The following is a 52806-nucleotide window of genomic DNA, read 5'->3' on the forward strand; positions in this document are numbered from 1 at the left end:
CATTGAAATCAAGCAATGTGTGGAGTGTGTAGGATCCTGACAGCCATCTACTGACTTCACACTCATTACAGGGCAGACAGTGCCTCCGTGGCCAGGCAGTGCGGTCCCCAAAGGATGGGCAGGTCAGCCCTGCCCAAATAAGGCCAGACATTAGTGCCAACGCATGGAGAAGAAGGCCATGGATGTCACCAGCTAACATCCTGCTCGTCGCTAATCCAGTGACAACGGCTTTCAGACCACGGCTAGAGCTGCTTACTTAAGGCGTCAATAAAGAAGCACGTGTATGACTCTACCACAATTTTTTAAATATTTTAATAGTAATGTTGCAAGACAGTTGATTTCCATTTTCATCTCATGGTATGTGCTAGAAGGGGTTAGCTGAGAAGGGGTCCGTGGGCTTCACCAGATTACCCACCGGGTGCCTGGTACAGAAGAGCTTAGTGGTGGGTCACCTGCAGCCGGAGGGGGACAGGGGTCCTGGAGAGGCGTCCCAGCCTCAGAGCCCCAGGGTGTCACACGCCGTGCACACACCTTCTCAGAGTAGCTGTGGTCACAGTAGCCGACGGGCAGAAGTGGCTTAGATGCCCCTCAACAGGTGGGTGGATTAAAAAAATGCGGTGCATCTGCACAATGGAATATTATTCAGCCATAAAAGGAAGCCCTGACAGAGGCTACAACATGGATGAACCTTAAAAACATGATGCTGAGTGAGAGAAGCCAGACAAAAGAGGCCACAGAGTGTGTGATTCTGAAACCGAGCAGGACCCTGTGGGGCTCCTGGGCACGGAAGCTTTTCTATGTCCCCTGTTTCTTGTTTGTAGGGAATAGGCTTCATTCATCCTCCATGACCTTCCCTGAGTTCCAAAGGGCAGATTCAAACAGCTGCTATTCAGGGAAGGGAGGGGATGCAGAGACAAGGGAGGAACAGTCAAGAAAAAATAGTGCAGCCTTGGGGCAGGGTCCTGGTTCCGCCTCAAGGGATACACATAACAGTATCTTTGAGCTCTTCTGCAGAACCAGAACCCCCAACAAATGGAAGAGGTTAACTACTTGATGAAGCATTCTTCATTCCAGAGAGAAGGTCACAGTTTGATAACCTCGAGAACCACAGAAGCTCATCAGGAGACCACCTGAAGCCAGATTAAAGGAATGCAGGCCCTGCACGTACCCGATCCTTATCAGCTACCCCGCCCTTGAACCACTGCCATCAAACTCCTCACCAAATCCCCCCCGGGTTGGGACACACAGTTTTGAGAGGCATGAGCCCGCTGTGTCCCCCTTTGCCTGGCAAAGCAATAAAGCTATTCTTTTCTACTTCACCCAAAACTCTGTCTCTGAGATTCAAATCAGCACCCGTGCACAGAAGGCTGAGTTTTCAGCATCAATTCCATTGATGTGAAATGTCTGGATCAGGCAAACCCGGAGACAGAATGCAGACTGTAGGGGCTGGTGGGGAGGGGAGTGGCTGTGAATGAGTGTGGTGGTTGTTTTGAGGCTGATGAGAATGTTCTGGAAACAGGTGATGGTGATGGTCACACAGCTCTGTGATGAGCTAAAAACCACTGAACTGTACACTTTGAAAGAGTGACTTGTATGAAGTGGGAATTAGATCTTAGGAGAAAAATTGTTTGAAAACAGGCAAAACTGACCCCGGTGTCAGTCGGGGACGGGAGGTGGCTGGGGGCCATAGAGGGCCTTCCAGGGACCACTGTGTCCCGTGTCTTGGCCTGGATGGCGGGCGCCCAGCTGCGTTCACTCTGGGATAACCACCAAGCTGCAGATGCATGGTTAGAAGCTTGTCTGCATGTAGGTTAGTATTTCAGTTAAAAAATTAAAAAGCAAAAATGCCATCACAGAACTGAGTTCTCACTGTCTTCATTTTAACATACTTGAGGTCAAGGGTGCAGTTTTGTTGGGACTTCCCTGGCGGTCCAGTGGTTAAGACTCAGTGCTTCCATTGCAAGGTCATGGGTTCGATCCCTAGTCGGGGAACTAAGGTCCCACAAGCCGTGCAGTGCAGCCAAAAAAAAAAAAAAAAAGGTGCAGTTTTGCTTGTTTCCTGACCCCCAAAACCAGGGTGGACCCCCAAGTTCATTCCCGAGCACTTGGACTTTCTTCGTGGTGACACAAACTTCTCTTACTGTTGCTGCTTCGCTGTCTTTTTCTTGGTGGGGGGGGGCATGCTCACAGTTGGGGGCAAGTCTGACCCACTTGGCCCCGCTGCCTGCCCAGCCCTTGAACGATCTGGGTAAAAGCAGCGTGCCATCCGTCAGCATGGTGCACGTGCCACTTCTGAGTGTAAGTTTTACTTCACTAAAAAGGAAAAAAAGGAACAGAATTTTAAATATCCTTCATTGTTAAAGAAATGATATTCTCGGCACAAACCTGAAACGTGAAACAAAAATGAGAAAATTAACGACGCCTAGAGCCCAGATGGTCTGCGGGGCGGCCGGAACCCCGGAGCCCTGCGTGAAGGACAGCAATGGACTCGGCCGTGGAGCGCAGGGCTGGTCCAGGCTGGTGTTCAGGCTGCTGGTTCCAAAGTGGCAGGATTTGGACTTCAGAGCTGCTGTCGAGGACATCCTACCTCATCAGGCATCTATCTCATCTAGCCCACCCGCCTAGAATCCTCCGGGGCAGCGACAGCCAGTGTGCCTGGTCCTATCATCTAAACGTGATTTCGGTGCAATGAGAGCTGATTCACAGGGAGGAAAACCGAAGATCAAGTCACATGTCCAGCTGCAGTTGGTCCTCACAGCCGGGTGGGACACTCGGGCCTGAGGAGGTGCCGCCCCCTGAGCCGGGCGCTGTCGCGGGGGCAGCCGGGGCCATCAGCGGCCCCCCCGGCCATCTGTGGACGAATGTCAGATGTCATTAAATATCGAAACCACATTCCCACTCCGATCCCGAGGTGTGGTGACAGGTGCAAGGAAGGCAGGGTGCATCTGGGACATCCTCAGCTGGACACAGAGGGGCCTCCCAGGGGGCACCCCCTGCTGGCCCGTGTGAGAGACACCACCTGCACCGGGGCCCCTCTGACGGAGAGACCTGAGCCCCCCAACACCTCCTCGCTGGACCAGAGGGCTCCGCGGGTGGTGCCGGCTGTGTGTGTGGACAGCGTTCAGGGCTTCCTGGGCGGCCGGGGCCCAGAGGTGCCAGGAGAGGTCGGCACCCTACGGGATTGGGTCCCCCTGGATCTCAGGAGACCCCACGAGGACTGACACACACCCCGCATCACACGGATACAGTGAGGACAGGGTCCCGAGCCTGGATGTGGCCCCAGCAGCACTCCAGCGAGAGGAGACCGGGCGTCAGCTGGGAAGGGGGCCAGAGCCTGGGTGGGGGGGCAGAGGCCCCCCGGAGCTCCCAAACCAGGACGCTGAGGGCAGGGTAGCTTGGAGGCCGCTGCCCCTTCCTCTCCATCAATGCCCAAACAACCCCCCTACCCCCCGCCATCCCCACCCCGGTTAATGAAAATGGGACAGATCCGGCAATCGTGCTCCGGGCTATTTTCCAGAAGGAGCTGAAAACTTCTGTCCACACAAAACGCGCACAGGGATGTTCACGGCAGTTTTATTCATAATGGACAAGACTTGGAAGCAACCAAGATGCCCTTCAGTAGGTGAATGGGTAAATGGTGGTCCATCCAGACAGTGGAATATTATTCAGCACTGAAAAGCAATGAGCTATCAAGCCATGAAAAGACATGCGGGAACCTTAAATGCATGTTACTAAGTAAAAGAAGCCAATCTGAAGAGGCTGCACTCCGTGTGATTCCAACTACATGACATTCTGGAAAAGCCTGAACCACAGAGACAGTAAAAAAATCAGTGGTTGGGCTTCCCTGGTGGTGCAGTGGTTGAGAGTCTGCCTGCCAATACAGGGGACACAGGTTCGAGCCCTGGTCTGGGAGGATCCCACATGCCACGGAGCGGCTGGGCCCGTGAGCCACAACTGCTGAGCCTGCGCATCTGGAGCCTGTGCTCCGCAACAGGAGAGGCCGCGATAATGAGAGGCCCGCGCACCGTGATGAAGAGTGGCCCCCACTTGCCTCAACTAGAGAAAGCCCTGGCACAGAAACGAAGACCCAAACACAGCAGCCGTAAATAAATAAATTAATTAATTAAAAAAAAAAAATCAGTGGATGCCGGGGGGAGGGAGGGAGGGAGGGAGGGATGAACGGTGGAGCACAGAAGATGTTTAGAGCAGTGAAACTATTCTGTATGATATTATAATGGTGGGTATGTGTCACTACACATTTGCCCAAACCCATAGGATGTGCACCGCTGAGAGTGAACCCTAACGTAATCTGTGGGCTTTAGTTGATAACCGTGTGTCACAGGGGTTCAACTGTAACACACGCACTGCACTACGGCGGCCAGATGTCAGCAAGAGGGAAAACTGGTTGAGGGGAGGACTCTCTGTACTTTGTCCTCAATGCTCTGTGAACCTGAAACTACTCTAAAAAATAAAATCTATTAACTGAAAGAACAAAGCAAAACCGGGGCCCGGCTATGCAGCCCCAGCTTCAAGACCAGCCCCCAGCCCTGGCCAAGCCTTCAGGGCCTCCACCGCTCCCAAGAGAACCCCCCAGGCTGGAGGACCCCCGAGCCCTGGCCCTGCCAAGCCAGCTGTATCCACTCCCCACTTCCCCAACCCCAGGGACTCAGTCCTGTCCTCCCTTCTGCTGGCCTAGAGCATGCTGTTCCCTGCCTGGACACCCTTCCGTGCATTCCACTCTCCCCAGCCGACGGCCAAGGTCCCCATGGACCACCTGTCCCAGTGCTTTACTACCAGACCTTCCGTCTAGCGCTTGCGAGAACCTCTGGGCAGGTCTGGCAGGACGGCCTGCTCACCTTGGCTAGTGGGCAGCTGGGCACAAACCAGCATGCAGGGGGACCCCCGACGGCAGCAGGAGAGTGGGCGCAGACCCGGCGTGTGGAGGCCCGGCGACACGGCTCGCATCCCCGTGGTTACCGGACCTGAGGATTCCCCAGCTAACCAAGCACTGGGAGAATCCTGGGGACACTCCAGTGACACGTGTGGCTCCAAATGGGTGCAAAGGGGCCAACCGGTCCTAACCCGGACCCGGTCACCCACCAAACACCACGTGCCCCAGCACTCGGCCTGAGACGCCCGGCCTCCCAACCCTTCCTTCATCACCACTCCCCCAGGGAGAGGTGCTAATTCAATTTAAACTTAATTAATTAAATTAATTAAAATTTAATTGTCCCCTTGTGAGAGAGGCAGGGAGAGTCTGTCGGGAGGGCCGGGCTGTGAAGGACCACAAACCGTGGTAACATGTTGCCTCCCCTCCCCCCGTGGGAGAAGCCGTCTGGTCCTCGTCCTCCAGGACACCTCCTGGGATTAGCCCGTCCACCCTGACTCTGCTCTCTGCTCTCTCCTTGTCCGCCTCTGGCTCCTGGGGACAGGTGAGCCCAGGACACAGCCCAGTCTCCACACGGTGCCCCGAGCTCCCCTGAGACCCCCACGGGCTGCCCGCAGCCTGCCCCGTCCTCACGCTGCAGAGACCTTCCCGTCCCGCGCCAGCACCAGGCTGCTGGCCACCGGGCCACGATGCCAGTGGACGCTGCTTCCTCACTGGTCAGCAGATCGTGGGCCACGGAGCCTCCACACCGGCCCTGGGTCCCAGCCCTCGTGGCGGGACGGGAAGGGGCAGCAGGGACGCCTCGGAGGGGATCAAGTCTCTGTCACCCCAAGCCCAACACTGGGGTCCCCGGTCCTGAGGCCCACAGGCAGGGCCAGCACTTCCTGCAACGCTCACCTCTGACCACGCCCTCTCCCCACGACCCCCGAAGGGGGGGGTCACACTCAGCTGCCCCCTTGATCCCAAGAGACTTGGGCAGAACTGCCTGCCACGTGTCCTGTGGGACCGTCTGAACTTTGGAGGCACGATGCTGCTGAGACGGACGGTTCCCCAGGCGCACGGGGACAGAACCTGTTGACCGGAGCAGACGCTCACCTCTTCTTAGGGGCCACGTGGGGCCTAAACTAGCCCCTCAGTCCCCGACAGGGTAAGCAGGAGGGCCGCTCTAGGGGACAGTCTGACAGCCACCGGGCCCCAAGCCCCCCTCTCTCGCTGCCACTGGGGGAGGACGGCAGGCGGCACTGAGGAGGCCACGGGAAGCAGACGTGGCTCTGAGCGGGGCGCCGGCGGGCAGCCCCGAGGTCCTGGTCCGGGCAAAGGGCAGGAAGCCTGGGGCGCAGCCTCAGCTGGGGGCTGCCCAGCTTCTGCCCAGCGCGGGCAGCACACAACTCCTCGCCGGGGCAGCTCCCAGCGGGCCCTCCACCAACCAGAGACACGGGTTCCCTCAGTGCACGTCTGCAGGGCAGTGGTCCCCTCTCTGTGCCGTGCGAGGAGACACCTGCCAGACCAGGGGCCTCGCCCTGTCCGGGGGGCACTGAGGGGACCCCTGGGGTTTTGGGGCGGTGCCTCCTCCCAGCCCAGCTGCCCCAGGAAGAAGCCTGGAGTGCCTGAGGCCACCGCACACCCCCCAGGACAAAGAGAGGAGGGCGGTGTCACTGTCACCGTGTCAGCATCCTTCAGACGCCTGGGAGAGAGGTGCACTTCAGGGGCCCTTCCCCTGCCCTGGGGCGAGCCTGGGACCTCCAAGCGGAGCTGGCAGGAGACAGGACGCAGCACAGAGCAGGCCACTCGGCAAACAGCCTCGCCTGAGGGAGTGAGGACGGGGCCTCAGCTGTGGGTGCCGGGTCCTGGGCGCCAGACACAGAAAGAGGGACAGGCCGGCGGCAGGCGGGGCTCCCCCCACCCGGGCGTCCCCTGTGTGACTGAGGCTTTCCTGGGGGAACCCGACCCCGTGAGTCCCCTTCCCCAGCCATTGCTCCTTCTCTCTGCCAAGCATCACCAAGAGGACAGGGCACCGATTCCCTCCGCCCCTCCCTCAAGAGGTTTCGGGGTGCACACAGCAGCACCCCCTTTTTACGCTGGTAAAATGCACATCACATAAAATCCACCATCGTAACCATGTTTAAGTGCACAGCTCAGGGGCATCAAGCACATTCACATTGTTGTGCGGCCGTCACCACATCCATCTCCAGAACTTTCTCTTCTTCCCAAACTGACACTCTGTCCCCACTAGACACTCACTCCCCTTCCCCTCCCCCAGCCCCTGAACCCCAGCATCTACTTTCTGTCTCTATGCATGTGACTCCTCTAGGGACCTCATATAAGTGGATCCTACAGCATCTGTCCTTTTGTGACAGGCCAACTTCACTCAGCATAATGTCCTCAAGGTCCATCCACGGTGCAGCCTGTGTTGGGATTTCCTTCCTTTTTAAGGCTCGCTTGGGTCCCAGGCCCACCCCCGCAGACGGGCCAGGAGTGGGAGCTTATAAATGGCAGGGTGGGCGGGGCAGGAGGGCGGGAGGAGAGCCAGGCAGGCTGGCCAGAGACGGCGGGGCAGAGGCAGGCCTGGGCCCTTTGCCCACAGACAGCCGGCTGCCCACACAGGGTCCCTGTAGGCGGGCCCTGATCCGTCCAGCCCCCTCCGGGTGGACACACTTGCTCCCCCACTGGGCCCTGACCCTCCTTGCGCTGGTGAGGTCGGTGGTCCTCCCTCTCTCCTTCCAGCTCCAGGTGAAAGGGCCTGCGGTCTGCTGACGCCCCTGTTCCCCACCCCCTCCCTCCCTCCCTCCCTCCTTCATCCACGGACCCCAGCAACCAGTTCCTGCAGATGCTCTCCCCCTCAGTCTCCTCTCCCCCCAGCTCTATCACGCCCTGGGCTCACGTCCCGCTCAGCAGTGCAGCCCGGATGGAAGCGCCCGTTCACCTGTCTGTCCGGCCCTGGAGCCCCTGGGTGCCCCACCTGAGCCCTGCAGGATGCCTGCGGGCGTGGACGGGGGTGGGCAGTGAGGACGCCGCCGGCCTCCGTTGGGACAGAGCCCCAGGGGACCCTGGTCCAGCCTGTGTCCCTGCAGCTGTACCTTCTCCATGACTCCAGGATGGCCGAGTGGGAAGGACCAGGCCCTTTAGAGAGGAAGGCCAAAGCTTGGCCACCTCATCACAAGAAGGTAATTTCAACACATCACCATTTTTTCTAATAATAAGTTTCTAACAATATTTGGCAGGTGCGTTTTTGCCCTGAGGTGAGCTTTTTAAATAACCGCATAAGGTCGTCAGAGATTAAACACATTTATCACTCAGCAGGCGCCCCCACCCCCACCCCCAGGCCAACTGGGGGAAGTGGGTCCCAAACGCCTGGCTTGCTGAGGAACCCCGGGTCTGGTGTCACATTCTGCAGGTGCCCCAGGGACAGAGGGCTGGTCACCCGACCCCCCTCCTCCACGTGGATGCTTTACGTTGATTCCCCCATAGCCCTGAGGCAGGTCCCAGGAGCTGAGGTGGGGTCCCTGGGGTCGGGGGTGAGCTCCCACACCCCAGAAGCCCCTTCTGGTCCAGGCTCTGTGTTCTACCCACGACAGACGCCCCTCAGCCTCGTTACTTCTGCGTCTAAACGTGCAGAGACAAAACCACGACACGCCCGCCTGACGGTATTAAAACATCGCTCTTAGAAATGTATCACCAGCTAGAAACTATTCTTCTAGGAGGAAACATGCAGATTGGGCTTAATAAACCATTCTGATTATAACAGCGTTATGGGCTGAGGTGGGAAATTTGAAAACCACAGACAAATACGAAGAAAGGGCGAGGGTAGCCCACGGCCTGCCCCCGGGAGACTCCGGCGCTCCGGGTGCCTTCTTTCCAGACTTTCTTCTCTGCCGTTTTCCACTGCGGTTGGAAGAGGCAGCTTGGGGTCCGGCCTCCTCACTGTGAGCCTGTCCCGCGCCCTTTTAGGGGCAGCGCCCGGCCCTGGCCGCCTGGGCGTCCTCGCTGCTCCCCGAGCCTCCGCTGCAGACATGGCCGTTGCCGGCTGTCCCCAAGGAGAGGCTCCCGGACGCTGCAGCCCAGCCTCCCTGGGCTCCGCTCTGGATTTTTTCCCTTTTGTCATTTGTTCATGAACGTCCTGGGAGATGGAATTTATCAGTTTGATGACACTGATTAGTCAATAAAGGAGGTAAAAAATACAGGTGGAATGGGTTTAAAAATCATAAAAGTTGTAACTGGAAAGAAAGTTGGAAGCAATCTAGGCTTTTTCTCTCTTTTTTTTTAATTTGGGGGTGAAATTCACAGACATAAAATTAACTGCTTTCAGGCGCACAGTTCAGCGGCGTCTCAGTCACTCACGGTTCTGTGCAACCGCCAGCTCTCTCTAGTGCCAGCACATCTGCATCGCCCCCCAAGGAGACCCCTCCTGTCAGCGGTCACCCCCACCCCCTGCCCAGCCCCCGAAAACCACTGACCCACTTTCTGGCTGTGGATGTGCCTGTCCTGGACATTTCATGTAAGCGGGCTCACAGGCCGTGCGGCCCTTTGTGCCCGGCTTCTTCCCTCTGGCATCCAGGCCCATCCGCCTGCAGCCCGTCCGGGGAAACCGTGGGCCTTGGGAGCTGCGGGACCATGGCTTCCCCTGCCCCAAAGGTGGCCAGTGGGTCACACTCAAGGTGTCCCCTGCAGCCAGGCAGGGTCAGCACAGCACCCTGGGCACTGGACATCGCCGCCCAGAACAGGGTCCCCGCTCCCCAGACACGGTGCCGGCAGAGAGGCTGCCCCTTGAGTCACCTCCAGAGGCCGCCGCATCCCTGACAACCCCCAGAAGCCACAGGTCGGAGTTCGAGAGCTGCTGGGCTTCAAGCGCTGCCCCCACCAGGCGCGCGGGGAGAGGATGAGCGGATCCCAGCCCGGCGACCACGGGCGTGAACTCTCGGCGCGGAGGCCCTGTAGACACATCTTGAAATAATCACGCTGAGAGCAGCCGACTCTCGGATTCTGGGCAGGCGGCCCGCACCTCGCTGCTCCCGCCCGCGTGACAAGATGCAGCTCGGGGGGTGGGGGCCCTGCCTGGAGGGGGGAGGGGCTCTCACAGGGGCACCGGGAGCTGCCATGAGCGCGTGAGTACCTGGAGGAGGCAAGGGTTTCGCGTCAAACACGCGAGTTGACCGTGTGTCAGGCACCCCCTGGGGGCTGTTCTCCTGAAGGCTGGCTGGGCACCTACACCTGTACTCGGCGGCGGGAAGATGTGCAGGAGGAGCAGAGAGAGAGCAAGCAGGGTGCCTGGACCCCAGAGAGAGGGCGTCTGCCGTCAGCAACGATGGGCAGCGCTGCTGGTCAGGGCTGGGGTGCCAGGGCCCTTTCCTGGGGTCTCGGGGCTGACGGGGGGCACTCTCCAGGAAGAGGATGCTGCCGAGAACAGCCGCCCCCACGGCCTCCGCAGGCACGTCCTGCCCGCCGCCTTCTTGGCCGGAAGGCCCAGCTGGGGGGAGAAAGCCCAGCTGGCTTTAAACAGCCCAGGGTAGGGGGACACAGCCCCCAGCCTCACCCCGCAGCAAGGGGGTGGAGGGAAGCTCCTGTCCCTGTGGTTACAGGGGTCCCCTGCGGAGAAGTTGCTGCATGACCCAGACGTTCATGTCTACCCAGAACACGTGCTCGTGACCTCATCTGGAAAAAGCATCTTTGCAGATGTGATTGAGGGTCTCGAGATAGGATCACTGGGCATCGGAACGGGGCCAAGAGCTGGGGGCCCCAGGTTTGGTTCGGCTGAGCATCCCTGAGGGGCTGGGTCTACGCAGAGACACGGGGGCAGGACGCCAGCCCAAGCGGGCACTGTGGGGTCAGTGCCCGCTGTGGGGAACAGGCAAGCCACACGATCGAGGGCCACCCTTGGGGGTGAGTGACAGAACCCTTGCCCCCCATCATCAAGTAACAGCCTCTGACAGGTTTCTGTGCTCTTTGGAAGAAGCTAGAGATTTCAGAGAAGTCCCAGCCTAAGATTTCACGTGTTGAGGCATCTGCCCCGCCCTCCAACCTGCCCAGTCCCCAGTCTCACTGCACCTGCCCTGGAGCCCTCAGGCCCCGCCCAGACCTGCTGGCCCGGGCTGGCTGCTGCCCATCCCTGGGCTGTAAACAGGGGCTGAGCACCCACGCCACCCCGTGTCTGCTGGCTAGGCCTCTGAGCCCACCCCCAGGGCGGGAGGGCTGCCCTGGGGCATGGTGCGGGAGCCTGGGCAGAGAGCAGCCTGAGGGACACGCGGGGGCGGGGGGGTGGCTTGCAGAATCAGCCCCTCCCGTGGGGAGCCCCAGGGACACCGCGGGGCCCCAGCCTTCTCTGAAAGCTGACGTTTCCACCCTCGGACCAATCTGAGGAGCCTCGGTGCAGGAGCTGCCACTTGGAGAACGAGATGCAGTCGTGTCACGATGCGGGCTCTGAGTGTTGCCAGGAGCAGCTCCGAAGGCTCAGAGTTGGGGGCGGAAGGGAGAGCACCTCCTTCTCTTCTTCACAGGAGGCGGGATGGGCTCTCAGGAGCAAGGCCCGCAGGCCCCCCTCCTTGGGCAGCCTTGTGGGTCCAGGTGGGTGAGGGCGGGAGGGAAGCCGGTGGGGCCCACGCTCACCCCAGCCCTGCCCCCGGGGCGCAGCCAGCAGTGCAGGCGTCTCCAGGTCCCCAGCCCCCGTCCCGGGCTCCCGGGGCAGCAGATGGCAGGCCAGCCCCAAGGCCAGGCCCAAAGTTCCGTCCTAAAGGCCGGCGAGTGCGCGCTGGGCTGCAGTGACCGCCCCGCACACAGCCACCGGGCGCAGCTCGCAGCCTCTCAGCGTGCTGGCCGCCGGGGGTCAAGACAGGCCGGCCCTGCTCCAGAGCCGGGGTCCTGGCGGGAAGGGCAGCTGGGGTGCAGATGTTCGGGCCAGAATCACGCCCAGCGTGGTGGGGGACTCTGGCCGTCCCCGAAGTGCCCCACATGGTCCCTGCACGTGGCCTGGGCATTCTCACGGCCTGGCTTCCACGGGGCAGTGGGGCTCGTTCTGTGGCCCTCAGGATAAGAGCAAATCCTGGCAAGAGGGTGGCCCCCGTGACCGGCCTGGGGGGCCGGCGGTCACCTTGCTGACCCCATGGCTCACACATGAGCCTCAGGTGGGTGTCAGAGACCCTGCTCCACAGGAGGGGGTCCCACAAATCTGTGGCCATGGGTCCCCCAGGACCTGGAGGGTCAGAGTCACAGTTTGAAGGGAGGAGGGGCTAACTCCAGGCCTCAGAACTGGGGGGCAGAGCTGGCCGGGACCCCCCACTCTTCCTGGTCCAGCCTGCCCTTGCTGGCTCCAGCGTCCCCGTGGCAGCCCAGGGAGTGGGACCCACCCTGAAGTGCCTCATGGGCTTTCTGAGACCCTGAGACAGAGGCGGGCATCCGATGCCCAGCTTCCTGTCCACTCTCCAGGGGCTCTGCCCACTTGGCCTGCCCCATCTCAGCCCCCAGCTTCCTTCCCAGTGACACCAAATCCCCGGGCCCCTGGTCCCACGTGTGACCTCAGCAGGGCTGGCACCGCCCACACCTGGGGTCCAGAGCTGCTCAGAGGCCCTGAATCACCGCGGCGGGGAGCGGGGGGGTCATGGGGGAGCCCGGAGGTTGGGAACATGCCTGGCACTCAGCCCTGACGCTCCCCCTGGACAGCACACACACACACATATGTGCACATGGCCTGGGCGAGTCCACTTCGGAGCTCACTTCGGCCAGACTAGGGAGAAAGAAACTTCTGGTGAAATAGAGCCATGCTCTGGACAGGTCGGTTTTGTCAACTGTCGTCATCGGGAAGGAGGTGCCCGGGCTGGGGTGCAGCAGCCAACAGCGGGTGGGGCTGAGCACACCGCCTCCTGCCCAGCAGGCTGTTCTTCTTGATTCTGAGACCGGCCCCAGGCTGGACTCGCCAATGTGACACGGCAGTCGCTCTGCAGTGAGGGTGAGGAAGCAGAGGTCATAGAGGTGACACCACGACACCCAGCTGGGAGAGTTGCGGTCCCAGTACAACAGCCGGGCCAGACGCCTCTGCCCACCCTCGCCTGCGGCCCTGGGGCATGTGGTTCACACCGGGCGCACCTGCTTGCCTACACATGGCGAGAGATGGGATGCGGCCAGGGGACGGGGCCTGGGCTGTGCTGCCCACGGGGCCTGGGTGAAGCAGGAAGATGCTGGATTCCAGTTCTCAGAGGGAGAGCCATCGGTGGGTGCGCTGAGCACCAGCGCCATCCTACCTCCCCCCCAGGTGCCAGCGGCCGCCACACCGAACCCAGCCCCTGATCCCAGGAAAGCCTGGGACGGGTGGGGCACCCCTGTCACCCCACAGCCTGGGAGGCACCCTCTGAATAGTGAGGAGGCCTGGACCGCTCAGGATCACCTACGAGGGTCCCGTTTGCAAACACGGTTCCTTTCAAACCTGCAACCTCCCAGACACCGGCTGCTGGGCCCACGAAGCTACGAGTCCTTCCCCCAGCCCAGGCCCTGCCCGATAAGACACACCGACGCAGGCGCAGCTTGTCAGGGGGCGGCGAGGTGCGGAGGGGAGACTGAGCACCCAGCACAGGGCAGCGCAGGGCGCAGGGTCCAGGAGCAGAGCCCACAGCTGGGGCCTGCGGCCCACCGGCCTCCGCACCCACCGGGTCGGACTGCAATCCGGCAACAGGCCAACTCCAGGGCTCCCCCAGTCTACGCACGGCCTCCACGTGCTGCCTGGCCAGACGTCCCGTCAAACGTTTCCTGAGTGCCACCAGGGCCCGCTGGTCCTAGAATGGGGGCACGACAGAGGCCAGCCCTGGTGGACACTCCCCACCCACTTGCTGAGAGCGAGCGGGGCCCCTTCTGCCCTCAGACTCCTGTGGCCACGAGCCCTGCTGCAGGGGCCGGGCCACCTGTCCACATGCCGGAGGACAGGCTCCGAGTGCCCCCGAGGGGCGGGTGCAGGAGCAGAACTGCGGCACGGGGCCTGCCGCCCGCCCCCTTTCGGGCTCTGGGTTGGAGGAGGACTTTCTCTCTGGAGGGTTGGGTCAGGGGACCGACAGGGCTCTGGACAGTCCTTGCAGAGCAGGAGCCGTTTACTCCCCGCTGCAGCTCCTCCCACGACTCCCCAGCCCCGTTAAAACCACGCAGGGGAAAACCCGGGCCTACCTCGTGAGGACAGGCCTGGGGGCGGGGGGAGGAAAGCCAGCGAGCGCGGAGGGGCGTGGCCGGGGCGTGGCCCAGAGGGGGCGAGGCCTTGATGGGCGTGGCCCGGAGGGGCGTGGCCGAACGCAGGCCTAGGGAGGAAGAGCCCACCGGGAGTGGAAAACTCATTCTCTCCAAGGAAAGACCAGCAAGCGCGCTGAGCTTCCCAAGCCACCAAAGCGGGGTGGGGGTGTTCAGCCGCTCAACAAGCTCAGAGCATCCAGGTCGCAGGGCCGGCAGCAGACAGCGCCAGCCGGGGCCTGGGCACGGGGAGCAGTCCCCGCAGGAACGCTCTCCAAGGACTCACCTGTCCGGAGCCCGGACGGTTCCCTGACTCAACCCTCCACAGAGGAAGTCCTCGGCCCACCCAGAGCCCCAGAGGGGGCGGGCGGCAGGCCCCATGCCCTGGTCCCGGGTCCTGGAGCGGCAGGTGGCCTCAGGCCAGGTGGGGCCGCGGTTGTGCGCTCTGAGTGGCGCCGCACAGGACGGCGTCTGCAGGCTGACCACTGGGGAGGTTCTCGGCTTGCCGCCTTGCCTTCTCCCCGCTCCTAACGCCAAGCACCCAACGTTTGGATTGGGAACGACACTGGGTCTCCACGTCGGCTACGCGGCCGTAAAAGCACTCCTATCGGGTTGATGTAAGCCTCTAAGGAAACTTCAGGGCAGCGTGTCACTAGTAACTGTCAAGCTTCATGACCTGGAAAACTAGAGCATCCACCTGACGTCCACAGTTCCTTCTGACGGTCCCCACAGAGCAGTCACAGCCACCTCCGCCTGGCAAGGCTGTGCAGCGCGGGGGCAAACGGAAGGGACCCTCCGGGAGGTGCGTTAGGCGTGCAGGACGTTGAAGGTGAACCCACTACCCTCCTCTGTTCCTGTTTCTTCTAACACTGGATCCTCCATACACCCGGCCCTGCCCTCGGGTCCCAAACCCTGAGCAGCTTCCTTGACCTGCGTGGCTTTCCTCGGGCCACCGGGCACCACGCAGCTGAGGCCTCGCATGACGTTATCCGGGACTAGAAACTAATTCAGCTTCAAACTCAGCATTGTTTGTGTGGACGGAAATAATCAATAAACAATCGGTAACAGGAATGGAAAGGAGTTTTACTCAAGTCGAACTGAGGACCATAGCCTGGGAGACAGATTCAAGAAGCACGCGAATTGTGTCCCCCAGACTATAAGAGGGGGGAGGCCTGTAAAGGGAAAACCCGCAAAATCGCATCAGTTGTTTGTCAAGAGTTAGGACTGGAGCGGGCAAGAAGGAAGGGTGCTTGGGTCGGTTGGGGTTCAGAATGCACAGTTACCAGGGAGACCTTGAGACCGTGAGGGTGCAGGTGGCGGCGACTAGCAAACACTGTTTTGAGGACAGCTGGTGATTACCTTGAGTCTGATACAGGTCAGAAAATTCAAGTTCTCGGGACTTCCCTAGTGGCACAGTGGTTAAGACTCCACGCTCCCAACGCAGGGGGCCCAGGTTCGATCCCCGGTCAGGGAACTAGATCCCACACGCATGCCACAACTAAGAGTTCACATGCCACAACTAAGGAGCCTGCCTGCCGCGACTAAGACCTGGTGCAACCAAATAAATGAATAAATACATACATATTAAAAAAAAAAAAAAGGAAAAGAAAATTCAAGTTCTTGGGACTTCCCTGGTGGTCCAGTGGTTAAGAATCCGCCTTCCGGGCTTCCCTGGTGGCGCAGTGGTTGAGAATCTGCCTGCCAATGCAGGGGACACGGGTTCGAGCCCTGGTCCGGGAAGATCCCACATGCCGTGGAGCAACTGGGCCCATGAGCCACAACTACTGAGCCTGCGCGTCTGGAGCCTGTGCTTCGCAACAAGAGAGGCCGCGATAGTGAGAGGCCCGTGCACCGCGATGAAGAGTGGCCCCCGCTTGCCACAACTAGAGAAAGCCCTCACACATAAACGAAGACCCAACACAGCCATAAAAGATAAATAAATAAAATTAAATTAAAAAAAAAAAAAAAAAAAAAAAAGAATCCGCCTTCCAATGCAGGAGACTCGGGTAGCATCCCTGACTGGGGAACTAAGATCCCACATGCCGCAGGGCAACTAAGCCTGCACACTGCAACTACTGAGCCCGCGCGCTCTAGAGCCTGTGCGCCACAACTAGAGAGAAGCCCACGTGCCGCAACTACTGAGCCTGCGCACCACAATGAAGATCCCGCGTGCCGCAACTAAGACCCAACGCAGCCAAATAAATAAGTAAATATTTTTTAGAAAAGAAAAAGAAAAAGAAAATTCAAGTTCTCAGTGAAGCAGGTACTGTCTGAAACCACATCCACAATGGCCCCCAGCTCCATCCTCAAAGCCTGAACCACAGTGGCTCCATTTTGATTGTCAAATGGATCCTTTTCTTCAATGGTTAAAGCAGATGCGTGTGTTTGAGAGGCCATAAGACAGGCTGTTAGTGCAAAGTTCAAGCCAAATCACGTATGAGCCAAAATGACCTCCCCACACCTCAACGTGTGAACATTTCGTCAGTCACACACACTCTTAATTCTAGGAATTTTCTAGGAATGCCACTGCTGCGTAAATCATGGGAAAAATGTGCTTTGCAGTGTTCGTGACTTTATCAAGACCCGAAGCCCCTCCTGAGTCAGTCACCAAGGGCAATCCTCCCCAGTATCTGAGTCAGAATTCCACGTCTGTCTTGGTCTGATGTGTCAACCACCACGAGCAGAGGGGCCCCGCTCTGTAAGGAATGGACAACTTCGTCTTTCCTTCTACAACAGCTGTGCCCGAGAATCTCACGTTCCTGTTACGGCATTAAATTGACTTTTTAAACTAGGCATGTAATTAGGTTATAGTTTCTGGGAATCTCACCACAGACACTAAAGGAGGCATTCAAGGGTATTTGTTATAAAGGGAGTGTGAGTCCTAAGGCTGCAAAGCCCGGTCCCCCCCCATCACCACGCCCCCACGCTCCCGCCCGCCCCTGGCCACCCGTGGGCAGTACCCCACCCCCCAACCGGGACAGAAGCCTCCAACCCCAGGCTCCCTGGACTGCATGCCGGCCCCGGCGGCAGAGGCCTCCCTTGGGCATCTTTCCCACACCGCCAGGGGCCGCCTGAGACCCGCGTGAGGCTCCCAGGAAGAAAAGGTCCTCCAGGAACCATGGTGAAGGGCATCAAACCGCAGGGCCACGGGCTGCCTCATCACAGGTGTGCCCCTGCAGGCGGGTGCGGTGGGCCCAGGGCGGCCGCAGCGCGGGGCCCCTCACGGGGAAGGAAACGTCATAGGAGCAAGAGCCCAGGAGGGCTGCCAGCCGCCCGGGACACGCCTAGCTACCACGGTCCCCTCCCTCCAACCTGGAAGAAGCAACGTGGAATTGTGTCTGCAGGAGGCTGGCCGTCCAGGGCAGTCAAAGGGACAGGATTTCTTTGACCAAAACGAGTGGCCAGCGCACGGGCGTCTGAGAAGGGGGATCTGACCTGCACACTGATCTTTTCTTACCGAGGGAGCCCCTTAAACATCTGCCAGGAAAGAAGGCGCCCTCGGTGAGTCTGAGGCCCATCTGCACCCACACATGTCCGCACTGGCGCGCACCAGGCCAGCCCCGGATGGCGCGGCTGGTCAGTTTCTCATTTAAAAACACAGATAATGTTTAAAAACAACGGCGGCCAGAGACAGGCAGGGCAAGTCCCTGTAGCGCCCAGCTTCCACCGTCGGAGACTCGGGAACGCAGGCCGGCGAGGTGACGGCACGGGCCCTCGACTCCAAGTCAGACATGCGAGTCTGCCAAGAAAGCGTCAGCGGGGCGGCAGCAAGCGTCCCGGGTGAGGCGGTGCGCATGCTCTGTGTCGAGCGTGCGAACGTCACCAGGACGCACGCAGCTTCCTCTCTGGCACTGAAATAAGACCGAGACAGAAAATTGGAAAAGGGGAATTTATTTATTAAAGAAAAGTCGTCTGCGAGTTCTCCTACTTAAGTTAGTACCCTTGACGTGAACACTTCGGATTGACACATGCCAGCTTTCAAATAACACGTGAACTCGACAAGCAGCGCCTACAGGTCAATTCAAGTAGCGTTTCAAGAGCCCAGAGGGACACTGGAGGGAGGTGACCCCTTCCCGGGGTGACGACCTTGTCTGTAAACACTGTCAGAGGCTAGAGGCACGGCCGAGCACGCTGCCGCCACAGAGGTTTTTCAGCAGGAAGATCCAAGCACAAGTGCGGCCGGGCGCCCAACACCCAGGCTGGTGCCCCCTCCGGCCCGCCCTTCTCCCCTCCCCAGCCCAGGGGCACCCTGGGGTCTGGCCGCTCTTCGCAGCCCTCGGCTGGGAAGTAAGAGGCCGCCCTCCTGGGCCCGGCGGCTGGGGCACGCGGCCTACGTGCGGTTCAGGGTCTGGAAAATGCGGGAGATCTGCAGCACGACCGGGCCCGTCTCGGGGTCGTTCATCCACTGGGTGCTGTTCAGCGGGTTCTCGAGCATGTCTTCAAAGGCTGCGGGGACACGACGGGGCTGCCTGAGGGACCGCACCCCGCAGACCCGGACATGCGGCTGTAGGAACTAAAGGGGACGCCCTCTGTAGCCGGGGGCCCAGAAACCCCTTCTAGCCGCCACCCGACAGTGTCTAGTCTGCGGATCAAGGGAGCTGACGCAGGGCACTGCTGCTGGCAGGGCGGGGCGGCGTGCCCGCGCGCTCACGGGCACAGCGATTCTGGAAGGCAGTTTGGCACCAGCTACCGGGAATCTTAAAATAGTGACAGCCTGTGACTCAGTAACTCCACTTCCAGTCCTACCCTGACAAAACAGTCAGATGCAGAAAAGACTTACATAAGGATACTGCTGCCAATTTAATAATACCTAATTGGAAAAATCAGAATGTTCAATGTTAAGGAATGACTTAAAAAAAAAGCTAGCACATTAAAAATGAGCAGTTCTTTGTAATGAAAACTTTGAATTTCTAAACACTTCCATAAAATGTCCGCCCACAAACAGAGGTGCCCCCAGCAAACAGCTCTACAGCCCAGACACACGCCAGCCGACTTGGTGGAGACTCACCAGCGCCTGCAGGGCGGACGGTCGCCCTCACGTCTGGGAAGCAGGGCTCTAGGCCAGACCTTGTCACGTCCGCCAACGTCAAACCGTGTCAGTGAAAGTGGTCCCAGTTTACGGGCTTCACGGGAAGCATTTATTCAAGGTGCTCACAGCCGCTCAGGGCACAGGGCTCAGCGCGAAAGTCTGATTTCGTTACGTTTATGACCTGACACCCACCGTCCCCCGCTCCAGCCCTCCTGATTAAAATCCTCTGCAAACCAGTTAAAAATATCAGAAAGAGAATCCAGAAAGATGACGTGGCATCTGAGAGAACGAAATATACAGTGGATTTAGCAAAAGTAATTCCAGAAGGAGGAGAGAGCTGCACAAAACGATGACAAAAGCATTAAATACGAAAAACCAGAGATGAAGATTTATCTGAGGAAGGACTTTCTTCTGCACGTCTCGTGCATTAAAAATGAAAAGTGCGGCACGCGACCAAGGATGCTCCTGATGTATAAAGAGCCGTTAACAAAGCTCTAAGATCAACAAGGCAGCTGAAACACGACGGATGGACGGTGCAGAGGGGACAAGTGAAAGAACACCAACGGCCGGAAGAAAAGTGCTCGAAGGAACAGACGGAGCCTCTGGGTCCCTGTGTGAGGAGTGGGGTTGAGGGCGGGCATCTCAGCCGGGCAGAGGCCCTGTCAGCTGTCAAGACGTCACCGAGAGCTTGAACGTCTGCGTTCTCTGACCGGGTCATGTGACTTCCAGGTACCTGTCCTTAGGGAACAGGAGCTGCACCCAGAGAGCAGGTGGAGTAGGAGTAGGTTCAGAAGCAACAAAACGAAAAACAATCTAAACGACCAGAAACAGGGCAACAGTGTTTGTTAAATAACGTGACACATCTATAGAATGAAACACCTGTACCCACTAAAATCTCATTTTTAAAAGAGTAAAACATGCACCAAGAGAAAAGGCATCAAATGGGATGAGAAAATAAGCACGATGACGTTGCCCTGCGGTGTGGCTGCATCTGTTCCAGACCCCGCAGGACCACCAGAAGGAAACCCCCCGATGAGGGAGGGGTGACTTCTACTCCTTCGAGCTTTTCTGTGCTTTCCAAATGTTCTGTAATGACTATTTTACTTCATCTAAAGAGATAAAGGTCATTAAAAATCCTACCGGAAATGTCTTGAGAGAAGTGTGTAGCTGCAGGGGTGCCCACAGGCCGGTGACCTCACAGGCAGGTCATTCTCTCCAGGCGGGGACTTGGGGACTTGGCGACTGCAGGAGGCCTGGGACCTGGGGCCTGAGGGGGCAGCACTCTGGGCCAGTGTGTGTCCTGTCCAGGTCACTGACTCAGAGCCTGCACACTGGGTGGCACTCACTCCGTGTGGTTTGTTTTAGAAATGGGAGAAACACTCAATTTAGCAGATGTAAAACCACACGGTAATCTCAATACATAGGGGAAAAGCATCCAGCAAAACTGACCACCTATCCATGATTAAGAACTCTTAGCGTCTAAACTGGAGGGAAAGGGGAACTTCCTTAATCTGACCAATTATATCTTCAGAAATTAAAAAAAAAAAAGCCTACAGCGAATCACACACTCAGTGGTCAGGTACTAAAAGAATCGCTTTAGAAAAGGCTTTGGACAGACCCCAGGTAGAACATATGAATCTCCTGAGGTCGCTGAGGAGCAGGAGGGCGGGAAGATGCTTTCGGTGTGGAAAGGACTGCCGAGCGCCTGGTACAAAGAACGAAAATAAACTCACGATAAGACACATCACGGAAGTACAGAATGTGGGTACAAAGAGAAAAATTCCCTACTTTATGCCACACACACCTCCAGGTAGATCACGGACTTCAATAAGAAACTTTAAAACTACTAGAAAAAGATAAAGGTGAAGGTCTTCCTGACCTTGGGATCAGAGGGCTTTCTTTAAAGATTTACATCATCAATGAAACCAACACATTCAGCTGCATTAAAATACAGGACATCTGTTCATCAAAGTGATAAAGAAGCCAGAAACCAACGAATGATCTTTGAGATCTAAATGTCTGTTAAAGGATGAGTGCGTGGCAGGCATGAAGAAGTTTCTGAGTGATAAGAAGACGATCCAACAGGGAAAGCAGCCACAAGTCAGGCAGAAGGCCTTTCCCAGCAGAGGTCCTAGAAGAGGCTGAAACTTCTGGAAGGGGCTGGGCCTTAGAGATCAGGGAAACAGCCAAGCACGCAGAAGCACCTGTGCCTGCCTGGGCGGCTGCTCCGGGGAGGCCAGCAGCAGGTGACATGAGCTGCTGTGGAGGGGGGCGGGGGGGGGCCCTTTCTGGAAAGCAGGCTCAACACACACACACACACGCCTGGGCCCCGCCAGCCCGGCCCGGGGCACAAGGCCTGCGGAAACCGTCCTGCAACAGGAGCGGCCACAGGAGCGCGCAGACACCGCGGCAACATGGCCGAGGAAGCAGAGGAGTGGCAAACGCTCGCGTGGTCACCGCGGCAGGGGGCGGGGGCGCCCCAGGGACTCTAGGCTGAAGTCGCGTGGCAGGAACACGGTTATTAGTTTTATTATTACTCTTCAAAGTTACAAAGATTATGTACGCTTTTGTATGTATATTCTATCTCACAGTCAAAACAAGTGCCAAAGAAACGCTTACAAAGAGTAAGAGCTACAGTCAACCAACAGCTAGCTTCTCACACGCGGCCCTAAACTGCTGGGCGCTGTCTACACTCTGCCAGACTAGATAATCCACTCTAACTGGTTTTTCACTCCTTGAATGGAGTCGCCGCACAAGAGGCTGTCACACCACGAGCACAACCTGATTTCCAGGCCCTACAGTGACTCGGGCTGCAGCCGCCCGGGACCCTGCAGGGGCAGCTGCTGGGGCGTGGCGGCTGTGGTATCGTCCGGTGACATCTGTGTGGCAGGCAGGTCCCGCCCCTGCACAAGCGCAAAGAAGGCACACACCTAGTAAGATTTTAGGGTTGGTCAGGCCCAGCTGCACCACGGGGTTGTCCAGGATGGCCTGAAACAGAGGGCTGTCGGGATCGATGCCCTTGTCCAGCTCCTCAGGAGAGGGCCTGCGGTCTCCCAGCAGCCACTCGCACTGCAAACACAAGAGCGACAGCTGTTAGTGCCCTCCGGACCCCATCAACCCAAACACTGCAGCCAGGGCTCCTGGGCAGCTCCCGGGGCTGCCCTGACCGTCAGGGGCCTTGACAGAAAAGCAAGCCCAGCCTGGACTCAGGTGCTACACACGTCAGGACGGGCTGCAGAGAGGAAGCACCAGCCTGGCTTTCCTGGCAGGTCCTGGCGCCGCAGCGCAAGGTAACAGCTGCAGCTTCTCCAGGCCCTGAACCGGGCGCCTGCTTCACCCACCCGAGTGTTGGGAGAAGTTAAGACACGCACCACACACCTGGGCTCTGTCGCGGGAAGCGGCCCTGGGCGTGAGCAAGCACCTCTTGGCCCATCAGTGAGTCAGGAACGGCTAAAGCACAGGCCCACCTCGCCTCCCTGGTTCCTGTGGGCCAGACTGGCTCTATTCCCGCAAGTGGACCAAGCTGTCACCCCCAGCCCCTCCCCAGGCAGCTCTCCATCAGCCGTGGGCGCGTGTGCACAGGATGGGAACCATCTTAGCGTTGGTGTAACACAGTCACCCACAGAACATGTACGTTTTTCTGAAAGGCAAAGCCCAGGATTTTCTCAATATGTAAAAAATGGTATACTGTTTGAACCATCTACCCCACTGTTTCACTTCAAAAGCCAAGTAACTGACCGCGCGGGAAGGTGACCAAGCACACCGCGTGCTCAGGACGCACGCGGCGTCACCGAGGCGCGCCGGGTACTCACGGCAGCGCTCTGCTGGTTGCTGCTCACTCTGAGGGCGTCCATCACCTCCTTTTCATCGAATCCCATCTCCATCAGGGAAACGACGGCCTAGAGGAGAAGCCGCAGGCCTCAGTGCCGTGCTCACGGGGGCCCCGGCAGCACGGCTGTGGGGCTGAGCCACCTGAGCCACGTCTCACGAGCGGCACCTTGGCAGGGGGTGTTTTAAAGCAACACCATGGGGTTTTCTCTCTCAAGACTCTGTTTCTCTACAGCTTTACTGAAACGCTTCCTGGTTTTCTGAACGACAGAGGGACGGAGTCGGGAGGTGGAGGGCGCGCCGGCTCTGGGCCAGAGGCTCGCTTTCCCACCCCAGGTCCCTCCAGGTGTGTCCCCGTGACTGTCTGGGTAGAAATGTCTTCACAACGTCACGCAGCCTATTCCAGAGGGCTCGTCATCCAGGACGAGCGTGTCAGAGAAAGGTCACATCAGCAATTCCCATTTGAGTGGAGACAAAAATGTCAGTGACTTTTGACACACTTTATCTTTAAAAAAAAATGAAACTAAAATTAATTTTGAACGTATTTAACAAAATTTAAGCTGCAAGTTAAACACATGCTGCTTTTCGGAGGGAACAATGACCCAAGCGCCCCACGTTGGGGGTACACTTTTCGGACAAGAGTCACATAACGACACATTCCTTCACTTTATCCTTGACTTTTATTCTACAACCTTCGAAAGGCTCAACTCTGCACAAAAAGTTAAAGGTTTCATCAACGTCTCGAAGGATTCTCTTAATTCTCTGAAGGTCGGACCGCGCCCTTTAAGGCCCTGACGTCACCTTCCCCCCGCTGGCGCGCGGATGTCGGCTGGCCTCACGCCGCCGGCCCCTCGGGTCAGCGTGTGGACGCTCGTGCGGCCCCGGCGCTCTCTGGCCTCGGGGACACCACCCCTTCCACTGTGCTGTCGGTCTGGAAAGAGAACCCACCAGAAGCAGCAGCAGCTGCAGGGGGTCAGGGCGGGTGCTCGGCTGGAGCCCACTGTGTGCAGCGAGTTCCGAAGTCACTGCTTCCTGCCTGGCATCCATTTCCTCCGCCTCCCTGGGCCCCTTCCTACCTCCAGGGCCCCGCGAGCAAGCACAGGGAGCAGAGCCCCCCAGGCGGCAGTATTTTGATGTCAACGTCATACAAAATCGCCCGGAATCTACTCTGAAACCCAAGCACAGGATGGCCTTTGCCACTGGTTTCAATAAAAACCATCCTCTCTCCAGACTTCTGTCCCAGCCCAGGAAATGACGCCCCAGGACATCTGGGGGTGATTCCAGATGCCCCGCCCGCCTTTCTTCCCAGCACTGGGCGAGGGGCCCTGTGCCCACAGGCTCTGCTCGGTCACTGTCCTGTCTACAGCTGGGGGGGGGTGTTGGGGGGAGTGTTAGGAGCAGGGGGTGCAAGGCAGCAAAACGTCTGTTTGGGTGCCAAGTCCAAGCCCTGCTGTCCAATCCAGTCTCCCCCGGATCTAAACGAACGTCTTGATCCTTACGGCCCATCCCCCTGACTGGCACAGGATCAAAGGCCCTGCCCCTCAAGCCTTGACACCCTTTTGGGAAACTGAGCATGTTAAGGTGGTCAAGAACGACACCCAGAGGAGGAAAGGCCTTTAAGTCGGTGACCAAGACCATGAACTACCCGGCGGCGGCCCTGACGAGGCCCACGCAGGACCCCCACAGGAGAAAGCGTGGGGCCCGACAGCACAAGGACCCACCCACGGAGAGGCTGTCCTTCCCGAACAGGGGCCCAAGTGCCAGGCCTGGGCTGGGCTCCCCAAAAGACTAAGCCAACGAGATACACCTCCTTCAGGACTGAGAAACTCGGGACTAAAATAACACAGGTACTTCTGAACACATAGCAGAACTCAAAAAGGGAAAATCCCGAAGAAACAGAAAGAAAGGAACAACAAACTAGCCTCCCAGAGGGTGTGCCTTGGGGGGATGGGGGGCACAGGCCTCATCAGGGCGGGGCTGGGGCCTAACATCACACACAGGACACCGACCTTGGGTCCATGCAAGGACGGGGGCTGGAGCTTCAAACCAGGACCCTGAGCAGGGTCTGCCTCCCCAGAGAGAGGGGCAGGGGAAGACCCACACCCCAGCGCCGCGGGTTACACTCTGCATGGCCCAGGAGCCCTGCCGGATGACTAGCACGAAAGCTGGCCCCTGACTCGAGGTCCCGCTCAACCCCGCAGAAGCAAGCTCTGAATCAACCACAGAGGGCACCCCACGGCCCGGCCACTGGGGAGCCCCACGGAAACACAAGCCCACAGGTGAGCCCACGATGAGGCACCACACCCTGAGAAAACCAGGCCACAGGCAGAATCAGGAGGACACGAGGAACCGGACGGAGTCCTAACGCCTGGAGCTGACAGAGCTACGATCTGAAAAAAACACAGAACGTCCTCAAAACATGAAAAACAGCCAAGAAGGTTAAATTAAAATTAAACCCTAACGAAAGAAGAAAACAGTGAGAAAGAACAGGGAGACGCAAAAGTATCAAACGTGAGGTGACAGTGAAGAGGTGGCCGTAAAGATGCACACTAAGGTCAGCTGGCCAAGTACAGCCAGAGGCATCGCGACCCCGGGCCCTTGAACCCCACAGACGCCGGGTTACCTGGCGGCTGGAAGCCTGACCAGCCTCCCTGCTCACAAGGCCGTCCCACGAGGTGGGCGGGTGGCCCTCCAGTCTCTGGGCAGCACCCCCGACCAAGCCCTCGGCTCAAGGACACTTACAATACGGACAGGACCCGATCGTGAGTTTTTCAGAAGATGACAGGTGTGTGCACTAACCGTTCGGAGGAACACACAGCCACCTGGATGCCAGTGAGGAAAACTTCAAGCTGAACCCGGGGACTCAAGGGGCCCCAGGCCTGTCTGCAGACTCCTCCCCCGGCCTCGCTTCCTACAGGGCCGGCGGCTCAGCCTGCGGTCGCCAACGCGGCCGCAGTTTCCTCTGCACGACGCAGCCTCGGGAGAACCAGCACCTCCACCTGCCCGACCCAGGCCCGTCAACACGTACCCGGGCGTCTGCGCGGAACTCCCTTTTCCTCCGGATCTTCTTGAAGATCTCCGTCAGCTCGTCTCTGGCCTCCTCGTCCTCCGCGCTGGTCCCGGCGGCAGCGGCGGGGGCGGCCTCGGCGCCCGCCTCTCCCTGCAAGGCCGGGCCTGGAAGCGGCGTGTCTATGGCGGGGTCTTCCGCGTGCTCGATTAGCCACTCCATGGCCTGGGGCACCGACATGCTGCAAGGTAAGACGGGCTCTGTGCAGCACCCCCTGGCCAGGGAACCAGGGCCTTTGTTTCCCCAAGAAAAGCCTCTCCGACTTCACGGCTTCCCTAGCACGAGCTGCGGACCCCTGTAATGAGAATCTAGCATGTCTGGAGCTCTGGCCCTGCCCCAAACTGCCCTGAGGCCCCGGAAACCCGCGGGCAAAGTAAAGGAAACCAAACCTGGTAAGTACACACGAGAGTTTGGGTCCAAAGCAAAAAAGAACACAGCCCCACTGACCATCCGTCAGTTACAGATGATTTATTTCAGATCCGAACATAAATGAAGGGCAAGTAACTAGAAACAAGAGACTACAGTAGGGCTTCCCTGGTGGCGCAGTGGTTGAGAATCTGCCTGCCAATGCAGGGGACACGGATTCGAGCCCTGGTCTGGGAGGATCCCACATGCCGCGGAGCAACTGGGCCCGTGAGCCACAACTACTGAGCCTGCGCGTCTGGAGCCTGTGCTCCGCAACAAGAGAGGCCGCGACAGTGAGAGGCCCGCGCACCGCGATGAAGAGTGGCCCCTACTCGCCGCAACTAGAGAAAGCCCTCGCACAGAAACGAAGACCCAACACAGCCAAAATAATAAATAAATTTAAAAAAACTAAAAAAAAAAAAAAGAAACTACAGGAGACTATTGAGGACACCACCACGTACACTTCTAGAGTTGTCCACGGCCCTGCTGTGAACAGGCTTCGATTTGCGTTCCCATAAAACAACAGCCCAGTGAAACGCACAGAACCATCATCATACGTCACGTTCCCAATAAGTGGTTGATTTCCAACTGCCCCGACACACCTGGAGATGCCCAGTCAAGTTACTTCCGGGACGTGCATTTCAGGTCCTCTTTAAACACTCACACACACTGGAAACAATTCAATCAAAGGGTCTGGGTCCCACGGGGGACCCCATGAGACCAAGCCTGCCGCGTCTGGCGAGCGAGGACGTACTGGTTCAGCCGCAGGGCCTTCACGGCTCTGCTCTCGGGAAAGCCCATCTCCGTGAGCTGCCGCAGGGCCGCCTCGTCCATGCGGTCGTCCTCATCCTCGTCCAGCATGGCTGCGGGCAAGACACAGCACTGTGAGGGCCTCAGGCAGCGCCCGGCCGCGTGAGGGGTGCTCGCCCGGGCCCCTCGGAGGGCCGCCGCCGCGTCTGAGCACCAGGCGTTTGTGGCAAATCCCTCACAGCTCAGAAAACCCAAGAGAGGACCATCAGCTCTCGCCTGCATGAACATGGGACGGCGGTGAGAGCGGCTCACCAAGCCTCCACCTACTGGCCCTTTCCAGGTGCAAGGAACGGCCGAGGGTAAGCGTCCACCCTGGGGCTTGCTCCTACCGTTTGCCTTCTTAAATAATTCCACCGCGTCCGGGTTCAGCGCCAGCAACTTCTGTGCCACCTCGATGAGAGTCACCAAGATTTTCCGGAGCTCCGTCTGGAACTGCAGAGAGAGGAAAAGATGCCCAACAAAGCTACTTGGATCTGAGATGACATGCCCTGTCCTAAAATTCCAAATCTGTGAGCCACACGATGTCCAGATAACTGAGGAGAACAGGAACGAGGCGTCTCAGGAGGGCGAAGGAGAGGCTCTGGCTGGCACGGACGGGCTGTGACACGGCCTCCCGCCGGTGACACAGACACACAAACACCTGGTGATGTCGCTTAGCCCTCCAGCCCACGAGGAAGGCGTCTGGCCCACTGGTCACTAAGTGAGCTGAGGGCCCTCCTTTGGCTTCACTGAAGAAAAGTGACTGATTCTACAGACGGGCTCCGCAGACGCAGATCTCTAATTTTCACCTGCAGCCGATTCATCTTCTCAAAAAGGGGGGCTGCTGGGAATGTCATTAGAACCCCCCCCCGCCAGCCCCCTCCCCCCACCCCCGTAAGTCTCGGCCATCGTCAGAGACACACACACACGGGCTGGGAAGAGACAAGTGCGCCCGGGTTCCCGGGTTCCAATGCCCTGATCAACAAGGAACTCTCTGGAAGAGATCCTGGAGAGGCGTGTTCCTGAACCGAACCGGCTTGAGGCGGAGACGTTCAACTGGCCCTCAGTCCCGGGGGTGGCCGTCCCCCACTGCCGCCCAGCCCTCACTCAGGAGCACTCAGCTTTGTTAACTTAGAACTTTCCAATCCAAGATAAACAAGAGTCAGATTTCTTTCTGAAAGCTTTTTACCAAACTTAGGACAAAACTAACATTTTTCCTATAGTATCTATCCTTTCAGTCCTGCCTTTCAACATCTTTTCAAACTTTTTATTTTGAATTCATTTGTTTACAAGAAGCTCCAAAACAGTGCACAGAGTTCCTGTGTCCCCTTTGCCCAGCTCCCCAGGGGCTTCCAGGAACTCCCGCAGCCCCACGCGGTGGCAAAGGCTCCCAGGCGGTGGCCGCAGGCCCCGCGGGCACTCACGTCTCTCATGTTGGTCTGCACCACGGCCCGGTCCATGTTGTAGGAGGGCAGGTTGGCGGTGGCTCGGAAGATAGCATCTCTATCCGGGGCTTTCTGCTCTTGTTTTTTCTAACACAGAAAAGTAATTGGAAAGTCGGAAAGGAGTAAAGGGCAACAAAAGGCAAAACTATGTTTGCTGAATAAATAGCTCTAACCAGGGAAAGAAAGAGTGTCCTTGGGAGCTGGAGCCATACACCCCTTGATGAGCAGGGAGGCTTCTGGAGGGTTCTGTGCATGGCCTCAGGGACAGTGGACACAATCGTGGCCTGCTGGCGCTGGAGTGTGGCCGTGTGGGACACAGGGAAGACAGACACTGCCTCCTGCGGCCACAGAATGACCATCACATGGGAGTGACGGCTGGAAGGGTGACCGCAGAGGACCGCGCAGACTGGCCGGAAACACGCACTCACCTTTGCTCCTTCTGGAACCCCCGCATGCGACAGCGAAGGAACAGAGATGGCAGAAACAAAAAGAATAAAGGAAATAAAACTGGGAGAGACAGCACCGAGTTCTCAGAGGACGGCAAACAGCTGGAGGGATGAGGAGAGCTCTGGCAGTAGAGACCGAGGGCGTGGAGGATGGCCTGGGCGACCCCGGGGCCCGAGGGCCACGCCGGAGGGGGTGGGGCAGGGAGGGGGAGCGAGCTGCAGGAGCAGAGAAGCCCAAGCCAGGGGGCCCAGGGGGCAGAGGCGCTGTCCTAACCCTGACGCCAAGCCCAGCCCCACGCCACTCGGCTCCCGGGACGCTGGGCAGGAGGGGCAGCTGCAGGTGGGCGGGCACGACCCGCCAGGCACCGAGCAGCTAGTGAGCTCCCAGGGCCTCTGGCGGGGACGTGAGGAAAGCCTGCGACGTGAACGACAGAGACCAAAACAGAAGCAGGAGAAGTAAAAGAGGGTGAAGAAAGGAGGCGGACAGGAAAGAGAGGCGCCTGAAGAGACAGCGCGCTGTGACGCAGCACTCAGAGGGGCAGCGGTGCGACAGGAGGCCGCGGGGGGTCATCTGAGAGCAAGAGTCTACTTGGAAAATTTAAAAAGCTCTCAGAAAGCGGGTCCAGCATCCAACAGGAGGTCCAGAAAGAGAAAAGACAAAACGAGGGGAGGAAATTAACCAGAACAATCCAGAAAACTTCCAGAAACTCCAGCTTCCAAGTGCCAGGCACAGTGAACGGGGAAAGACGTGCATCAAAGCGAACCATGAAATTTCAGACCTCTGAAGAGTTACCAGGAGATGCTAAAAATTCCAGATGGAATCAGGAAAGAGAAAACAGACCACGCACAGAGGAAGGAAAAGTAGAGCTGACCGGCTCCCACTCGCCACACAGACACCTGGGAGACAGGGCCAAGCCCTCCACCACGCAGCGGCTGGCGCTCGCTCAGCAGCCACCAAACGCTGGACGCAGGGCCTCCAGACCCCTCCTCTTCCTCGGTGCTAGAGGGGGTCTGGCCCCACCAAGCCAAGAACACGTCAAGAGCAAGACACTCAACCCCACAGCAGGCACAAGGCGAAGACGGCTCCAAGGCACCCCGTGACCCTGCTCCTGGCAACCACGGCTGCACGGCCCTGGGCCTGCGAGCGGGTGGGTTTCACGCTGGGGTTAGGTCACATCACAGGGCACAGCGACTTGAAGGACGTGACCCTCGGTGGGCCTGACCTAATCAGGCGAGCCCTTCATCAGGACGGGGCTAACTCTGGCCATCAAGATTCAAAGCAAGAGGGATCCAACGCACGAGACCTCCCGCGGCTGGCTCTGAAGACGCCCTCCAGGAGCCAAGGGTGGCGCCGGCTCACAGCCAGCAGGAAAGCAGGACCCCAGCCCTCCAAACCGCAGTAACTGGATTCCGCCAAACACCTGAAAGAGCTGGAGGCAGAGCCTCCCCAGAGCCTCCAGAGAGGGAGGCAGACCTGACAACAACTCCCAAGCTCAGGGCCCAGCTGAGCCCACCCGCCATGGACCCAGTGAGCAGTGCACCACCCGGGGCTGCTCGAGCCGGCAGGCCTGCGGTGAGGGAACACGCAGACACGGGGGACGCAGGAGGACCAGCACAGAGGGAGGCGGGCCAGCCTGGGCTGCACAACTGATGCGGTGGACGGACGGAAGGATCTGAGGGGCATCTCCCAGGAAGTGGGAGCGGCAGATAGCCTCACACTTGTGACCCTGTTTTCAGAGGGGTTTATCAATTTTGGTGCAGAATCTGAAATATCAGTGATAAGCCTACAGAGAACAAAACAAGGAAGCAATTACTGACTCCAGGAAAAACAAAACTCTACATAAAAAAAAAGACAGTTAACCTTAGCAAGCTGCTCACTGCAGAAAGCAACACTTACATAATAGCAACAACAACGGGGATTGAATCTTCGACCAACGTTATGATCTGACGCTCGTGGGAAGAGCTGGGGGGAGGCTGGGGGAGGGGCTACCCAGACCACCAAGAAGCAGCCAATAGCGCCTGAAGTGGAGAATCCAAGAAATAACAATGACGTGTTGTTTAGAAATCAGAAAGAGAATCACAGCCTAAAGAATTACGAGGGGCTGCCTTTCGAGTGCGTGACTCAGGACGGACAGGAAGCTACCGACTCTTATTAGAATATCTGTAGTATTATTTGACATTCTAAATGCACGTGCTACTTTGACTTTAAAAATTAATAATAATTCACAAAACGGACATTAACATTTTACAATATTACATTTTACAAATACGCACAGAAAAAAAGGTGAGGGCCACAGCCCTGCAAGTTACCCAGAGCCGTGGGGGTGATGGGAACCCGCTGTTCACTCAGTCACCAAGGTTCACATAGTTGCCAACGACCAAAATGGCAACCCGAGAACTGGATCCACCCAGCAGTTCTGGGAAACAGGGCTGACTCAGGGGCAGGCCCCGACGGAGTGAGCAGCCGTGCCCGCAGCCTGCCATGCCGAGGCAGGTGTGGCAGCAGATAAGAGGGGCCTCCTCCCGGCCGCCTATCCCACAGGAGACCCAAAATAGCTCGCTCCGCCACCAGGCCCGGGGCCCGGCCCAGAGTCTGGCCTGCTTTCTCTGGGGTGAAGGCTCCCGAGCGTTTTGAAGCGTAAGTAAGAAACTCTACCCCTGGAGCCAAGGAAAGACGGGCGTTGACGTGGCTGCCCCCCAGCGCGGCACTGCTCTGTCCCGGGCACCTGGCCTCAGGGCAGGAGAAGGCCGGGCACCTGGCCCCAGAGCAGGAAAAGGCTGGGCACCTGGCCTCAGGGCAGGAAAAGGCTGGGCACCTGGCCCCAGAGCAGGAAAAGGCCTGGCACCTGGCCTCAGGGCAGGAAAAGGCCGGGCACCTGGCCCCAGGGCAGGAAAAGGCCTGTTGACAGAGTACATCTTCCACGTACAGATGAGCCTCCTAAACCAGGCTTTCTGAGGAGTGAGCTTCCAGGGCGGCCACCACACGGGTAACGACCGGCACGGTCTCCCCAGGGCGCCTGCACCAGAGGGAAGACTCAGCCAAGTGGCAACTCCAAGGACTGACTCCGCGAAGTCCGGTGCTCCCGGGCGCCTTTGCTGCCGCCCCTGCATCCGTATTCCTTGTTTTGTGGGTGGTCTTTAGCGACTTCCTAACTTCCTTCTGTCAGGACTTGCTTGAGGAGAGGAGGGACGGGAGCTCAAGATTAAACCCAACCCCGAGAACATGCCGCAATCTCCTCTCTGCAGCCCCGAAAGCACAGCCGGTCATCAGACCAGCCACCAGGAAAGGCGTCGGTCAACTGGCCAACCGGCCACAACAGAAAACCCCCATGACCATACCTCCTGTGACCACGGGACCGGCAGGGTCCACAGACAACCAGCGTACAGGTGTTTCTTTTCAAGTCTTCAATGTGGGAGACCTCCCCTCACAGAGATATCCACTTCCCAGCTCTGAAACTTACCTTTCCTTCTGCTGAGACGTCAGCCATCTTGGGGAGCGGGGCTGGAACACGCTTTCTGATCAGCAATAAGACATCTGGAAAAAAAGTCCACCGTGCTGGTTACTATCTTACATCCATAAAGTGGCATAAAGGGTGGCAGGCGACCCAAGGACCGAAAAGCAGGGGTTCCCTCCGGGCTCCTCTTCCACGGAGTATCCACACAAGCCCCATCCTTCCTTCGGCTCCCACGTCCGCCGCCCCTGCTCACCTACAGGCTCAGGCCTCGCAAGAACCTGGCTGAGGGTCACCAGAGGGGACCAGCATTCTCGTTCTAAGGGCTTTTTTGTTTTGAAAGTCTGTGAGGTCGGAGCGCCTGGTCTCACCCTCAGAGCTAAGCACCTGGGCTGTGGTTAGGCCACAGTGCACAATGTGGTCGGCGCCCAGCCGGCTCTGGGCTTGCCAACCAGACGCTATGGAGGTCTGCAAACGATATTCCAGCATTTCCAAAACAGACTACTTAAGGGAATCCCACAATTAAAATCGTGCTTTAAAAGACAAGAAAACCAAAGTTTTCTCCCCAAGCGCCTCCACACACAAGCCTCTGAGTGAATAAATGGATGTGTGTACGTTAAGAGCATCTTCCCAGATGTCTGAAACAACCGCCACGGTTGTACTTTCCAGCCCCCAAAATAAAGCCTGCAGCAGCTCTGGGGACCTTGGTTTTGCTTGGAAACAGAATTAATAACAAAGTTCAATTGGGTTTCTCAGATGCATGCTGCTCGCTCAGCCTCAGTGTCTGCTGTTCTATTCCAGGGCGCACACTTTCTCTCAATAAAGGAAAACGGAACCGTGTCACTGACGTGTCTCCCTGCTCAGCCCCACTCGGGACGTCCTCTCTGAGGGCACTGCACCCTTGCCCACCCCCGGCCCGCGAGATGCCCTTACCTTCGTCCTGGACGTTCTCCTCCAGGAGTGTCTTGGTGTCACTCAGCACCCTCTCCGAAGCGGCGTGTATTAATTTGTGATGGGTCACACTCTTGGGGTCTTCTAAGCTCCCATGAGCGCACTGGAGGAAAAAACCATAGACATTGTTTCAAAACAGCAGATCAAAACAAATCATGATAGTAATAACACAGGACCTGACACCCGAAGCCGCACCAAGAACTTACTGGTTTTATTACTAGCTAAGAAATTAAAGCAGAGATGAAACCAGAGAATCCCTGGCAACGGTGGAAGCCAAAGCAAACGCCACAGCGCCTGGTCCCCGAGGGCAGCACCCGGCCACCGACCCGCCAAGTGCTTCCAAACAGGCTCACGGCTCTGACACAGAACGCCCTGCTGGTCATTACTGGCTACCCGAATTGCTTCCTTAGTCTAGAAAGATCTGGAGAGTGATTTAGAAGTGAAAATAGCAGGGCCGTCGTTTCCCAAGAACCTAAAGATTTAAGTATGATTTGTGCACTTGTTTCCCTCCTTCCAAGGTAAACGAGAGGCAGCCGAGAGACACAGCAGAGAGGAAGCCGGTCCACGGCAGCAAGAAATAGGGGCCTGACCGCTTAAACACCCACAAAACCCCGAGGAGACACGACTAGCCTCGACTCGGCCCCCAGCTCACCAAGCGACGGCCACAGAGGCCCCAAAGCAAGCTACAGATGTGGCTGGCGGGGCCCCTCCTGGGAGCCCGAAGGGGGTCACCTGGCATGTGGTTGTGTCCCACTGATCAGCGGCCCACAAACCCCAGAACACACGTTGAGGGGGTGATGCTGAAGTCCACGCTGGAGGGAGGCCGCTGTGACACTGGGGACATGCCCACCCCAGGGTCCCGGTGCCAGGGTCCTCACAGCCTTCCTCAGTTAAGCGGGGCCGCCTTACCACCTCCCTCTGCCACCAAAGGTACCCTGCACACGTCACTGCTCACCCAAAGAGAGAAGCTAAGCCTGTACTTCACCTCTCAACACTGGCGTTTTACGAGCAACTGGAGTTTTCAGCAATCTAACACTGAAAATAGGAAAAACAGATCGTAAGGGCTTCAGGGCTGTCACAGATGCACACAAAACTGGGGCGGGGGTGGGGGGACACAAAAGTGGAATCCAGCCAATAGTAGGACACACTCTGACCATTTATGACAGACAACGCCCCCCCTCCCTGGAATCTCACAATGGCTCTGCTCCCAGAAGTACTGGGTGTGCTGCTTCTAATTCTAAAACTTGCAGGCTAGCTGATTTGCCAAGTTCCTAATACAGTCTATGAAACACAATTTTCCAAAATAATCCTCATGCTGGTTCCTGAAAAAAACTGTACTCTGCAGCGCGTCAACAGGCGCCAAGAACAAAACATAAGCATGAGTCATCCGTACTATGCATGATTACTTCATTCTTTGTTCTCAGCAGAAGCAATGGAGCAAGCTGGGCTGTGACAGCAAAAAAGCCCCAGCAGAGCCCATCGCTGGAGGGGGGAGGCTCTGACACCCAGTGAAGCGCTTCCTCCCCAGAAGAGCGGAGACTAGTTTCTCTTACCCTTGATGTCACGTGTCATTTGAAGATACACCTTCATGTGATCTAAGAAACGTTAACAGCCATACTAGCAGGCTACGTACTGGCAATTTCACGCAGGTTTACCACACACAGAAAACGCCTACCACATCGCAGAGGGAACTCCCTTAAAATCATGAACCTCCTGTTTCACAAGATGGTTTACTTTGCCCCTTTCTCCAAGCTTGGGCTAGAGACCACCATGGTGGTCCCAACCTCTATAATACCAAGAAGGGAAAGGCTACAATAGCGATCCCTTTCTGTAAGAGTTATGATAATAAACCTCAATAATAAAGCAACTTTATTAATTAAACATATATACGTAATAAAAGAGTATAAAAAATAATAAAACTCCCAGGAGTACTGTGGGGGGAAGAAACCCCCAGTGTCCCCTCAAGGTAGAGGGGAAAGAGGAAGGAAAAAAGAAGGCATCAGGGGAAAACCGGGAAGGAGGAACAGAAGCGAAGCAGCGACACCATTCAGGGACTGGTTTCCAGGGTGACATTCAAGTCCACAACTTGAGAACTCTCTTTCCTAACTGATGCCTGCTGATTGGCTCACGAGGCAGCGAACGCTGCCCGCAGAATGGGATGGGCACAGAGGTGGGAGTACTTTCTGACAGCTCAGCTCTGAGTCCCATAATTTATGTCGGCTCTTTGGTTGTGAAACTCCCCTGCTGCTCGGGTCTCCGTACCTGGAGAGATTGCAGAGTAGGTAAAATCTCAGGTCAAAGCAGGGCAATGCCAGAAAACATCCCGAGCGATACATCCCAACAGCGACGGGAATAACCAGTTATCAGGAACATAATAATTAGCATCATATGGAAACCGGCTGCCTCGTTAACCCTGAGTGCTCCTGAAACTCCTCGGCGAGTGTCCGTGAATCAAAGAGTTCTCACTTCGTTCCCCTCCATAAGACAACGTTAGGATAGTTACGCCAATCCTCACCATCAGTGAGTTTAACTCAGCGCCACACCAATTTATCGACTCGCTTCTCCTGGCCTGACTCAGCAGGTGACATGCCATGGCCGTGCACCTCTGGATTGACAATCTATTTCCGTTTACAGGAACGCCTCGTTTTATTGTGCCTTGCTTTATTTCGTTTCACAGATACTGTGTTTTCTACAAACTACAGGTTTGTGGCAACCTTGTGTTGAACAAGTCAATTGGTGCCATTTTTCCAATGGCATTATTTTTTAATTAAGGTATGTACATTGCTTTTTTAGACATAATGCTATTGCACACATAACAGACTATAGTGTAAACATAACTTTTATATGCACTGGGAAATCAAAAAATTCGTGCGATTAGCTTTATTGTGCTGGCCGCTTTGTGGTGGCGGTCTGGAATGGAACCCGCAGTATCTCAGCAGTGTGCTGGTACTAATCCACACGTTTGTTATGGGCCCACCAAGAGTCTGGCCCTGAGTGTGTGAATCCAAATCCAGCCCTCAAGGAGCTTCCGTCCTGAGTGGTGGGAGTACTTTCTGACAGCTCAGCTCTGAGTCCCATAATTTGAGTCCCATAATAATGAGTGGGTGAGACACAGCATCTCAGGGAGGTTTTTAAAAAATGTACTGGACAAACCACGAGCCTGGCCCTAAGAACCTGCAATGCTCGTGGAGCTCCCAGCCTTGCAGCTTACTGCTGTCGTGGTGGTTTTCTAGATGGTGAAATCACCTGACTGGCTCAGAAGCAAAAGAAGAAAGCAGCCAAGTGTGTGAGCCTGGATCCCCCTCCCCCCTTTTGTGAGACCGAGACCGTTATTCACAGCCAGCGTGTTCCAGAAGGGGACTGGCAACCAGAACGCTCCCTGGCCTGTCGTCTGACAGTTACAGAACCACTCCACAGAACCACACTCCCAAGAGGGACCCAACAGCATTTTATAGGCAGCCGCTAGAACAGTAACTCTAAGTTTATCCTTGGAGACCCCACTAATAGATACATCACTTATCACATGGAATGCACACCAAGAGGCTGTGGCCTCTTTGTCCTAAATTCTGACATGGAGACACTAGATGGTGCAAAGGATCGAGTTTCCTTAGGCAGCCAGTTAGATAGATGTCTTGGCCTGCCTTACGGAGTCGAGGAGCTTACAGAGGCAAAGCCAAGAACTAGTTCCAAACACTAGCAACCTAAGGAACCGGACAAGGAATATTTCGTGAGAACAAACTTTAGAAAGTGGCCCTCTCGGCGAGAAGCCCCTTCTCCCGGACCTACCCACGCAATCGCTGTAAAGGCCGCCGGGAAGCAGGGGCGCAGGGACGAGTCCCGCGACCTCACTGTTTTAAGTGATTCCAGCCACGGGGCACCAGTGGCCAGGGCCAGGCCCCGGCCCCCATGCCAGCCCCAGGAAGCAGCTCCAAGCAGCCGGCTCCGTAGGTCAGGAGAAGGCACCTCTCCCGTGGGTCCCTACTTCCTCGGGCACTAATTCCCAGCTCCGGGAACCGCACCGCGGCAGCAAGCGCGGATGCTGGAAACGCTAGAGGCCTCGCTCCGGCGGCGACTTCGCCTCTCCCAGCCTGCGCTCCAGAAGCGCCCCGCCGCCCGGGCTGTCGTCGGAGTTAAACCAGAGGGGAGAGGGTAAAGCGCCCAGCCTGGGACCCGACTCGCGGAGGCGCGTCCAGAGGGTGTCGGGGGCGGCCGGGAAAAGGGGCGGAGGGAGGGGAAGGCCTGGAGCCGCGGCCGGCCTTACGTGCTTGAGGCAGCGCTCCTTGAGCTTCTCCACCGAGGTGTCCTCGGTCGCCTCCTCCAGCCACTCGGCGCCGTCGGACACGCAGACGTGCAGCCGCAGCACCTTGCCCGCGAAGATCTTCTCCTCCTGCACGAACATCGCGCCGCCGTCGCCGCCGCCGGGGCCTGCGCCCGCCGCCCGGGCCCTGAAGGTCACCGGGGCGGGCCGGGGGCGGGGCCAGGCCGCCCGCGCGCTCCCTCGCTGGCCGCCGCCGCCGCCCCGCCCCGGCTCCCGTCGGCCGGCCGCCCGCCACTCGCCGCGACCCGAGCCGTCGCTGCGCCCCGCCGCCTAGCCGCCGGGGGCGCGCTGTCGCCGCCGCGCAGGAAGTGCGTCACAGGGTGCGTCCCAGAGCACGCCGGGAAATGTGGTTTTCCGGCGGCCGCCCTCGGCGGCGCCGCGCGCGCCGGAAGTGCGTCACGAGACGCGCCAGGAGCGTGCCGGGAGGTGTAGTTCTCGGGCCGCTTCCTTCGTCTCGCACCTGCGCGCGCTTTGCGGTGCGGGCCGGCAGCCACGCGGGAGCCGGGAGCTTGCGAGTCCGTTTTGAGATGGGCTCTTAGTGTAAAATACACACCGGATCTTGAACAGTTGGGAGGAAACGAGCATGAAAAATACCTCAACAATGTTTATCTATTGGCTACATGTGGAAATAATAGCATGTATAGGGTTAAATAAAGTATGTTGAAATCGATTTCACCTGTTTCTTTTCCCTTTTTAAAGTTCTGGCTACCAGAAGATTTTAGATTGTCTATGGCTGCTGTTGTGTTTCTTTTGGACTGCATTGCCCTAAAGCAGAGTCTCTCTGAGTGTGGTCCCCAGACCAGCAGCACCTGGGAGCTTGTTAGAAATGCGGGGTCTCCCGTCCCACCCCTATTCCCGCTATCAGGGACTCCAGGGTGCGGCCCAGCGCTCAGGCTGCAGAACTGCAGAGGCACACTCAGACGGGCTCGTGAGCACCCACATGGGAGGGAGCTGACCTGTGGACTCAGTACACTCATTTCTGTGGGGTGACAAATATGAACGCTGCAGTTTGGGCCAGACCTAGACCAGGTGACTGACCTGCACTCTCCCATCTCATTCATTCAAGAACGTTTGCTGAGCAGAGATAGATACAGCACAGTTCCTGTTCTTGGAGGCTGGTGGTCCCAGCATCTCACGCCTTCACCATTTTATACACACCTCATTTCCCCTATGACCATTGCGACCATGCCCAAATCCTTCTGTCCAGTTTAGCCTCCATGAGCCAGACCCTCTGCTGCTCCCCGAAAACATAGTCATGATTAAGGCTAGAGACCAGGATATAGCCTGGGAATGGGCGCTCTCACGCAGCAGATACAAGTGCTGGCTGTGGTGCCGACACGGTCTCAAAAGACAGGAGACCATGGGGGCAAGCAGGGCCTGGTGGGGTAGCACCAGGGGAGCTTATGGGACACAATGGCATGTGAGGGCTGAGGAGGAGGAGTGGAGAATAATAGGATGGGCAGCCCGTGGAGCACGCTGGAACGGAAGGGAATGGTGCTGAGGGGAGGAGACGGGAGGACGGGGCGGGGGGCAAGTGGAGCCGGGTCAGAAGAAGCTCTACGGAAGCATCTGGCCTTGGTCGTGAGGCTGTGGGGAGCTGCAGTGTGGATGGTGGTGACCGAGTGAGGTGGGGGTAGGAGGAGGACAGGAGGGGGCCTGGAGGCAGGAGGAAGTCAGAAAGCTCCCACATGCTTGCAGAGGAGTGATGCGGCGTGGGGGTGAGGGTCTGAACGGGGCAGGGAAGACAGTGGCAGGAGGACGCGAGGTGAGCCTTGACGGGGCGGGGGGCAGCTGTAAACAAGAACAGAGTGAAGAACGACAGGAATGCTTCCAGCTTGGGTGACAGGGTGCACGCCGTGCCACCTCCTGGAGGAGGGGGTGCTGCTGAGAAGGGGGTCGAGCGCAGCCCTGCACCTGCTGACCTGGGTGTGCAGGGGGACCTCCAGGTGGAGGTGGCCAGGGGCAGCTGAGTGTGCAGGGCTGGAGTCAAGGGCAGCTGTCAGCTCGAGGGCAGTGGCTGAGACTGTGGTCCCCTCCCCCGCCTCCACTTCACACAGAGTAGCCTGTGGAGAAAACTGAGGGATAAGGATACCTTAAAGCTCTGGCTGTGGCCCCATGGAGTCCAAAGGGGGGATTTCCAGGAGAAAATGAAAGCCTGTGGGAGAACTGGAGATGCCACCCATGGACTCCGAGAGACTGTCTTGGGGGCCAGGTTTAGCTCTGACTGCTGGGGCGATGGGGGCTCCTCGACAGTGGGGTGTCCCAGCTCTTGTTGGCGCCAGTGGCCTCTTCTGTTCCAAGGTCATCTTTTTGCGCGTGTGGGATGAAGGCCCGGGGAGCCCACTTCCTTTCACTATGTCAGTAATACACTGCCTGGATCCAAAAGCAGCTCATGGGGCCTTTATCAGCCGAATCGGCCAGGACTTGCGTGCCCAGCACCCTTCATCCATTGCGTCTCCACTGACTTACCAATTCCTGACCTTGCAGCCTGTGCAAACCCAGCCCTTTCCCTAGAATGCAGGACCTCCTCCCTCAGGAAGACCGCCCCGGTTGCACCTCCTCTGGGGCACCACTTAGCATGCTGTGAGTTGCCCACCCCTCTAATGGCTGACCCCGTTGCCAGAGCAGACCCCTGCAGGCTGGACGTCCTTAGTGATGTGTTGACAAAATACTTCTGAGGAGGCTGGATGTAAATAAGTGGTCTCCCATCAGTGGCACCTCCTCCTCCTCCGAGAGGCCAGTCAGTGATGATTCTCCCCTTGCGGGTGCAGCGGCGGGCCTGGGGCAGGGCTCCCCTCCCAGGCTGCACTCCCCAGCCCCATCCACTGGGAGCAGTGCCGGGTGATGTCCTAGGACTCCCTGGACATCCTCGGTGGGTTCCTCCCCTTCTGAGCCTCCGTCTCCTCTAGTACATAAGGATCAGGCTTCCATGTGGACCCGGAGAGGGCCCCCTTCAAGGAAGGACCAGCTGCCCAGCTTCGGGGAGTGGGCAGCAGATGCCGGGCCATCAGCCCCTCCTGCAGTCTCAGCCGCAGAGAGTGGCCTTGTGAGGTCACGGCCCTCCCGGGTGGCTGGGCTAAGTGGCGTGTAAAGACCCAGACACTTCCCGTGAGGGGGGGGACCCGGCCCAGAGCTGGCCTAAACCTGCAGCCTCCCCGCCCCATCCAACAGGTGCTGGTCCCTAAAGCACATCGTGCACCTGAACGCAGCCTTGCTTCCCAAGACCCCACCTGGCGCACTCACCTGGCTGCCCAGCATGTGTTTATTTAGCGCCTGCTATGTGCTGGGTGCCGCTTTAGGGACTTGGGGTGCAGCAGGAATAAGGCAGAGAGAGAGAGAGCGCCCACACCTTCACCCCTTCTGGGAGGTTCTCAAGATCACTGTCGCTCTCAGGAACAAGAAAGGCCGGGTGGTCTGAGCGTGTCCGGCCCAGGCCCAGCCGGGAGTCAGCAAGCGCCAAGGGTTTCCCTGCGTGGGGCAGAGCCAGCCCTGGCTGCCAGGCCCGGTTTGAGCTGGCAGGGCCCAGCCCGCTGTCCCAGCCCGGCCCTGGGTCCCGCCCCAGCACTGACAGTCCCCGGGAGTGGCCCAAGCTGCCCTGGCCGGTGGCAGCCGAGTGGATGACCGTCCCTCCCCGGTCTTCCTACCCCTGCCAACTCCTGCCTGGACTCGGCCCCTGGACCCCGAGCAGGCGTGCCTGGGCCACAAAGCCTGGGGAGGGTCTCCCAGCAAAGAGGGATCCACGTCTGGCCGAGAGAGGCGGCCACCCTGGCATTCTGCTCACGCCAGGGCCGCCCACCCCTGCGAGGCCCAAACCTGCTGCCTGGGCTGCCCGGCGGTACCGCGAGGCGGCCACTAGAGGGCGGGGTGAGCCGTGGTCCCGCGAGCAGGTGGCCAGCCGGTTCCTGGGGGGCCCCCTCAAGGCCCCTGCAGAGAGCCTGTGGCGGGGAGTGACTTCTGAGGACACAGCGGCTCGGTCACCATCCTCTCCCCCAGCCCCGGGAGGGTTATAGAACGGGGCCCTAAGGGAGGACTAAAAGCTCTCCAGGCAGCAAAAGGGAGGAAGCAGGGGTGTGGGGAGGAAACTGAGGGGCTCCAACAAGAAGAAACAGCCCCCACTGCCCCTGTGGGTGCACGGGGAACCCAGTTTGAAAAGCACAGCTCTGGCCCAGCCCCCTGCAGCGGGAGACCCCAGGCCCAGAGAGAGGAGGGGCCCTGCAGTGACCACGGCAAAGGCCACCTCCAGCACCTCCCCACCGGATGCAGGTGGGTCAGAGGGCGGCCTTAACAAGTCGGGGGCAGGGGAGTCTCAAACAACAACAGGAATTCAGGAATTTACCGGCTCCCAGCTCCGGAAGCCACAAGTGCGAGCTCCAGGTGCCAGAAGGGCTGGTTCCCTCCAAGGCCGTTTGGGAGGGTGTTCCAGGCCTCTGTCCAGCTTCTGGTATCGCCAGAGAGCCTCGCGGTTCCTTGGCTGGGAGACACCTCCCTCCGGTTGCTGCCCCTGCCTGCACGGGGCCCCTTGTTCCAAATCTCCCTCTTGTCTTTGTGTCTCTGTGTCTCTCCTCTTCTCAGAGACACGAGTCCTAAACCCAGGACTGAGGATCCACCCTAAATCCAGGATGACCCTTGACTGATTACGTCTGCAAAGACCTGATTTCCAGAGAAAGTCATTCTGAGCTTCCAGGTGGATGTGAGTTTTGGGGGGACTCAACCCCCAACTGAGAAGTCGCGGGCATTTACTAGCGGGGAGTGGGGGGCACGTCCCTAGCCTAGAGCTGCCCACCGACCTGACCTGGAGGTCGGTTCTGCCTGGTGGCACCCGCCCTCGAGGAGTGGAGGCCTCAGCCTCCTGGGAAATGTGAGTGGTCCCAAGGTTAATTAATTAGTACATTAAAAATGCGCCTGTTAAGGGCCCCCGCAAACAGGAAAGTATTCATCACCCGTTTCCTCAGAGTGACAAGTGCATTTCCCTAAATTCCTTAGCTGCTGACTTAAGCAAATGATCATCCCCCGGCTGCTATCGTTTCCCATGAAGTCACAGCTCATGAATATTCTGGCGGAGCAATTTGCTTTTTGAAAGGACAGACTTATTATTTCATCTTTAAGTTTACTGTCATGAATAGTAATTTTCCGGCCCCTAAAATAATGAAATGGTGGTGACGGTGCTGGTTAGCCAGATACTTCCCGGGGGCCGGTCCCTGCCCCGTGGGGGATAGGGAGGGGGGCGTCAGGCCTTGCTGCCAGTGGCTCCAGATGTGCCGTCAGCCCAGGGGGGCCGTCGCTGAATGATGTTAATGGGCTGCACCCTCCGCTCCTCTGCCTGGCACTTCACAGTTTCTAAGCAGGCCCACCCTTCCGCTCCGTGTCTCTGCGGCCACTCCGTGTGCTGGGCCGCAGGTGCGTCACCGTCTGTGAGCCAGGTAAGAGGGTGGGAAGCTTAGCTGTGGAGTCAGACACATGCCAGTTCAAATCCTGATGCTGTGCGGTCTTAGGCAAGTTACTTCACCTCTCTGGGCCTCAGTTTCCTCATCTGTGAAATGGGAGTCTTGAGCTGGGATTTGGCCCCAGGCTAATGCCAGAGCCTGTGTTCTCCTGCCCCTCTCTGCCTCCTCGGGTCTGGAGAGACGGTGACCAGGGAGGGCTGGCCCGAAGTCTGGGTCTTCTGTCTGCACATAGCAGAGACAATGACACCCCAGAGATGAACGGGGGGCAGTGCCGCCCAGCAGCTTCCCCGGGAGCGCCCTCGCAGTGCGATTTCTGTCGCTTGATGCAATTATAGGCCATTCCAAGCGCCCAATAAACCGTAGCAATTCACCAAGCACACGTTTAAGTGGAAGATCAGATGTCCTGACTCCCTTCCCTAATTTTTCTGTAGAAGGAACGCCTCTTCAGAGATGGGGTGACAGCCGGCGGGTAAGGCTCTCTTCAGAGCCAGCGCCTCTCCATCGTCAGCCTCCCTGCCCCCGGCCTGTCATCAGACAGACCCCCAGACGCCCCCACCACAGCCGCCCCTGCCGATTGAGGGGTGCCTCCTCCAGGCTGGCCACCAAGGAGGCCCAGCCCTGCACCCCAGGCCCATCTCCTCACCACCCTGGGCTTTCTCACCCTCTGCCCCACAGAGCCCCCTCCCCAGCTTCTCCGGCCCCCAAGACTCAACTCCAGCATCCTGGCTGACCCCCCACCAGGCTGGGGTTCGGGCCCTGTGGGTGTCCCCCCAGCTCAGGTCCTCTGGGATCAGAGCTCAGGTCTCCTGTGTCCCCACATTTACTTCTGCCCCTGTCCCCTGAGGACAGGTCATCTTGCTTCCTGGACCCCAGCCCCTAAATCAGTGCTCCTGTGAGAGCAGGTGGTCACCAAGTTTCTGTTTGTTTTGAATGAAAGAAAGAAAGAAAGAATGAAAGAATGAATGAACTCATATCGGAGGGTTCACTCTGACAGAGGTAAATACTGTGGTTTACAAAGTGTGGTCCACTAATAGAACGCCTGCCTCATGGAGAATCGTGTCACAATCGCTGTTCAGAACAGTGCTACAGACAACGGGTAAAGAAGTGGGATTTGACCTCCAGGGGCCCATGGTGCCGTCTGCCGGCCGCCAAAGTGTTGCCACGCAGGCCCGGGGGTGGGGATAACGCATAAGGTCCACACCCTGTGGGTTGGACGCTCCTAAGGGGCTCAGGCGGTGGTCCTCTCACCCTCCCTGTACGAAGCACAGCCCACTGTGGGCAAGCACAAGCCGATGGGTAGACAGCTGTGCACACATATGGCATCAATGACGCCCCCGTGAAAGCTATTGAATCAGGACCGGAGCAGTTTTACTGTAACCGGACGTCTTTAACTGTCCCCGGGAATCTTGTCACAGAGGATCTGAGTGGCTGAGTCCGCCACACGCCCCGCCCCCGAGGCTCAGTTTCCGGAAGGCTGTGTGCTCTTTGCTGAAACGGCATTTGTGAGACTTGCAGCTGATTTTTCACACGGACACCATCGCCCTGTAGGGGAGGGGCTGTCCTTCAGGGGGCAGAGCTGGCTCACACGTGTGGTCAATAGCTTACCCCTCGTCCCCTTGTGACAAGAGCAATGAGCTCCCAGGGGGCCTGGGGGCCACACCATCCCTGGCGAGAATGTTGGCGTAAGGAGGTCTCAGGCCAGGCGCACACAAGAAAAGAAACCAGACCTCCCCTCCTCCCTGTCCTGCCCTCGTCACGGGCGGACCCCCTGGTTCCAGGAAGCCCCAGTGGCCGAGGGTGGAGTCAGGAGGGACAGAGAGGGGCAGGAGGCTTCCCAAGGTCACTGGGGTTGGCGCCGAGCCGATGGATCCCGGCTCCCTGAGGGCTCTTACAACACCCCTTTCCCCACGAGGAGTTGGAGCCACCCTCCCGAGCGCAGCCGCAGGAAGAGACCCCTCCCCACCCCTTCCCAGGGGAGCCCTGTGGAGCCAGAGGTGCAAAGTCCTGGGGCGTCTCATCAAGCATCGGCCTATCTGCCTATTGCCACCAGAGCAAGGAGCAGGCAGGCTGCCTTCAGAAAGGGCCCAGCACCTCCTGCTCCTGGACGCAGTCCAGACATTCCCTCCTGGCGGTCCAGGTGCGGTGTCTCTCTCCGAGGTGCTGAAACACTCCCGTGGCCCCGGCCGCCCTCCTGGCCGCCGTGGTCCCTCCGACCACAGGCTGCCTGTCTCACCATCACTCCTTGGACACACGCAGCCTCTTCATCCACACTCTTCACCATCTTTATCTTCTTTTCATTTCTTTTTTAAATTGTGGTAAAATACACATAACATAAAATTTACCATTGTAACCATGTTTAAGTGCACGGTTAAGTGGCATTAAGTTCATTCACCGTCCGCCTCCAGGACTTTCTCGTCTCCCCAGACTGACGCTCTGTCCTCATTAAACGCTCACCCTCCCTCCCCTCACCCGGCCCCTGGGCCCCATCATCTACTTTCTGTCTCTATGGGTTTGACTCCTTTAGGGCCCTCACATGAGTGGAATCACATAGTATTTGTCCTTCCGTGTTGGGCTCATTTCACTGAGCATAACGTCCTCAAGGTTCAGCCATGTTGTAGCCTGTGTCAGGGTTTCCTTCCTTTTCGAGGCTGAATAATTTCCTTTGTATGGATGGACCACATTTTGCTTATCTATTCCTCCTTCAGGGGACACTTGGGTTGTTTCCACTTTTGCCTATTGTGAATAACGCTGCTCTGGACATCAGTGTACAAATATCTCTCCAAGTCCTGCTTTCAAGTCTCTTGGGTACCTACCCAGAGGTGGGATTGCTGGGTCGTATGGTAACTCTTTGTGCAACTTTTTGAGGACCTTCCACACTGTTTGCCACAGCGGCTGCACCACTTTCCATTCCCAACAGCAGCGCACGAGGTTGCCAGCTTCTCCACATCTTCACCGGCCTTGCTGTTTTCTGCTTGTTTGACAGAAGCCATCCCAATGGGCACATCCTCATCTTCTCCCCCGCCCGGTGTTTTTTGTTTTGCTTCGTCTCGTGTTTTTGCAACAGGAACTGTTCAGAGGCAGGCAGCAAGATGGCTGAGAGCACAGTTTTGGAGCCAGACAGATCTGGATCCAAATCCTCACCTTGACACTCGCCAGCTACAGGATCTGAGATGGCGGTCAGGGTGACACGAGAGACTGCCCGTAAGGAGCCCAGCAAAGTGCGAGTGTGAGAGCGTGTCGGCATCGCTGAAGGCAGGAGGGCGCGTCCCCGGAGGACGTTAGTGCTGGGCAGCTCACACAGGTGGCCGGGAGCCGGGAAGGCATGGGGTGGCCAGGCCACCAGAGGCCAGCAGTGCTCAAGGCTCTGCCAGCCACCCGTGTCCTCTGAAGACAGACACGGGGGCCCGGGGGCTGGTCCCTCCACGTGAGCCGGGATCACGGGGGCGGCTGGCGGGAGGCCCGGGAGCCAGAGAGCACGTGGACGTGGCTACATGGAGGGGGCCGTGGCCGCTGCCCCGGGAGCGCCTCGTTTCCCTCTCCCGGCGTCCACCCCACACTAGGCGATGATCTAACACTTCCCAGTCCCGAGATAATAGCCTCCGAAGACGCACAAAAGAGCTGATGTTTGGGCGCCCCTGATGCAGGAAGCATCGGCACCGTTTCTGGGAACACGAGACATTTAAGCGACTTCCTTGCTGAATATTTCATGATTTATATTAATGGCTTTCTGGTGTTTTTCATAACAAAACTGTCCACAGGTTGATGGGTTAAAATGTGGTTATTCCGGTCACTCTCTCTCTGGACGCCCTCCTGAGCGCCAGCCCACTCAGCCCTCCCTCTGCCTGAGTCTTCTCCCTGAAGGCCCGAAACCGCCATGTGTCCTAAACGAGGTTCCCCTCCACCGTGATGGACGCCACCCACTCGTTCATGGTCCTGCACGCCACAGGGCCTCAGACACACAGATGGAGGCGTGCGTGACGGCTCCGGGCCAGGGGGAGGATGGGGGGTGGGGAGGCTGCCCTGTCCCCCACCTGCGCAGTGTCCTGGGGTCTGGGGCTGGAGGGACCTGCACAGGCCCTGGTCCAGGCGTCCAGCCTTTGAGGCCACGACTCGCCCAAGGTCACATCTTACCCGAGAGCTGCCTGGCACTCCCCAGGAATACATTTTTTAAAATGAACTGAAGTCCATCCTTTATCAGGTTTCCTTAGTTTTTCCCTAAGTCCCTTTCCTATCCCAGGACCCACATGGCAGTTGGTCCTCATGTCTCCTGAGGCTCCTCTGGGCTGTGACGGTTTCTCAGACTTCACTGGCTTTTTTTTTTTTTTTTCTTTTTTTTTCTTTTTTTTTTTTTCTTTTTTTCTTTTTCACTGGCTTTTGATGACCTTGACTGCAGGAGGACTGGGCAGGGATCTCGTAGATTGTCTCTCTGTTAGGCTTTGTCTGATGTGTTGACTGGACTGGGGTGGTGGCTTTGGGGGAGACCTCAGAGGTGAGGTGCCCTTCTCACGCCATGGGACCTGGGGTGCAGGCCATCACCATGACCTGTCACTGCCGATGGTGACCCTGGTCACTGGCTGAGGTGTAGTCAGGTTTCTCCCTGTACATCGCTCCTTCCCTCCCTCTGCATGTTTTATCCTCTGGAAGGAGACTGCACACAGCCCACTCCTGGGGGGGTATCCTGCCCCCCAGCGTGTCTGCGCGTATTATCTGGGGCTCTGCACGGAGGGCTGCCCCTGCTCTCCCCTTTCTGCGTCTATTCAGCCATTTCTCTACGGCCGTGTGCTCCTGCGGACACTTGTTCTGCACTTGGGAGTACACACTGCATTACTTTTTGCTTTACTGTCCCAGCTTTGGCCCCGGGGGGGCGTGGTGTGTGGCTTTCAGGGCTCCTGTGTCCTTTAACATACTCCGCCAACGTGGGTCCTTTTCTCTCCCCGGGGAATTTTTTAAATATATATTTAAAGATTTAAAAATTGTGGTAAAATACACATAACAAGATTTACCATTTTCACCGTTTTGAAGGGTCCAGTTCTCTTGCATGAAGCACATTCTCACTGTCGTGAAGCCATCACCACATCTGTCTCCGGAACTTTCTCATCTTCCCAAACTGACACTCTGTCCCCACTAGCCACTCACTCCCCATCCCCCCCTCCCCAGCCCCGGCCCCCGCCGTCTACTTTCTCTCTCTGTGGATGTGACTCCTCTAGGGCTCCCTGTGAGTGGATCCTGCAGGATTCGTCCTGCTGTGTTGGGCTCGTTTCACTCAGCGCGACATCCTCCAGGTCCATCCATGCTCTACGGTGTCAGGATTCCCTCCCTTTTAATGCGGAATTGTTTGCCTGCACCCTCACTACCACCACAGGATCTGTCACTTCCCAGGAAGGCAGCCTACCCTTGGGGGAGGGGGCAAGCCCGAGATGCAGGCGGAGGGGGCTGTCCCGGACCCTCTGCTCCCCCAGGAGAGCCTTGGCTGACCGGCTTCCACAAACAGCTGTCATCAGCTCAGCACAGGTGTCGCTGAGGGGGGCTGGGCCTGGGGATGGGGGCCACCGAGGAGACTCCTGCACCCTCATCCGGGGGGGTCGGGGCGGGTGGTGGCGGGCAAAGCCACCTGGCCAGGCCCCAGCTCTCAGGCTCCGGGGGGCCCACACCAGCCTTGGCCCCGTGCCCCCCAGGAGCAGCCCCCAGCCCCCATGGTGCCTTAGAGTGTCTGGAAAGTTTCCAAACTCCTATTGTAACATCCCACAAACCAGAGCTGTTGAGACACTTTGAGAAGCACTATGCAGATACACCGCCGGCAGGCATGATTTGAACAAAACAAAATTAACTTCTTTCCAGGAATGAACGGGCCTCTTCCAGAGGGGTCTCCCCACAGGGGCTCGCCTGCCCGAGAGGTGCCCTGGGTCGCCCCCCGCCTCCGCGGCTGAGACCTCAGAGACCCCAGCCTGGCTCTGCAGCGTCATCGCCACGCACCCCTTGGGAGAAACTCAGGCTTGGAGGTCTGGCCCGAGGACACGCTGAGGGTGACCAAGAAGAGCCAGCATTCTGCCTCTGCCACCTCGGCTGACACACAGGCGGCCTCAGGCCAAGCTGGGTGTCCCCAGGGGCTCTCGGTCACCAGGTAAGGGACTTGGGCACAGTCCTGGTGCTGGTTCTCCCCTCTCCCCACCCCCGGGGCCAATGCACGGCCCTCCAGGGGTCTGCCCTCCACAGACGGCTCACCTCCGGCAGAGGCGCCTGGACCCGAGGCTGCAGGGGCCAAGCCCCGCCCGGTGATGCTTCTCTCCACCCAGACTTTTGTCTTCCCACCTTTTAACTAGAGATGAGCCTGGCCCCGCCTCCCCGGCAGGCTGTTGATGGGGGCGGATCCCAGGAGAAGGATGCAGGTGCGCCTTGTAAAGGGCAGAACGTCTCACAACGTGAAATCAAAACTGAGCGAAGGCCCAGGCCGCCAGCCCTTGTCCCGCACCAGAGCCTTTGGGGTGAGCCGGCACTCAGGCTGGGTGGGGCTTGAAGTGAGGCCGTCCCTGCATGAGGGGGGCCCTCTGTGACGTGGGGTGCGAGAGTGGAGCAAGTCTGTTCAAGACCAGGGCGCCCCCTGCCACGTCCGTCCGGGTGGGCAGTGAGCTGGAAACTGGGGGCGGGGCGGGCAGAGTGCCGTGACCTCGTGACCTCGGTCCCACACATGCAGCTGCACCCGCAAATCCCTGCCACTCACGCGGCACCACTCCTGCCTCGGGCGCCAGGCCACTAAGAGGGGAAACTGAGGCACAGAGAGGGGTGGCTCCTTAAAATTAACTGGCTCCCCCCTCCCACCCCTGCTCGGCCCCTCCCACCCCTGCTCGCCCCCTATTCCTCCAGCAACACCAGCACTTTCAGGGAGGGGGCGGGTTTCTGAGAGGCCCCACCTCAGTCAGATGATTCTGCCATGAGGGGCGCCCCTGCCCCTCGGAACAGTCACGGACGAGCCCACAGCCGACCCCATTCTCCCCCGCTCCCCCGCCCCGGCATCACTGGACTCCGGCCACCGCGGACCACACGCGCTGCCTTTAGAAGGGTCCCCGCCGCGGAGGCGCTGGGAACACGGCGTTCCCTTGGTGCCCGGCCAGGCAGCCCGCCTGCCCTCCCTCTCCCCACCCCCCGGCAGGGCACTTGCAGCAGCAGCTGCCGAGTCCTTGGGCACTGCCCACCTCCAGACACACGCTGCCCGCAGCGCAGGCCCCGAGGACGCCCGGACGCCCGGCCGGCCTGTAAGCCAAGGAGGTGATGGAGGTGGGTCCCACCTGCCCTGGACAGCGGGGTGCCAGGAACCCACCGACCCGCCTGGGCTGGACTGGGCCGTGGTTCCAGGTCACCCCTCCTTCCTCTGGGTCTGGCCAGCTCGGGTCTCAGGGCTGACCCCGGTTTTGTGGTGGCTCTGCCCCCTTCCGCAGTCTCAGCTTCTCGCGGGGACACTGGTCATTTTGAATGTCTAGTGCTGGGCAACCGCATGTAACCGTCCCCAGGCCGTGCTTGGTCAGCGCTGCGGGGTTGTTCCTCCCGCACGGGGCCCCTCAGGCAGCTGCGGGCCCAGCACAACCCGCGTTCCGAGGCCCCTTCCATCTGCCCCTCCCAGGGCTCCTCTCCATCTTGCTCCCAACCACCCCAGTCCTTGCATCCCCCCTGCAGGCTTGTTCCTTCCCCGGCCCTGGCTCGTGCTGGGCACAGGGCCTTCTCCACAGCACCTCCTCCATGAAGCCTCCCCAGACTGCTCCCCCAGCATCACCTGGCTGAGGTGGGCCTGGCGTGTCCTTCCAGGGCGTAGGCGACAGGGCTCCCGCCCAGAGGCTCACCCTACCTGCACTCACCAGGACCCGCAGCACCACTGCCAGGACAGAAGGTGGGTGTGGAGGTTGTGGTGTGGGCTTGTCTGAGGTCACCAGACCCTGGCTGGCAGAATGGGGACCTGACTCAAGCCTTACTCGGGCCCTGAATGTGGGGTCAGTTGGCCTGAGGATGTAGGGAGGATTCAGGGGCCGGAGACTGGAGAGCCCCCGGCTGCAGCCGCAGGTGAGGGCCGCCAGGCCTCCTCATACTTGGGGTGGGCTGGGAGGCGAGGGTGGGGTGGCTGGACAGGAAGGGCCCGGGCGCTGGGGAGAACGGCTGCGGCTGCGCCGTGGCCCGTGAACAGCAGGCAGCATCACGGCCTCAGCACGAGTCCACTTGCCGTTCCCGCCCGGGCCGTTGAGCAGCCGCCTCGCGACATCCCCAGAGCCATTTGAACCCCCTTCCAGCCTGGGAGACCCTTGGAGTCCCCTCAGGCCCCGGTCCAGCCACCACCCCTCCCAGACGCCACCCTGAGCTGGGACAGACCAAGATCTGCACCCCATCCAAGAGCAGACACCCCTCAGGACCCCTAGGAAGGGTCCCTACCATTGTGCTCTTGTCAAAGCCTGAGCAGCCAGAAGCACAGCTGACCATCCCCCGGGGAGCGAACAAGTCTGGGGGGGTGGACGGAGGACACGCGGTGTGGGGGCCAAGGAACCACCACCTCCTACAGCTTCCCGGCAAGGTGACCCTCCCGGCTCCGGCTGGGTCCACGGCAGAGGCTGGGAAAAAACTTTCCAGCAAGAAATTGCCTGCACTGGTGACCCCAGCCAGTCCGCTCTCACCCACGTCCCTCACCACGGTGGGAGGACAGGCAAGCTCAGCCCGGGCCACCCGAGAAGGGGGATCGGGCCGGAGCTGGCCCCTCTGCTCCCGAGAGGCCCCACCCTGGCTGTCCCCACCCCTGGGACCAGGGTCCCCTGCTGCAGCTGACCCTTGGCCTGTCTTCCACCTCACGCCCGGGTGGCCTCCGTGGTCTCTTGGGCCCCAAACACTTGCTGGGAGCTGCCCGGGGCCGACGCCTCTCCCGGAGCCCCTGAGACCCCCCCAGCTTCCTGCCAGCCCTCAGCATGGGCCGAAAGGGCCCTCCTGGCCCAGCTGACGCCTGCAAGTGACACCGGAATAGTAATTCCCGATTAAATAGGCACAAAACTGAGGACTGCGGAGCGATTACCCAAACTGACTGGATATTGAAGAACGAATATCCTGTTAGCGCCACTTCTGCCGGGTACACATGGCCATAAACGGGGACAGAGGGGTGCTGGGCCATGAATATGGAAACCTGCTTCCTTGGGGTTGCAGGCTCTTAAACAAGGCTGCGTCTCAGAGAGCCAGCAGAGGGGGGATGACTGCTCCATGCCTGATTTATCGGCAAGAACGCTTTGCAGTCCTTCAGACTAATAAAAATATTTAATGAAGAATCAAGATGGTTTATCTGTAATGCAAAGAGAATCACATTGCCTATATTTGTATTACTGAAACCTTGGAAGCAGGAAGAAATAATGATATAACCTACTGTATAAATGACAAAAATACCCATGCTGGTTATGTGCTTCGCTCCGCATCTCCCTCTGCCCTATAAACATAATCTATTCGCTTGCCTCTTTCGGCTGATTCTAGAGTCTGCTCCGCATTGTGGAGTTTAATATCAGCCTCCTCTCAACAGCACAGGGAAGTGATTAA

General features: G+C 58.3%; 1 protein-coding gene across 1 annotated transcript; it reads right to left on the minus strand.

Moving 5' to 3' along the window:
• Positions 1–17957: 17957 nt before the first annotated feature.
• UBAC1 (UBA domain containing 1) lies at positions 17958–38015 on the minus strand. The gene is made up of 10 exons (XM_036855035.1): positions 37757–38015; positions 33478–33598; positions 32554–32627; positions 28626–28733; positions 27552–27654; positions 27167–27275; positions 25969–26188; positions 22925–23011; positions 22043–22181; positions 17958–18529 (listed from the first exon to the last, which is right to left on the minus strand). Exons 1-10 carry the CDS (start codon positions 37892–37894, stop codon positions 18414–18416), a joined length of 1215 nt encoding a protein of 404 aa, XP_036710930.1. The 5' UTR covers positions 37895–38015; the 3' UTR covers positions 17958–18413.
• Between the last annotated feature and the right edge of the window lie 14791 nt (positions 38016–52806).

The sequence above is a fragment of the Balaenoptera musculus genome, chromosome 6 (assembly GCF_009873245.2).
Source record: "Balaenoptera musculus isolate JJ_BM4_2016_0621 chromosome 6, mBalMus1.pri.v3, whole genome shotgun sequence".
NCBI lineage: Eukaryota > Metazoa > Chordata > Mammalia > Artiodactyla > Balaenopteridae > Balaenoptera > Balaenoptera musculus.

Coding starts and splice junctions, on each gene's coding strand:
- UBAC1 (XM_036855035.1), bottom strand. CDS start 37,894: ATGTTCGTGCAGGAGGAGAAGATCTTCGCGGGCAAGGTGCTGCGGCTG. Junction 28,734..32,553: donor ACGTCTCAGCAGAAGGAAAG/GTAAGTTTCAGA, acceptor TTTCTGTGTTAG/AAAAAACAAGAGCAGAAAGC. Junction 26,189..27,166: donor AAGGCCCTGCGGCTGAACCA/GTACGTCCTCGC, acceptor CTTACCTTGCAG/CATGTCGGTGCCCCAGGCCA.